Raw genomic sequence first — 72089 nt, forward strand, 5'->3', positions numbered from 1 at the left:
TCCTCATGTATGTGTTTCATCGTTAAACACATCGCTATTCAGAGGTCATACAGATTATCGCCTTAGCCTTCCCATTTCAACTAATCCCATTTCGTTTTTAAATATTGCAACCATTGTGTTACCCTTCTCCCACAAGTCTGTATTATAGTTTGAACACCGAATCGAAAGTTTTGTTTATTCGACAAAAGGTAAAAGAAACTACACTTTCAATATTTTCAACAAGCTTTCCGCTACTTTTACGGAACTTTGACCAACTAACCAATGCAATCCGTTTTAGCCCAATTCTATATTTTAGATATTTCTACACTAAATTAGACATTTCTACGAAAGTGTGATATTCCGATCATATTTATACACCTTCCGTCGTTCTTCAAATGTTATGTGGGTGGTGGTGTGAATAATGGTAAAACCCTGGGTTCACCACGCCGAATTCCTGGGTTCGAGTCTCCATATCTGGTAGAATGAGTGAAACCATTTCTTGTCCAACACTGTACTGTTGTTGAATTGTTGTTGAAGGGTCCTACTCTTTAATGTTGATTTTGCGGTTAGCAAAGAGCTCTTATGGCTGATCATTATCTGTTTGACCCCACAATCAAGTAGGCATCGACAATCAGGTGCAAAGGAAGTGATATGAATCGGGTGTGCACTTAGATTCGATCATGAACTGTGACACCATCAACGTGTAAACACCCACTTTGAATCATGGCAAGAGCTACCGTGTGTCAAAGTTCAGTGTTAGATTTTGGAAGTGATTAAATTCAGCATGTCACAAATGATATGATATTATTTTTCTAAATTTATCTCAACAACATAAATGATTTCATTTTTTCCTAAATTTATCTCGACAACATATCAGTGTTGTCGATTCTGATGTATATCGACCGTACATTTGTCACAGGATCCGCTGTTGTCGTTTAGTTCTTGGTGTCACTGGATCCGCTGCTGTCGTTTAGTTCTTGGTGTCACTAGATCCGCTGTTGTCGTTTAGTTCTTGGTGTCACTGGATCTCCTGCTGTCGTTTAGTTCTTGGTGTCACTGGATCTCCTGCTGTCGTTTAGTTCTTGGTGTCACTGGATCTGCTGTCGTTTAGTTCTTGGTGTCACTAGATCCGCTGCTGTCGTTTAGTTCTTGGTGTCACTAGATCTGCTGCTGTCGTTTAGTTCTTGGTGTCACTGGATCCGCTGTTGTCGTTTAGTTCTTGGTGTCACTGGATCTGCTGCTGTCGTTTATTTCTTGGTGTCACTAGATCCGCTGTTGCCGTTTTGTTCTTAGGGTCACCGGATCCGTTCCTGTCTTTCAGTTTTACTGGATCCACTCCCGTCGTTTAGGTCTTGGTGTCACTGGGTCCGCTGTTATCGTTTAGTTCTTAGGGTCACTGGATCCTTTACTGTTGTTTAGTTCTTGGTGTCACTGGATCCGTTCCTGTCGTTCAGTGTCACTGGATCCGCTCCCGTCGTTTAGGTCTTGGTGTCCTTGGATCCGCTTCCGTCGTTTAAGTCTTGGTGACACAGGATCCGTTCCGGTCGTTTAGTTCTTAGGGTCACTGGATCCTTTACTGTCGTTCAGTGTCACTGGATCCGCTGCCGTCGCTTAGGTCGTGGTGTCACTGAATCCGCTGTTGTCGTGTAATCATAGGTGTCACTGGACCAAGTATTTCCTCTTGTAAGTGTGCCTAACAGAGCGGGTTTACCTAAACCGAGGTTGTAACACACCTCACCACTTTCCAATCTGCATGTGTTATTGTTGTGCATGCATGCTCCCTCAAAGTGGAAAAGCGCGTCCTTCGGACAAAGGAAGCCATTTTCTAACTATTGTTTTATTCGAGCCGCAAAGATTCGGGCCTCGGCCCACAAAGCTATCTTAGCACTAAGACAGTCGAAAGTCCGTGTTTGAGTTGGACTTACGAGCATCTTAGCACTCATGCAGGGCCCACTTGCACAAAGCGACCTTAGCGCCACAGTGATCGTAACCTCCATATCCTAATAAAGACTTAAGACGGGTTTACGACGGTCGCTAAGATCGCTTTGTGCAAGTGGGCACAGATTGCCTTGTAGAACAAGATCCTGGACTATACCCCCTGGGGCCTGCTTGGACACAACGCTCTCAGCCTTTACACTATCGTAAGCCCACGTTAATGTATGGGAATTACGATCGTATTAGCCCTAAGATCGATTTGTGCAAGAGGACCATGGATCGTCTGTAACGAATTGAGGCTTTTACGACTGAACGATTCATCGGTACCCGTGAAGATCCGGGTTAGAATTGATCTTCAGTAACCCATGCTTGTCGTAAGAGGCGGCTAACGGGATCGGGTGGTCAGGCTCGCTGAGTTGGTTGACACATGTCATCGTATCCCAATTGGGTAGATCGATGCTCGTGCTGTTGATCACTGGCTTGTCTGGTCCAGACTCGATTATTTACAGACCGCCGCCATATAGCTGGTATATTACTTAGTGCGGTATAAACTCACTCAATCACTCATTGGAACCATCCACTGGCAATAACTTACACTGGTGACCATATGAACACATGAATGGAATATGACTCACGTAAAATAACAATTTCAATGCTGTTATCACATTGTGTCCGACACGTTTGAAGATCAGCAATGCATCCCAAGAATTTTTTTTCTCTTGTCCCTTCCTAGCAAGAGTCGTATCTAGGACAGAGTCGTATCTAGGACTGCCTCGCCGTACAAACAGCACTGCTGTTAAAATGCGTGTATTATGCAGGAGACACCTGTTTATTTAATGTCATCTGTAACAGATTGTCTAATTTCAAGGTGACACATTTTATTACGGCTGCACCAAAGTAAGTGCAGATTATCTTGACCTGGAGTTTGTTTACAAGAAAATAACGACAGTTCAGCACCTTTTAAATCAGCTGTTTGTGGTGCTTGAGGTCGAATGTCATAAAGTGAATGAGTTTAAAGGCGCCTTGAACATTATTCTTGTTTATGTAAACTATGTTTATACCGAATATGGTTATAACGAACTGTCGAATATTACGAACCGTTTCGGCGGTCCGGATACTCCCTGTAACCTTTAGTTTAAATGCCTATAACGAACAACGGTTATAACGAACTGTCCAATATTACCAACCGTTTCGTCGGTCCCGGATGCTTCCTTTAACTTTTAGTTTCAATGCCTATAACGAACAACAGTTATAACGAACTGTCGAATATTACGAACCGTTTCGTCGGTCCCGGATACTTCCTGTAACTTTTAGTTTAAATGCCTATAACGAACAACGGTTATAACGAACTGTCGAATATTACGAACCGTTTCGTCGGTCCCGGATACTTCCTGTAACTTTTAGTTTAAATGCCTATAACGAACAACTGTTATAACGAACTGTCGAATATTACGAACCGTTTCGTCGGTCCCGGATACTTCCTGTAACTTTTAGTTTAAATGCCTATAACGAATAACGGTTATAACGAACTGTCGAATATTACGAACCGTTTCGTCGGTCCCGGATAATTCCTGTAACTTTTAGTTTAAATGCCTATAACGAACAACGGTTATAACGAACTGTCGAATATTACGAACCGTTTCGTCGGTCCCGGATACTTCCCGTAACTTTTAGTTTAAATGCCTATAACGAACAACAGTTATAACGAACTGTCGAATATTACGAACCGTTTCGTCGGTCCCGGATACTTCCTGTAACTTTTAGTTTCAATGCCTATAACGAACAACAGTTAAAACGAACTGTCGAATATTACGAACCGTTTCGTCGGTCCCGGATGCTTCCTTTAACTTTTAGTTTAAATGCCTATAACGAACAACTGTTATAACGAACTGTCGAATATTACGAACCGTTTCGTCGGTCCCAATTACTTCCTGTAACTTTTAGTTTCAATGCCTATAACGAACAACAGTTAAAACGAACTGTCGAATATTACGAACCGTTTCGTCGGTCCCGGATGCTTCCTTTAACTTTTAGTTTAAATGCCTATAACGAACAACTGTTATAACGAACTGTCGAATATTACGAACCGTTTCGTCGGTCCCAATTACTTCCTGTAACTTTTAGTTTCAATGCCTATAACGAACAACAGTTATAACGAACTGTCGAATATTACGAACCGTTTCGTCGGTCCCGGATACTTCCTGTAACTTTTATTTAAATGCCTATAACGAACAACGGTTATAACGAACGGAAGTTAGTGGTTCCTGTAAGTTCGTTATAACAGCTGTGTACTAGCTGTATAGCATTGTGTGTAAACTTAATGTGGGAAGAAATCCCGATATGAGTGAGTGAGTGAGTTTAGATTTACGCCGCTTTTAGCAATATTCCAGCAACATCATGGTGGGGACACCAGAAATGGGCTTCACACATTGTACCCATGTGGGAATCTCGAAATGATACAGATTGTGGACGGAGTATGGAGTTCGAGTTCACTTAAGCGGTATACCTCGCTTATAACGAACACACTTAATACAATTGACAATATATAAGAAACTGATTTGTCCCGGACACTTATCGTATATACAGTATAAAGAACTACAGTTTTAAATAGCTAAATTAGTGCTCCCTTTGGGCTCGTTATAACCGAACTGCGTTGCCTAGCTGTCTGTGTCAGAGGTCTTCGTCATATGTACACTTAGCAGTTTATTTTCCCATAACGAACTACGGTTATAACTGACTAGAATTAGTGCTCTCTTTGAGTTCGTTATAACCGAACTGCGTTGCCTAGCTGTCTGTGTCAGAGGTCTCTTTGACTATACACACTTAGTCTGTCATACAGACCCCGAAGTAAATATATCCAAGAAATCCCACGCAAGTCTAGAAAATGTGGTAAGTCTAGATTTCCACAGCTTCTGAAATGAAGAAAGTCTCAGGGCTCCTTTTCATTATATTTTATTTTTTCACTTAGAGCTTTTTTTTCCTGTAAAATATGTTCATTTCAGAGACTAGTTGTTAGTCTAGTATATACTATAAGCAGTTTATCTTCTCATAACGAACCACGGTGAAAACTAATTAAAATCATTGGTCCCTTTGAGTTCGTTATAGCCGAACTGCGTTGCCTAGCTGTCTGTGTCAGAGGCCTTTGACTTGCTATACACTGAGGCACCTATCCTCCATGATATAAGATCAGATTTCTCACTCTGCCGCTCCCACTACCCATCTCAGACCAAGGAATGTCTGAAGGACTTGCTGTGTTGACGGAAGCCAAACGGGATTTCCTGCCAATACGAATCTGATATTTATAGCTGCACAGCACCATTTCTTCCAGTCAGAATGTACCCATTCTCTGTCTCCTGTTTATAATTAACCCGTCTGTCTCACAACTCGGTGACAATAATACCGGGCCCGCCAACAATATATTACCTGACATTATTTTCGTCAGGAGAGGAACAACGTGAGCACTACACAGGCTATATTGGGGCTCCTCTGGTTAGGTAACGCTGCTTTTGTCGGTGGGTCCCGGGATGAACGAATGCTCGACCCAGTTTCTCAAGGTTGAAGGAAGCAGCACAGCTGACGCATTTCGTTGTTGTGACTTGAAGCGGCCCATTTTCTCGGACCGAGGTCGGAAACAGAACTATCTGGAGCCTGAGTAGTGGGACCTTGGCCGGAACGCCGGAGGGGGTCAGGGGGTCAGCAGGGTGGACGTAATGTCAGTCAGGGAGGAACACCTCAGGACATCTGTTATATATATCTTTGTTTTCCGTGAATCACATGTTGGTTAGTGAGTAGTTTGTGGGATAAGATGAGGACCGATCAAAGGATGAGAATGCCTATATTAGGCGCAACAATGCATAAAGCAGTACAGTGATATCCAGTGCATCTAGTGGTACAGTGATATTAGTATCTAGCGGTACATTGATATTTAGTATATCTAGCGGTAGAGTGATATTCAGTGCATCTAGCGGTACATTGATATTCAGTGCATCTAGCGGTACATTGATATTTAGTATATCTAGCGGTAGAGTGATATTCAGTGCATCTAGCGGTACAGTGATATTCAGTACATCTTTAGTTTGTTGTTTAAAGCCACACTCAGCAACATACCAGCTGTAAGACGTCGGTCTCTGAGTACTCGCGTCTGGGAGTGCAACTGTACGTAAACAACTTATCGTTACGACGCACGTCTATGTTAAGGTATAAGCGTAAGTGCTAAGATCACTGGCACCGTGGCAATGCAGTGACTGGCATCATGAACATCGTTCTATCGCTATTAGGGCACGATGACACTCGAACCTGACATTCATTCCGTCAGTCGTCACTTGCGATCAAGATAGGATTTCCACGTGGCTCAGCGGCATATATTGTCAGCATATTTATATGGAGCAGTTAAATCTGATTTTGATTTATATTATGTGAGGTTATGTCACCCGGGAGCATATGCGATAAGAAGGAAGTTGAAATGGTGGCCGGACCATAAATTAACACCTACACTGAACTGTGACGTCGCAGCTGTTGGAATGTCAAAGGTCAACTCACGATAAGACTTCATTCAAGAGGCACTTGGACTGAGTGAGTGAGTGAGTGAGTTTAGTATTACGCCTCTTTTAGCAATATTCCACAAATATCACGGCGGGGGACGCCCGAAATGAGCTTCACATATCGTACCCATGTGGGGGGAATCGAACCCGGGTCTTTAACGAACGCTTTAAAGGCTAGGCTACCTGGAATCAGTGTTGTGTGTTGGACCCGATACTGGTGGTAAGCGTTCAGCCTGTCAGTATTGTATGTTTAAATCCTAGTTGAGGTCGTTTCAAATATTCCGATTTAACAAAATGCATTTCCCCTCAAACTTGAATATCGAAAAGTATTTTATCTCTGTGCTGAAAATGTCTCACCAAACGCGATTATACTTATCTACAAAAGAAACTGTGCATATAGGAAATCAAGAATATATTGGACCTACACGTTTACGGAATTGCTGAACTCGTATGACTTCTTTGAGTGGCATTTTAGAAGTTGGAAATCCGATAGAACAAGTATATATGGATGACAACTTCTTTGGTTCTTGAGCACGACGTTTCGATACAGGTTCTTGTATCGTTTTGACATTTCGATACAGGTTCTCGTTTTCAAGTATTCATACAGGTTCTTGTATCGTTTTCAAGTATTCATACTTGAAAACGATACAATAATCTGTATCGAAATGTCAAAACGATACAAGAACCTGTATCGAAACGTCGTGCTCAAGAACCAAAGAAGTTGTCATCCATATATACCTGTTCTAAATGAACTCATATGCATGTGCTTAATTCCGTGATGTGTCGTGGGTGTATTCTGCCGTATTGATCTCAGTTTCCATTATCAGTTTCCATGGAGACATTTCTTTGCTGTTTTATTTTCAAATCTAGAAGGAATCTTAACGATGCACATTTCTTGTTGTGGCTAGTGTACAATGTGTCACTCAACCAACCTATAAATATAGAACACACATTCGGACTCTGTAGGTCCGTGTCCATCCCGTTCGTTTTCGCCACAAACAGATAATACTTTCTTTTGTCCAGTTAATGGTCACTGAGGTGACCTCCCATTTGTGAGAACTCCCAGTTGTGAGACACATTAATTAATGGTTCAGTGCACACAGGTGGTGCTTCCCCATCCCTACGATGAAAGTGGGAACAGCCCTGTTGCTGAAGAATACCCGCAGGAGGCATAGTTCATTAATGAGTTAATTAACACAGAAGACATTGTTCGCTGAAGAGCATTTATTGTTTTCAATAGATACTGAATTACTGAAAAAGATTATCCTGAACTGGTGATATATTCTACTTGTTGAAGGCCTGCCATAATGGTGATAGGAAAGAGCAGTCAAAGGTTAATAAATACATTTGGATTAATTATAGTGACAACAATTATTGCTAGATTTTTCAAACACGTATATCTGAGTAGGTAAATTAATTTCTCTTTCAAATGATCACGAAGTTACCTACACAAAGTGTTTATTTTTTAAAGCCATTTATCTGAGTAGGTTAAGTACTTTATCTTTTAGAGTTTCATTAAGTTACCTCCACAAGATTCAGTTAAATAGCTGATCCATAATTAGTTGGGGTTAATCCATTCTATCAGATAGGGGAGTAAGGTGTATTTTCTTTGCTAAGTACCTACTCCACTGTCTCACAGCTGGGAGTCTCACAACTGGGAGTTCTCACAAATGGGAGTAGACCGTCACTGAGATTAGTGATTATTGGAAGATATCGGTATGTAATATTACAAAATCTACTATGTTGTATTGTACTTGTCGGAAGTACAGCAGCCACCAAGTGTGGATGTATATATTGTTTTACCCGGCAGGTTATCGAGCAGTCATTATTTCTCAAATCACACACGTTATTACCAGACAGCTAGATGGACTGTACCAAGACTCGCACAAGTCTCTAAGGTAATAAATAATTAATAGTATAAGTGATCATTTCTAACAAAAATATATATAACAGACTGGGGTTATCTTATCCCCTTATCTAGACTTGCCCCATTAAAGGATAGAATTACTATACATCCATGGGCTTAGCACTCAGTACAGCCTTGGAGCAAGGCTAGACCAAGCCCGTTCTCCCGTAAGTCTGAGAGTTCAACAACTGCGGCCTTGAGAGTGGTCCGCGTGAACTTTAAGGTCACGGCATGGTGTAACAGGGGTCACAGAGAGGTCATATTGAGACAAACCAATATGTCTGTGAGACTGTTAATTAAGCATTCTGCAAGGAGGTTACCTTTGTATGAACACTTTCGTTGAAACCTAATGCTACCTTGTTAAACGCCGACGCTGGAGAAGAACCCGTCTCGACTGTATGGGGATTCCATTGTAAGTCGAAAGCAAGACCGAAAGAATATAGTCTTACGACATCGTCTGGAAGCAGTCAAGGTTTCCAGTAACGACAGTCTTAGAACAATTATTCAGACTGCCTTTTGATTGTATGTATGTATGAATGTATGTATGTATGTATGTATGTATGTATGTATGTATGTATGTATGTATGTATGTATGTATGTATGTATGTATGTATGTATGTATGTATGTATGTATGTTTGTGTGTATGTGCGTGCGTACGTGCATGCGTGCGTCCGTGAGAGAGAGAGAGAGAGAGAGAGAGAGAGAGAGAGAGAGAGAGCGTGCGTGCGTGCATATATATATGACGTCCTTGATGATAATCAAGATCTAATTGTAATTAAACGGGTCGTACCTTACGAAGTGCATCAAGTTAAACACCCTGACAGAAGTTAAACAAAACTGAAAAGGTTATCTGTCGGCGTTGAGTTAACGTTACCCAAACAGTGCAGATCCTACAATTGACCAAAATCTGCAGAGTAGTTTTGGATGTCGACCCGTTATTGTATTACGCACAGATTTGCTAGGCCAGCCGAATCAACTCCGTAATTTGAGCCTAGCTCGGTAAAGGTTGAAACTGGACCTTTGTAGTCAGTAGGCTATGTTTGTCGTAAGGGGGGACCTCCATGTTTTTTCTCAAGGGAGGAACTCCATGTTTTTTCTCAAGAGAGGACCTACATGTTTTTCTCAAGAGAGGACCTACATGTTTTTCTCAAGGGAGGACCTACGTGTGTTTTTTCAAGAGAGGACCTACATGCTTGCCTCAAGAACAAAACCGCCACGTTTGTCTCCTTGGAGGATCTTCTTCCTTTTCTCAAGAAATGACTTTGCTTTCTCAAGAAAGAACCTCCACTTTCGTTTCAAGAACACACCTCCACTTTTGTCTCAACATAATGACCTGTATGTTTGTGGTCCAGGTGCACTGTGACAGGCGGATATCGGGCTAACAGAACTGTCTGTCTAGATAACCACATGTCTCCGTATCCATCCGTCCTTGATAAAAGTCGACGTGATGACCGCTTTCTGTTGACGTCACATCATAATTAACTTGCTTCATAGACAATTCATTCTTCGGCTCCAGGTAAAAGAATAATCCCAAGTCTAGTCAGCGCTCTCATCCCATCATGCAGCATCTGGACTGTGTTCCTCACATCCTCACTCACACTCCCCCGAGTGTGGGGTCACGAGTGTCATGTTGACCCGAGTTGCGGCCCACGTTACGTGATCTGCGGTCGTTCAAGACACGCATCACTTTAGACCAGTGTTTGTCCTTAACCCATAAAAGGTTGTGGGTCCCGATCCGAATGTGTAGGCCCTATATTTTAATATGGAAATAATGTTCTTAGTTATTGGGGATGAAAAAGCTGTCGGCCACAAGGACCTACAGAAAACAAAAGCTGTGGGTCCGAGTGGTTTTCAGTCGGTTTTCAGTCGGTTTTCAGTCGGCCTAAGGACCGACGTTAATTTCGAACGCTGCTTCAGACCCTTAAGCCTAGTCTGTCTCACAGTCCCTGAACCACATTAATTTCCCTACTGCCAAGCCCTCTCTGCGGTGCTAAAGCCCTAAATAAAGCAAGTCTAGATTTCCTCAGGTTCAGGTTCTGAATCTCTGGTCTCCCTAGGGCTCCTTTTCAATATAAATGGGCTTGTTTGTTACTATCAAAATTATATATATTCAGAGACTAAGCCTTAGTCTACCTTAAGCCCTATAATTGGACGGTGGGGTAACCTAGTGGATAAAGCGATTGTTCGTTACGCTGAAGACCCGGGTTCGATTCCCAACATGGGTACAATGTGTGAAGCCCATTTCTGGTGACCTCTCCTGGACATTCTAGGAATACTGCATGAAGTGATGTAAAAATCACTCACTCACCCACATCAAGCTGATAATAATGTTCAAAACAACGTTAAACCAAATTCTCAAACTAAAATAAATACCCAGGCATGTCTTAATTTGATAGGGACGGTGGGATAGCCTACTGGTTACGGCGTTCGCTCGTCAAGTTGAAGACCCGGGTTCGATTCCCCACATGTGTACAATGTGTGAAGCCCATTTCTGGTATCCCCCGCCGTGATATTGCTGGAATATTGCTAAAAGCGGCGTAAAACCCAACTCACTCACTCACATCATTTCATACTTTGTAATGGCCTATGGCCCGACACGTCCACTTATATATTGGTTACTTGTTTGTTGTTTACGCAACATAAGTCCATGACACTTGTGCTTACTCGTCACTTTTCAAGGCCGTCGTGTTTTGTAATAAGTCAGTGTCTATATGTGTTATCTAATCTGTGAGTAATCTTTGACAGGGGGCGTCTCAAAACATGGGCGTGAGAGATTCACTATCGCGATTTTTTGGTGTTAGACTTTGATACTAACATGGTGTTATGTCTCGACATGATGCACTCTGTACCTACTGAAGATAATAGTGATGGCTTGGGTACAGTCGGTCAGTAGCACACTGACATATTGAGGTGGTATATTTCGGGTACATAGGTGCCACAGTCGTGTCAGTTGTTGGTGTTTTCTGTGAAGAACGGCATTCTGTATGCCAGAAACCTTTGATCTTGGGTTCAAATATGAGAATGTCGACCACTGGCACAAAATTCTCCCAAACCATTACGCCGCCCCTTCAAATCAGTCAACCTCACCAACTCAACACTGTGGGTACGTTACCCCTGCTGCACCACACTGAGCAGAACACGGCCGCATGGAACTCTGGGTAGGAAAGCGTCGTACCCATAGGCGCCCGACTCTGATATATGTATAAGTATGATCTATATATATAAGATATAAGAAAGGTGTGTCAGTAAATCGAAACAAAATGGCGGCCCGGCTCGGCCCGGCTCTGTTTTGTTCTGACAAACGCTTCCATCGCTTTGACCGTTGAATAAACTGCACAATTTATACTCAGTTGACCTCTGTAAAGTACCTTGCGTATCACAAACCTGGTGATTTTATTCCCATTTAAAGCTTTCAATAATTTTGCCGTACATACTCGCACGAAGTTAGGACATATGCCCGGAAGTAAACAAATCTCCGAGTGTCATGTTGACCCGAGTTTGCGGCCACGCTACGTGATCTGCGGTCGTTCAAGACGCACGCATCACTTTAGGACCAGTGTTTGTCCTTAACCCTGAAAAGCTGCAGGCCCTAAGGACCAAGAACCATAAAAGGTTGTGGGTCCTGATCAGAATGTGTAGACCCTATAAATTTAATATGGAAATAATGTTCTTAGTTATTGGGGATGAAAAAGCTGTCGGCCACAAGGATCTTGCGAAAACAAAAGCTGTGGATCCGAGTGGTTTTCAAATCTGCTTCGGACCTTAGGACTGACGTTAATTTCGAACGTTAATTTGGACCTTTAACCCTATAATTGAACGGTGGGGTAGCCCTGTAGTGGATAAAGCGATTGTTCGTCACGCCGAAGACCCGGGTTCGATTCCCAACATGGGTACAATGTGTGCAGCCCCATTCTGGTGACCTCTTCTGGACATTGCAGGAATACTGCTTGAAGTGATGTAAAAATCACTCTCACCCACATCAAGCCTACAATAATGTTCAAAAACAACGTTAAACCAAATTCTCAAACTAAAATAAATACCCAGGCATGTCTTAATTTGATAGGGGCGGTGGGGTAGCCTACTGGTTACAGCGTTCGCTCGTCAAGTTGAAGACCAGGTTCGATTCCCCACATGTGTACAATGTGTGAAGCCTCCATTTCTGGTATCCCTCGCCGTGATATTGCTGGAATATTGCTAAAAGCGGCGTAAAACCCAACTCACTCACTCACTTAATTTCATAATTTGTAATGACCTATGGCCCGACACGTCCACTTATATATTGGTTACTTGTTTGTTGTTTACGCAACATAGGTTCATGACACTTGTGCTTACTCGTCACTTTTCAAGGCCGTCGTGTTTTGTAATAAGTCAGTGTCTATATGTGTTATCTAATCTGTGAGTAATCTTTGACAGGGGTCGTCGATCTCAAAACTTGGGCGTGAGAGATTCACTATCGCGATTTTTGGTGTTAGACTTTGATACTAACATGGTTTTGTGTCTCGACATGATGCACTCTGTACCTACTGAAGATAATAGTGATGGCTTGGGTACAGTCGGTCAGTAGCACACTGATATATTGAGGTGGTATATTTCGGCACACATAATAAGGCCCCAGTCGTGTCAGTTGTTGGCGGTCTCTGTGAAGAACGGCATTCTGTATGCCAGAAACCTTTGATCTTGGGTTCAAATATGAGAATGCTCGACCACTGGCACAAAATTCTCCCAAACCATTACGCCGCCCCTTCAAATCAGTCAACCTCACCAACTCAACACTGTGGGTACGTTACCCTGCTGCGCCACACTGAGCAGACGACGGCCGCATGGAACTCTGGGTAGGAGAGCGTCGTACCCTGCCATCGGCAAAGCGCAATGTGAAGCACTAACGATAGTCCTGGGCCCCGTTCCTCAAAGCCGTAGCGCTTAGATGATCGTAACTCCCATACTTTAACATACGCTTACGACTATCGTGTGAAGCTTTGACTCGTCACTAACGATAGTCCAGTTCCACAACCTCTTGTTATCCGTCTGCGCACATCGTAAACGTTGAGGGACGAAAAAGACTAACAACTCTCTGAAATGAACATTTTTTCTTGAAAAAACCGTTCATAGGCACTATAAAGAACAAAGAGATGGTAAGATGGTTAAATTGTTATTATTTCATTGCTGAGATCTGTGTGATGTACTCGATACACTGACAGTGCCATAATCAGTTCCATTAGGCTACACCGCCGTTCCAAAACATGGGTATACAGAATGTCAAGTCACAAGAATAGAAATGCGAAATTTCTCAGTTCAATATCGTGTATGGCCGCCCCGCGCATTCACCACTGCCAAACACCGTCTCCTCATCGACTGCCTGATGCTTGTGAACACGTGGTTGGGGATTCTGCGCCATTGCTCTTGCAAAGCAGCGCCAAGTTCCTGCAAATTCTTAGGTTGGTTCCTAAGACCACGAAGCCTTCTCCCCAAGTGCATCCCAAACGTGCTCTATTTGATTAAAGTCAGGGGACCTCGATTGCCAAGTCCATGACGTTGATTTCAGCGTTTTTGAAGGAAATTTCGTGTCAACATCGCGGTATGCGGCCGAGCATTATCATGCTGGAACTGTAGACCTGGGCCATGAGCCGCCATGAAAGGAACGAGTTCAGGGGTGAGCACCTGGTCGCGGTAAGCAGCAGCTGTGAGGTTTCCACGGATGACCAGAAGTCAGGGAACGGTTGTTCCCACAGAAAGCACCCACACCATGCAACTTCCGCCCCCGAATCTGTCGACTTCCTGTACACAACATTGGGCATACCGTTCACGACGTCGTCTCCAGACTCTATGCCTGCCGTCCGCGAATCTGAGGGTAAACCTGGATTCATCGCTAAAGACGACTCGATTCCAGTCTCTCTGGGTCCATCGGAGGTGACGTTGGGCCCACAGCAGACGTTGAAGTTGATGAAATGGCGTCAATATTGGCCCACGATATGGACGTCGAGAATGGAGATTGGCAGCCCGCAACCGATTTCGAATGGTCTGTGAGGACAGTCGACCTCTAAACATCTCAGCCCTGGTTCGTGTAGCCGGCAGAAATCTGTCACGTAGGTGACGTAGGACGATTTGACGGTCTTCTGCTCGTGACGTCACACGTGGACGACCCGACCTTGGGCGATCAGAAGTGATGCGAGTTTGTTGTAGACGACCTCGAAAGTCATACACAGTACGACGGCTGCATCCCATTGCTCTTGCGACGTCAATAACTGATCTTCCCGCTTGCAACATGCCAGCGGCATGTTCACGTTACACATTTGACAATCGTGGCATTTCAAGTACCGTTAGAACTGTGGTTTAAAATGTGTTTTCAATTCTTGAGGCCAATGCAAAACACGTGCATAGCAAGAAAACTTCGATGCGAAGATCACGTGATCGACTGCACGTGCAAAACCTGATTTGGCACTAACGTCATTTGCACGACGAATGGATGGGTTTGAGTGGGTTTTGCTAACGTTTTTCTAGAGTCGAAAGATAGGGATCCCATTTCGGATACATAGATGTATCATCAGAAAAATTATTCATTATTTTTCAAATTACATTTTGTGAAGTTTCATTTTGACTCAGTATATATATATATAATGAAAAGGAGCCCTGAGACTCTTCATTCATTTTCAGAAGCTGAGGAAATCTAGACTTGCCACATTTTCTAGACTTGCGTGGGCTTTCTTGGATATATTTGCTTCAGGGTCTGTACGAGAGACTAGATGAAAGTCCGCCAGGGATAAGTCCTGGGTAGGCCTATTGTCGTTTAGCTCGGATAAAGTTTCTGATGGTTGACACCGCATATCTGAACAACTCTCTGCAAATGGAGGTTCCAGGCATACACATGTTGCGGAGATGACGTAACCTGATTTGATGTCATATTGGCGCGTCAAAGCCCGGTGGCGCCTGGGACGATCTGCAACTATGCTATGGTGGCGCGCGCAAAGGGAGCCGGGAACCAGCTTACTATATGCCCGCCTGTTGCAGACTTGTGTAAACTGGGCCGCGTCTCCCATATCGCCATACGCAAGATGGCGCGCGCAAAGGAGTCGGGAACCAGCTTACAGACTGCACACAGTCTCGGCCGATAAGCCCTGCTTTCTCGTCCTTTGTTTTTCACGTTTGGGTGGTGGTGGTGGTGGAATTGGGTTTAACGTCGTGCTTGAGAATAATTCGCTCATATGACGACGTGCATGCGTGTGTATGTGTATGTGCGGCTGCCTGTACTAGCCCAGACTGAAGCTGGTTTTATAGTGCTAGCCCACTGGAGATACCATGCCGCAGTGAAGCATGAATACCCCACTCAGACACATTATACTGACTCCCAGTAATGCCCAGTAATGTACCCAGTAATGTCGAGCGCCACGCAGGGACCAACAAGTACCATATTTTAACGTCTTTTGGTATGACGCGGTCGGGGATCGAACCCGCGACCTTCCGCACTCCGGGCGGACGCTCTAAACTCACTACACCACGAAGGCGGTCTTCACGTTTGGGAGGACAACCACTGGCTAATCTATGTTGTTTTGACTGACAGACTGGATCGGTCTATGGTATAACAACTCATTTCTAACTCGTGAACCAATGTTTGAATCCGGCAGATACTTACCGTGTTTTTAAATAGCCGCCTTCTACTGACATATTTGACCCGGGTTGTTACGGGCTGACTGTTGTTGTTCTTCCCGTCTCTTACCGTGATTGACACATCTTATGAACTTTGTTTTGATGCCTTTAATATATACTATTCCAAAAAAGAAACGCATGCCCAGAAATCTGTTGCGAAAATGTTGTATTTTCAAACATGTATAACTCGTCCACAAATAGACTTACAGAAATGAATTTTTACATCAGTTTAGAAGAAGGTAATGTCCATACAACCAAATGGATAATTTTAGATAACGGAGACGCTGATCGCGATGGTGACCACGTAGCATGGTCCCGACGTCGGGTCTCCTGGCTCTCAGTTCAATCTCTCTCAGCCTGTTCCTTACAGTTTGACCGGATAACCTTCGAAGTCCAGGCACTCTGGTTGCTGTGCTCTCACACGTGGCCGTACGATCGAGCAAATGTAGCAACCAGTTGTACCGATCTTGGGCTGCAGTGGTGACTCGAGGTCTGCCTGTACGGGGACGGTCATTTGTTATACCTGTTTGGTTGTAACTAGCTGCAAGCAGTGATATCGTACTCAGACTAACATTCAGACGCCTGGCAACAGAAAATTGGTAATCTCCAGCGTGCAGTCTTTCATTGGCTATGTTCCGTGTCGCAGCGTCAAGATTTGGCTTAGTGATCTGACCTGGATACTCCTTCAAAACGGGGGCGGTGGGGTAGCCTAATGGTTAAAGCGTTGGCTCGTCACGCCGAAGACCCGGGTTCGAATCCCCACATGGGCACATTGTGTGAAGCACATTTCTGGTGTCCCCCGCTGTGATGTTGCTGGAATATTGCTAAAAGCGGCGTAAAACCAAACTCAGTCAGTCCTTCAAAACGGATGCCGATTTCCAAAAGTAATCTGGATTTTTATAGCCAGACAGTGCAGGCTCTTTGCTGCACAATTTCAACTGGAAGTTGATTTCTGTTGCGTTCTGGCGATGCCTTTTTAATTCTTGTAAGAAATCTCATCAAAATCAACATTTTCAGGTAAAGTGGACTTTTCACTTGTGCAGTTGTGTAAAATCATGTTATCAACACTTTTGTTACATATTTTGACGATTGTTTGAACACAATAGGTAATTAATAGATTTTGAAAATACAAAACGCCTATGCGTTTCTTTTTTGGGATAGTATATATGAATCCGGGAATCTTACAGAAATTTGCAATTCGGTTTTCGCTTCATACCCCAATAAACAGAAATAAAATACACGGTCAATCTTTAATTAACAAAACTTCGACACATTTAAATGAAAAGTTGTTTTTTTTAATGTTATGATAGTGCCCCCATAAACACACATAAAGTTTGGAAGTCAAACAATTCGGGCATCATTAATTAAACCAGAGGTTACATGAAACACACCAGGGCCTATTGTCAATCACGTGATATGATATGGTTACCATGTCGATAATTCGATAGTAGATGATACTTTCTCCTAATTAGATTACGATAATTTAGATTACTAAATTTAAATATCATCTACGTTCATTAAAGTATTATCTACGAACACGTTTTATATAATTTAATTTAGACTGTGTTACCCGGTGAAGCCCATTTCTGGTGTCCCCGGCCGCGATATTGCTTGAACATTGCTAAAAGCGGTGTGAAACCCAACTCACTCACTCACTCACTGTGGCATTAATACGCTTCCTTAAGATATACCTGGTTCAAAGTACACTTACCTCACTCACTCCACATCACGTATCACACAAGTGCAGACATGTATTACAATTGTCACTACGAGGATGACGTAAGCTTGTTGACAGGTTGTCATGTGGATCTCAGACTCGATTTCAAAACTCATGACGACCTTAGTGAACCCATGTGAACTCATTTACGTCATGCTTCGATTGACCTAAGTGAGCCATACCTACTGAACCCACGTGGCGCGTTACTCTGATTATTTTGATATTCGTCAGGGAAATGTAACTTTCGATATTGTATTTAAATCCTTAGAGTGAGTGAGTGAGTTGAGTTTTACGCCGCTTTTAGCATTATTCCAGCAATATCACGGCGGGGAACACCAGAAATTGGCTTCACACATTGTACCCATGTGGAGAATCGAACCCGGACTTCGGCGTGACGAGCGAACGCTTTAACCACTAGGCTACCCCACCGCCCCTTTAAATGTTTAGAACTATTAATGTGTCTGTAACGATAGTTTTGCATATCTGTTGATGTCCTTGGCGTTGATGTCCTTGGCGTTATTTTAAGGTCTCTTACCGTTTTACATGCAATTAAAAGAAAACGTACGTTGGCGGCTTTTCCAAGCAATTAAACAATTGAAACATAGCTGAGGGGTATTGCACACTGATGGTGTAAGAGGCGATTACCGGGGTCTGGTGGTCATGTTCGCTGATCGAGGCTCACTTGTTTATCTGGTCCAGCCTTGATTATTTAGACTGTCGTCATATAGCTGGAACAATTGCTGAGTGCAACTTATACAAACAAACAAACAAACAAACGTTTTGACATTGCTGTTGTTTCACCTTCTCCCGGGGCGGTGGGGTAGCCTAGTGGTTAAAGCGTTCGCTTGTCACGCCGAAGACGCGGATTCGATTCCCCACATGGGCACAATGTGTGAAGCCCATTTCTGGTGTCCCCCGCCGTAATATTACTGGAATGTTGCTAAAAGCGGCGTAAAACCCAACTCACTCACTCACTCGACTTCTATAGTAAGAATTTTTTATTGTTAAAACAATGAACTAAGCCATCAACAGCTATTACATGTACGAGTGTGTATAGTGTGGCCTTATAAAAAGCAATAAAAATATATAAAAACCCCACCTCAGCTCCTTTTCCGAGTACCGGAAGCTAAACAGACAAACACCAGTTCCGCACAAAATGTCAACTGGTTTAAAATACCTGGGGTCACATCCAGCATAAGTCATCATGTGAAAAAGACAGCACTAAATATTAAACAATTATGGTGTTTTAATGACTGGATGGATGTACATTACACAAAACCACCCAATCACTGCTGTCAGATTATTCAGTCTGTACTCAAGCTACGGATTCTGATTTGGAGCAGTATAACCCTTATAGTGTCAAGGCCAGCGATGCTTGAAGATATGACGTGGTCCTGTCTGAAGTCTATATCACGATCTCAGTAGGCTAAACCACAATAATGATAACAGAATCAAAATACGAGTCTAGGTCAGCGATATCATCATATAGAAGATTTCGGTTAACCACAAATATACAGACAGATATATTATGAATTCGTAGATACTGCAAAGTTATGAGGGTCGTTAACCAACAGCAGAACAGCAGTATACATCACTGCCTCAGTATGTGGCACCACCGCCATTGCTAGGGGTGTGAGGTGAAATGGAGTTTAACGTCGTACTTAAAGGAGAATCCGAACGAAAACAAAACTTTTGATATATTGTAAATGATATTCTAAAAGTCACCTTTCGTGATTAAAATTGAACAAAAAGTTTGTAAAATAGCTATAAAAACACACAAAACGTACACGTATTTCCGCCTTTAACGGAAGCACCCGACAGTTAATGAGCAGAGGGGGTATCACGTGACATGACGTCATATGTGCCTGTTGCTGATGGCTGCCTCTTTGATTTTACCTCACAACTTAACAGTGTCCATGGATTCTGAAGCAGTAAAAGGTGTTTCTGATGTCATTTCTGAAATGGATGTTAGACCGTATCAATACGATCCGATTTTACATCTTGCAAGACAATTTTCCAGGGAAGATGAAGAAGAATCAAGCGAAACGGAGGCACCGCTTGAGTTCAAAATAAATTTAAAAATATACCATATCCTTTAACAAGAATATTTCGGTCATATGACGACGTACATGTGTGTGTATGTGTGGCTGCTTGTACTTGCCCAGGCTTCAGCTGGTTTTATAGTGCCAGGCAGGGACCAACAAGTACCATATTTTAACGTCTTTTGCATGGTATGACGCGGCCGGGGATCGAACCCGCGACCTTCCGCTCTAACCACTGCATCACGGAGGCGGTTACAAGGGGTGTAGTGAATGGGCTTGGTTCGGCACTCTTTTTCCAGTTACGCCGTTCGGTTATTTTGGAGGAAATTGCAAAGTCACGTGAACCACTTTGATGCGACGGATAGGTATTACATTTTGTGTTTCAATAAAGTTAGGTCGTAATTGGGGCGAACTTTGACTTGATCCCATGATCATCGAACCCTGTCACACCAAAGGTGCGCAACTCTACAAAGCATCTCGCGATACCCTAGATAACTGGGTCACGTGCGCCCCCTACCGGGCGAATGTGATTCCATTTGTTACGCAAAGAATACCGTCTAACTTGGTGAGACTATAACTCAAGTGGAACGACGTCATAGAACGAAGTAGGTGGGTTAGAACTGGCCGTATACAGGAAATTCATAGTGACCCAGTTCACCATCTCTAGACTTTCGTATAAGTGTCAGCACAGACTTGCACAAGTCTCTAGGGTAGTAATTAATAGTTTCAATGAGAATTTCTAAAAAATAGTAAAAACAGACTGGCGTCCTTGTACTGGTCGCTTATCTAGAATTGCCTCTTTAAAGGATAGAATTACTTTACATCAGTCGGCTAAGCATTCAGTACAGCCTTAGAGCAAGGTAAGTGCCAGCAGTATGGTAAGTCACGTGACCCAGGTCAGACCAGTCACGTGTTCGGCGGCTTACTCGTACGCCTTCAGCAGCAATTCGAGCTGACATTACCGAAAATATCAGACAGAGCGGAACTGCCAATGCTGCGAAAAATGTCAGACCCCCGAACTTAGGAACAAGTTTTATTTCATTCTGTTTTAAAAAGTGCCTCGGAGGTACATCAGGTGTAATGCACCGCAGTGTAGTATTTGAAACTTCACGATCACGCTCTCGAACATGCGTTTTTACAAGTAAATACATGTCTTTAAAGTGAGACTGTTATATGTTGTGCTAGGATTCTTTAGAGTTTATCAGAATAGATATACACGTGCTTTAAGGGGTTGACGCCAACTGGAGTGGTGCGTTTAGATTGTCTTGGATCGGTGTGTTCACAGGTAGATATGGAGGACTTCATTCCTGCTTGACAGCGGTACAAGAATCTGTATCGAAACTCTCGTAATAAAGAAGTTGGTGTCCATGAAATTTGTGTATATCGATAAGGAGGGTATTAAGGGTATATTGGTAAAGTAGAAATTAAAAGAATTGGTTCTTTCGTGTTGCTATATCTTGATTAATCATTGAGTGTGTGTGGCTGGTAAGCCCAGTACTTAAAGCGTTTGCTCGTCACGTAGAAGACCCGGGTTCGATTCCCCACATGGGTACATTGTGCGAAGCCTATTTCTGGTGTCCGCCGCCGTGATATTGCTGGAACATTGTTGAAAGCGTCGTAAAACCACACTCACTCACTCACTCACTTGCTAGCTCTTGCTACCTCTTTTTATATCTGGACACATGACGATACAACTTGATACGTTTTGTTGCTCTTATGTCATAGCGCCCCTGCCCGTAAAGGTCCGGGTTAGAATATTGATCTTCAGTAACCCTTGCTTGTAAGAGGCGACTAACGGGGTCGGTTTGTCAGGCTCGCTGACTTGGTTGACACATGTAATCGTATCCCAACTGCTTAGATCGATGCTCATGCTGCTGATCACTGGATTGTCTGGTCCAGACTCGATTAATTACAGACCGCCGACATACTGCTCGAATATTGCTGATTGCGGCGTAAAACAACAAACCGACCAACCATCCTAATGCATCTTGCTACTTCATCCTCCTGTAACATGTTGCTCCCCTGGCTAAATATTACCATATCCTGCTATATCTCGATAATATATCCACATTCTGGTACATATTGATAAATATTCCCACCTTTTGTTTCGTCGAGCTACAACGTACCATAGTTTGCTTGTGTATCAAATCTAGGCCAAAATGAAAAAATATAACTCGAGTATCAAATAACCAGAGCAGAGAACAGTTGGTGAAAGGATAGTGAAAATGCAGTGTCATTATCTAATTGCAGGTGTATTAGGAGTGTCTCATGTCACAATGTCTCATTTAAAGATGGCAGATCAACGATGTGGCACTGTCTTGCGAATCCTTATCTGCCAAAACATTCATGAGCATGATTGCCGAGAAAATCGGTTAGACAGCATATGTAACATCTACTTGTGCATGACGAAACGCTTTTCGCCATTGTTTGTTCTGGTAGTAAAACAATGAGAATTGGACAAGTACTCAAAGGATAGAGTGAGTGAGTGAATATGGTTTTACACCGCTTTTAGAAATATTCCAGTAATATGACGGTGTGTGTGTTTGTGAGGGGGGGGGGGGGGACATCAAAATAGACTTCACACTTAGTACCCATGTGGGGAATCAAACCCGGTTCTTCGGCGTGACGAGCGAACGCTTTAACCACTAAGCTACCCTACCCCCCCCCTAAAGGCTAGAGGTATCCGATGGTGTCACGCTAATACGCATGGAACACCCCTATATCTACCCGTTAATGCTGAGCTGCGCACACAAAGTGAAAAGCCCTTTATACACTAAAGCTTCTCCTATACAAAACTGATGCACACAGTTCTAAGAATCATTGCTAAAAGATAATTTATCTTGCTATAAAGTTAACTTTTTTTATTTCGTCTTAATAGGCCGAGGCCGTGGCATGGATGTCTAAGACAAACAATGTCAGATGTTCACATAACACATCCCTACTTTCACCACTTAATATTTTGTATCTGCATCCAAATGCAGGCAAAAGCTGACACAACTTGTAATTTGAAAGCATTTAAATCTCGTTCAGATTTATGGTATTTCTTCAAGAGACTTTGTGACATGTACTTATTTTCTGAATCCATTCAACAATTGCAGGTCTAACTTAATTGTTCGGGTCCGTCGACGGCCACAATTTTACAGTTTCTCAGAAGACATTCCAAGAGCTTTAGAAGCTTGTTTCAAGTATTTACGAAAGGCATAAAATGATTTTCTTCTTTCTGCCTCACATTGAAAGAAATTACACTTGTTTAAAATCAGCTGTTTCAAATGAACTGAGTAGCGACATATACTCATGCCAATAATGGTTGTCACCCCCTTCAAATTTTTTAATTGGAGAGGGGGCTTGGGGTGGGTGTGTGAGGTGTGTGTGGGGTTGGGGTGGGGAGGGAGGGGGGTGACAACCATTATTGGCATGAGTATATGTCGCTACCTTTTTTTAAGAGTATACAATGGAGCACGTGCAGTATGTGTGTGCTCTGTTCTTCCTACAGTTGTGACTCCCACCGTTAAAGAGTCAACTTGAACACTTAGTGTCATGATATTTTCTTAAACAAGTTTTTCCAGTGATGGACATAACGTAGTATACAGAAGACATCATTGAATACAGGGTATCCATTGGTCTGTACCGTAATTACATACATGTAATTAACTATTCCCGATTTGGAGTTACTTTGCGACACACCGTTCTCATTTTGTGACGAAGTGCTCCTGTTATATATATTGGAACCTACTACCACATCTTGCTACCTGTTTCTGCATCTTGGTACATCTTGTTATCTCTTCCCAATTCTACCTGTGAAGATCCGGGTTAGAATTGATCTTCAGCAATAAATGCTTGTCGTAAGAGGCGACCAACGGGACCGGGTGGTCAGGCTCGCTGACTTGGTTGACCCATGTCATCGTATCCCAAATGCATAGATCGATGCTCAAGATGTTGATCACTGGATTGTCTGGTCCAGGGCCCCGTTCCTCAAAACGATCGTAGCGCTAAGGTGATCGTAACCCATACTTTAACATAGACTTACGACTGTCGTAGCGCTACGATCGCTGAGGAACGGGGCCCAGACTCGATTATTACAGACCGCCAAATATTTTCCATGAATTCTTTTTTGCTACATCAGGACATGCATTGTTATATCTCAGTGCCTCTTGAATTGCTACATCAGGATACGTATTGCCACATCTCGATACTTCTTGCTACATCTCAGTACTTCCTGCTACATCAGGATACGTATTGCCACACTTCGATACATTTTGCATCGGGATACGTATTGCTACATCTCAGTGCCTCTTGCTACATCGGGGGGCGGTGGGGTAGCCTAGTGGTTAAAGCGTTGGATCGTCACGCCGAAGACCCGGGTTCGAATCCCCACATGGGTACATTGTGTGAAGCCCATTTCTGGTGTCCCCCACCGTGATGTTGCTGGAATATTGCTAAAAGCGGCGTAAAACCAAACTCACTCACTCTTGCTACATCGGGATACGTATTGCTACATCTTAGTGCCTCTTGCTACATCGGGATAAGTATTGGTACACCTCAGTGCCTCTTGCTCCATCAGGATACGTGTTCCTACATCTCAGTACCTCATGATACGTATTGCCACTTCTCGATATCTCTTGTTATATCAGCATACGTATTGCCACATCTCGATATCTCTTGTTATATCAGAATACGTATTACCACATCTCGATATCTCTTGCTACATCAGTATACGTATTACCACATCTCGATATCTCTTGCTACATCAGCATACGTATTACCACATCTCGATATCTCTTGCTACATCAGCATACGTATTACCACATCTCGATATCTCTTGCTACATCAGCATACGTATTACCACATCTCGATATCTCTTGCTACATCAGCATACGTATTACCATATCTCGATATCTCTTGCTACATCAGCATACGTATTACCACATGTAGATATCTCTTGCTACATCAGCATACGTATTACCACATCTCGATATCTCTTGCTACATCGGGATACGTATTGCCACATCTCGATATATTTTGCTACATCAGTATACGTATTACCACATCTCGATATCTCTTGCTACATCGGGATACGTATTACCACATCTCGATATCTCTCGTTATATCAGAATACGTATTGGCACATCTCGATATCTCTTGTTATATCAGAATACGTATTGGTACATCTCGATATCTCTTGCTACATCGGGGTACGTATTACCACATCTCGATATCTCTTGTTACATCAGGATACGTATTGCTACATCTCGATACATCTTGCTACACTATGATATCTCTTGCTACATGTGAGAGACGGTGACGGGGTATCAAGATGTAGCAAGCGACGGTAGGGGATATCACGATGTAGCAAGATGTTGTCATGTTAGTTTTGTGAACTGTGATGTGTTATGGAACGTGACATGGGTTGACAACAGTGACGAATAAGTCACCTCATGGACACCACGTGATCCGACCTGACTAGAATGTTTGCAATATGACATCAGAGAGGAAATGTAGGAATATACCACGCGAATTCTACTTTAAGTGGCTGACAACTTTGAATATATTTTGACACTGACAAAATCAATAATGGCGATGTGAGATTTACATCGGTGTTCTACAATTAGATTATGCAGTTTCAAACGTAAGTTATGCTAACAGGCCCTTATAATGTTCCATCTGTTCACACCTGTACTTTAACGCTCAGGTGTTGAGGATTGCAATTGCATACCTGTGACTCACTCCAAAGCAAAACTAACGCTTTCTTCCATAACTGTTCACGTGATAGACACCCAAACAGAAATATTCTCGCTTTACACGTTGATAACTATATAAACCCTCATATACGAGGGTCACCCAGAACCTCCGTGATACTGTTGTTGTCCTTGTGCAAGGTTATGATACGCCTAGCAGGACAAGTGCATGTGCAATGTGTGCACCCTTTAGAACTCATTAAACCAAGTTCAAAGTTCATCCCCGGCTTCAATATAGGAACTCTACGGACCATTAGAATATCTTGCTGCACGCTAGCCAATCTTCACCTAGCTCGTGTGAACTCGGTCATCGCCAGAAGCGTTTGGCAGCCAACCTGGTCGATGACGTCAACGTACGTGCTAGGCTCGTGGTCAGCAGAAATGACCAATGCTGATCGAATTTAGCTTTAGCACTAAATTCGACCAATCGTTGCCTCTGTGAAGGCCGAGCAAGGCTATATATAGGTATATTCCCCGCTGCTGTTGATAAGATACTCTGGTTAGCTTTAACATCGCCTTGTTACTTTGTCAAACATGGCTGAATTGTTTTGTTTCGAGACGTCGGCCGCTCACCGTCAGGAAAAGAAATATGAAGGACATGTCAATTATAACTCAGGTAGGCTTCATACGTTATATGTATTTTACGCATTCTCGAAATATGTTTGTCCTACTTAACCAAAGTAAAACAAAAGCATTACCAAGATATATGAATTATTTTCCTGTTAGCCGAGGTGTGTAAACCGTTATCGAACTGTGTTGATATATATGATATCGAATGGCACTCGGGTTGGATTCTACTTTTCACTCTGTAAATTGTAATAACTCGTGTCTGAATGCAAAAAGACACAGCTCACCAGCTTTCAGTACCCGAGATAATCATGATGGCGTTTGATTGTTACGTCATTATAACAGATGACGTCACAATTTTCTGCAAGAAATTGTGATGCAAATTCTCATAGCTCTTATATAAGGCTGGATCCTTACTCTAACCGGGGCGATATTTGATGTGGAGGCTGTTTGGTAGAGAAACTCAAGATGACATGTAAAATATTGCTGTAGCAGGCAAAATGAAGATCACTAGGCTAGGCCGAGTGTATATTGTTACTAAGATATATACATGTATATGACTTACAAACCTGTGGTATCGTCCCCGTGTTAGCCTTACATCGCCTAGCGTTCTATTGCCTAAGCGGCACCGCGACTCGCTATCATTGTAGGAAGTGTACAGCAAGAATATACATCTGTACATGATGTCAGACTGTACTTAGTACAAGTGCATTACTGTACAATGAGGATGAACCGAACGCCCCCCGACATGCTGTTAGTGCAGTCGCCTTATGACTGGGGTGCGAGCAATCAGAATCAAATTTGATGTCATTTTAAGCAAAATAATGAAAAATGATAACCAAATTATTTTTTTAAGTCTTTACCATTTAGGAAAATAATCATATAATGGGTTCTTATGTAGGACCGGATTGATATAGTAATGAATTCGTTAAAGTCTATAAGAATTTTCTATTGTTTGGAAATAATTAAGCGTAAATGTATTGAAATCCAAATATTGAATAAATGCATAAATAAACCTTCTGGCGTTTTGAAACAAACTGTAAACATCAAGATATAAAACTGAAGAGCCAGAAATATGGACAGCTTAGGTCATGAAAAGGAAACGGTGACTCAAGTTTGCGGGAAGATGAGTTGTGGTTAGACCATGCAGCACAAGCATGCTTATATATACATGAAACTACAGCGTGATGATCGGAGTGAGTGTACTTGGTTGCAGAAAAGCTATGAAATTATGACATTAAAATTTCACTACGGTTTTAAACGTTGTTGCATGACACATTAAATCTATATTTGTTTATTTCTCATCACAAGCAAGCTGACACATGCGATATTTATAAACTATTGTCAACGCTGTGCATGAAAACACCATGGTAACTGCATCCTGAGTGGTTGGCGGGCACGGGGAACATGCATGTACAGCACGTGCACGCCGACGGGAGCAGTCAGCTGGTGGATCAATAATGACCTTTGCACCCAGTGAGCACGTGGTCGGCGTGTGAACTGGCTGGCAAGTCGGAAGACTGATTGGTTCAGAAGGGAGGGATTCACACCGTATAATATCGTATTTCAAAGGAACTGTTTTTCGATAAAGCCTTGCAGCTGATCGCAAGGTGACTTGGATAGATGGCGTGTTTTACACAGGGGAACTTAACTGTGACGGATAATTGTTACATGTACTTGAATCTAGATAGCTAGTGGACATTTTCCTCCCTACCCAACCCGCATGTGTTTCATCGATGCATTTATTGACACAGATACATTACTTATTTAACTCTATAAGTCTTTTCAAAACGTTTTCCCACAGATAACATATTATTTCTCTCGAAATATACAAGCAACATTTGTTATGCGAGTGAGTGAGTATGGTTTAACGCCGCTTTTAGCAATATTCCAACAATATCACGGCGGGGGGCACCAGAAATGGTCTTCACTCATTGTGCCCATGTGGGGAATCGAACTCGGGTCTTCGGCATGACGAGTGAACGCTTTAACCACTCGGCTACCTCACTGCTCCCATTTTGTTATGTAGCAAACCTCGTTGTCATGGCTGATTGCGGGTAATCGTACCCCGATGACCGTTGCTCATGACATCAATCACTGGATCATCTCGCCCAGACTCACTTACTCACTAGCTAGTAGCTACAGCTATAGAGGCGGATATTCGCTTCGTTTGTTACCAGCCGTTATCTATATAAATGCTATAGGTGCAGAAGGGGCGGTGGGGTACCTGAGTGGTTCAATGGTCATTTTACAGACCTTTCAGCACAATGGGTGCCCCTTCTGGATCCGCCTATGGTGTACCGTACCATAATATCTGCTGGTCTTCGTTTGTTACCAGCCGTTCTCTATATATTGCTATGCGGCTCAACAGAAGGGGCGGTAAAGGGTCGCCCTAGTGGTTAAAGCTTTACCTCCTATTTCACTCGTCACGACGGAAGACTAAAACATAAAGATTTTTATATTCCCCACATCTCTAAAATATAAATTGATGCAGAACCCATTTCTGGTGTCCCCCGCACTTAACAATATTCACGCTATTTGACATCGGTCTGTAAATAGCCTGAAGCAAACAATCCAGTGATTGACATCATGAGCATCGATATACGCTGTCGGGCAAAGAAAATATACTCTTATGTTTGTTTATGGCTGAAAAGCGGAGAAACTAGGACTATATATTGAATGGCGAAGTGTCCGATACGGATATTATGGTCATATCAGTATGTATGTTTTTCAGCCGTAATTTATTTTTGTTGTCGGATCCTGTTTCAAGCGTGTATTTTCTTTTGATCGGCAGTTTACTATATTAGTGTTCGGAGAATTCAACAGGATTAACTCTGCATTCGTTTCGTTACTACCGATATTGTTGAAATCGTATTACTCCATATGCGCATCAAGGTCATCAAAGCTTTAAGACCCGTAAAGATCTGGGTTAGATTGCTCTGTAATAACCATGCTTGTAAAAGGCCACGGGGTCGGGTAGCGAAGCTTGTTGACTTGGTTGATGCATGTCATCGTATCCCATTTGCAAAGATCGATACCTTTGATGTCAATCACTTGATTGTCTGGTCCAGACTCGATTATGTGCAGGTCATATACCTGGAACAATGCCGATATTGCGGTGTTAACAAAGTAGCGAGAAAATATGGGGTTTTGATCTTTATGACATACTTACAGATCGATAGCTAGTGCATCACATCTCGTGACAGACGGTACAACGCGATTCTTCACGCGCTGGTTTGTCATTTGGAGATCGAAGCCATCCAGCGCCTGCCTGATGCGCAAAACTTACTGTAGCGTTCACTTCGCCCTTCAGTTTAAAGGAATATGTGTCGGTTTGGACCGAATACTGGTTCCAGACTGGGTTCAGCTGCTCAAACGGATGGCCACCGCGATGGTCATATGTCCATGTTTAGTATGTATAGAGAATATATTAAAAAACAAACCCGTCTTAGGTCTAGGGGGCGGTGGGGTAGCCTAGTGGTTAAAGCGTTTGATTGTCACGCCGAAGGTCCGGGTTCGATTCCCCACATAGGCATAATGCATGAAGCTCATTTCTGGTGTCGCCCGCGTGATATTGCTGGTATATTGCTGGAATATTGCTGAAAGCGACGTAAACATTTAACTCATGCAACCACTCGTAAGTCCAGAATGCCTTGTAGTTCTGTCTGGCCACAGCACCTGAAATAATGCAGTACTGGGCTCCATTTGCATTATATTTTATATAGAGGCCACAGCACCTGAAATAATGCAGTACTGGGCTCCATTTGCATCATATTTTATATAGAGGCCACAGCACCTGAAATAATGCAGTACTGGGCTCCATTTGCATTATATTTTATTAGAGGCCACAGCACCTGAAATAATGCAGTATCCATTTGCATTTATTTTATAGAGGCCACAGCACCTGAAATAATGCAGTACTGGGCTCCATTTGCATTATATTGTATATAGAGGCCACAGCGCCTGAAATAATGCAGTACTGGACTCCATTTGCATTATATTTTATATAGAGGCCACAGCGCCTGAAATAATGCAGTACTGGGCTCCATTTGCATTATATTTTATACAGAGGCCACAGCACCTGAAATAATGCAGTACTGAGCTCCATTTGCATTATATTTATATAGAGATATTTATTTTAAATAAGACAACTGTATTGTAAGACTTAAGTGTTGGTTTAGTCCACATCGTAAGTTACGAAAGTCGCAGTCGTAGTTCTAAGACAGTCATAGTGTTATGGTATCTCTGAGAAATAGGGTCATGTTGAATGTCACTGCGGCCTCTTAGTGGATAGGGATTCAGGACCCATGTAATCCCGTTACGTCAGTAGAGTAGGCAGTTATAGCGTTCGCTCATCACGCCGCCGAAAATCTGGGTTCGAGTCAAGACGTTGATACAGTGTGTGAAGTCCATTTCTGGTGAGCAGGTACATTGCAGAAAACCACATTCACTCTCATTCATAATCATGTTCATAATCGGTATACGGAAACGTTGAAATCTTGTTTCATCTAACAGAAAAAAACAATATGTTTTGAACATGATGCACTCGTATATTCTGTATGTGTGAGTGAGTGAGTTTAGTTTTACACCGCTTTTAGCAATATTCCAGCAATTTCAGGCGGGGGACACCACAAATGCGCTTCACACATTGTACCCGGAATCAAACCCGGATCTTCGGCATGACTAGCGAACTCTTTTCCCATTTGGCTACCCCACCGCCCCTATCCTGCATGGACACTCCAGGTAGTAGATTTCACTCACGGTACAGACATCGAGAAATTCCAAATGTTTCAGAAAATCAATACTGCAGTAGTACAACAATCACGACAAACAACCGTGCACTAATCGTCCTTGTAGTCAACAAGTCGGTTAATATCTTTATTACTCACCGATCAAATTCCACATTTGAGAAATGAGTTAAATTATTCACACAGCGCCCGCTTGTGTTGGGATATAAATAGATTTCTTGCTGCCTCTCGCAGGACGATTATGTCAGCTGAGCGCTGATTGGCTAGTTCGAAGTGTCATGGCCGACCCGACGCGGCACACGCCGTTGCGACGTGATTCCCGTGTGGGGCACATTGTCGTGAGCGATTGTTCTGGCAAATAATACGGTTACTGGATTTGTTATGTGACTGCTTAAAATATGTTTCACAACACAGCGAACAAAAACCCAGTTAAATACTTTCGATGGCGGCGGTATCTGACGAGCCAGTCAAGGTCGTTGTCTGGATCCGTTACCCAAACGAGTTTCTGAAAATGTGTTAAGAATTTTGCTTTTGAAGCAATCAAGACCAAGCTGATTTCTGTGTGTATGAATGTCCTGATATATTTGCAGGTGTGTCCTCAAACTTCTCCACTTAAAAAGAATTGCATTGTGCATGAGTATTTTGAAAAATGAAAAAAAAGAAGACCAACCCGAATTGTCAGTATCTTAATTGATATTACAAAAAGCATTTGTGTTTAAATATTACTCAAGGAGATATTATCAAATGAACTCTTATCAACGAATGTTACGTGTGTTCAAATCTATGGGGGTTGGTGGCGTAGCCTAGTGGTTAAAGCGTCCGCTCGTCACGCTAAAGACCCGGGTTCGATTCCCCACATGGACACAATGTGTTAAGCCCATTTCTGGTGACCCCGTCGTGATACTGCTGGAATATTGCTAAAAGCGGCGCAAAATCGTAGTCACTCACTCATAACTATGGATACATATTCTATGATAAAAAGGGCTTGTACAATGTTCTGTCCCCGTGAAGATCCGGGTTAGTTTGAGGCGACTAACGGGATCTGGTGGTCAGGCTTGCTGATGTCATTGATGCATGTCGCCGTATACCCATAATGTCAACCACTGCATTGTTTGGTCCAGACTCGATTATTTAGAGATAGCTGGAAAAATGCAATGCGGCGTTTAACAAACAAAAGGTGCAATGGATATATTTTACAATACATTTACTGTTTAGTTTGATAACGGTGTAAGCATCTACATCGAAACGTCGCTTTATGCAGTGAACAAGAAGTTGTCATCCATAAAGTTGTAAGCTTTATTTTTGACTCACCAACTTCTAGAATGCCGATCAAACAATTACACTGAATGTTTCTTTAATATGTGAGTGAGTGAGTGACTGAGTGAGTATGGTTTTACGCCGCTTTTAGCAATAGTCCAGCAATATCGCGGCGGGGGACACAAGAAATGGGCTTCACACATTGTGCCCATGTGGGGATTCGAACCCGGGTCTTCGGCGTGACGAGCGAACGCTTAAACCACCAGGCTATCCCACCGCCCCTTCTTTATATGTACTATCTGTAACAAAGACACCGTTTTGCTCTAAAACCTGTTGAATAACAGAAGATTTTTTATGGTACTTTGAATGGCGTTTTGTTGGGTCATCTTCACTGCACAACACAAGCCACATGTTTATTTGTTAACGCCGCATTCAACAATATTCTAGCGATATAGGATTTTGTGGATTACACATTAAGCCAGAGCATTGTCTTTGTTCATTTGGGACTGACGTACTTACAACAAAACTTTGAAGCTATTTGAGGAAATAGGTCAGGTAGTTTCAAGTATAAGCATCAGAAACGATTAATGACGATGTTAATCAGAGCTTGTGTCCGGTTGAAGGACGTGTGTACAATGATTGCTATGTGAAGGCATTGTGGTGTAGTCAAGTGGTATGAGATGCCTCACTACACTGTGCTAGGATTCGCCCCGAATATGACCTTTCTCTGTGTCAGCACAGGGAATGATTGAGTTTAGTTTTACGCAGCTTTTAGCAATATCCCAGCAATATCACGGTGGGTGACACCAGAAATGGGCTTCACTCATTGTACCCATGTGGGGAATCGAACCCGGGTCTTCGGCGTAACGGGCGAACGCCTTAACCATTAGGCTACCCCACCGCTCCTGTGAACCCTTACTGGCTCTGTAATTGAGCGAGCGAATGGGTGAGTGATTGAGTGAGTTTGGTTTGACACCCAATTGGACTGCAAGATTAAACCACGACGCCTCAGCTTATTGTTTGAGCTAAGCCCGAAGTGGTGCAGGTCTCGGGCAAAGTGCGGTGTAGACAAACCTGCAAACGTTCGAACCCGCGGTCGTGTCTTTCTAAGAGTGCTTGCTACCGGGACCACCAACCTTCAAGTGAGGCATCAGCCGGGCGTTATAATCAGTGTGTTGTTTCGCCAAATGAAAACCAAAACACACTTCGAGAGATGCCAAGGTTAACAATTTTTTAATTTAAGTTATTTTGCAAGCTTTGTACTGTTTGAGTCACAGGGATCTGTTGCTAACCTTGAACTAGCGCCGAAACAAAGGCAGCCAAACACTCTTCTCTCCTATTATTGATGCAAAATGTCTAACGTTCACGCAAAAGTTGAAAAAAATAAATTCCGCTCCCGAGCAAGCACCCCGACCCACAATCCCTATTCGGAGCCTCCAAACGAGAGACTAACTGTAAAGTGTAGCATGAATTTTCACACTACAATACCTGTATTGGAATATTACTGACTGACTGAGTATGTTTTACGCCGTTTTTAGCAATATTCCAGCAATATCACGTCGGGGGACACCGGAAATGAGCTTCTAAAATTGTACCCATGTGTGGAATCGAACCCGAGCCTTCGGCGTGACGAGCGAACGCTTTAACCACTAGGCTACCCCACCGCCCCGTATTTGAATATTTACTTCGTGAGTATTGCGACATCAGCAGCCCTTGTCGGGGTGAGGGTGAGGGTGAGGTATTATGCAGTGTTTAACTATATTTCACCAATATGACGCTGCACCGATGTGGGACAATGATAGCGATGTAAGGCGCGAGTAGCGAACACTGTCTCCACATGGCCACCTCGCAGCCCCATGACCCTGCATAGGCAGGTCCAGGATGAATATTGCTGACTGAGCAGAAACTGTCAATGATGAAATTGCTCGCATCATCGTGGACACGTTTATCGGTTACATTTGTCGACGTTGCAATACGGGAGTGGTGATTACCTGCTATCTACCGGTCAGATAGATAAAGAACGGGTCAATCTCCAAGGAGTGTGACACTTTCACTGTTTCAGTGGTCAGTTGTGACGTGAAAACAAAGCCGGTCTAAATATTACTTTATGCATTTAACATATCAGCCAGTAGAATCACAACCTATTTGACCTTGAGGTGAGTGAGGTGAGGTGGAAAGGTGTTTCACGTCGCGATTATTGCATTTAGCGACGTGCTTGTCCGTCTCACAGTCTCTGTTCCACTTCAAGTCTAGATTACCCCTGCACCGGTGTTCCTTTTCAATTAAAGTAAAATCATTTGTTTCTATCGAAATTATATATGTAAGAGGGACAGGATTGTCATGACATTGTGGGCTTATGCTACCGAAAGAGGCATAAAACTACACTCACGTTTTCACTATAAACATGGGCCAGGGGGCTAAGGCGACGTAGTTTGCAGTGCACGGTTGCGTCCCTTATGCGAACCAGGATCTCATGATCGTTGATCCGTGACCCGGTTTCTCCTGGTTGTGTTTCCACGTGTGTCAGCCCCACATATCTGTGTTCGTGTTTCACTAAAGCAGTTAAATATCCAAGACCAGCGTTACTTGAGGCTCTCCTTCCACCTCCAGTACCACCGTGATATAACTGAGCCCTATGGTTAAAGCGTTCGCCCGTCACGCCGAAGGCCCGGGTTCGATTTCCCACATGGGTACAATGTGTTAAGCCCATTTCTTGTGTCCCCTGCCGTGGTATTGCTGGAATATTGCTAAAAGCGGCGTAAAACTAAACTCACTCACTGCAGCATCCACCCAAACCATTACATAACAGCCATTATAATCTCGTATCAAACGTTGGTTTGTTGTTTTACGCCGCAATCGGCAATATTCCAGCTATATGGTGGCGGTTTGTTAATAATTGAGTCTGGACCAGACAATCCAGTGATCAACATCATGAGCATCGATCTTCGCAGTTGGGATACGATGACATGCGTCTACCAAATCGGCGAGCCTGACCACCCGATCCCGATAGTCGCCACTTACGACAAGCATGGGTTGCTGAGGGCTAATTCTAAACCGATCTTCACGGGCCTCGAGCCGTCGAGTCAAATGAACACGGTCATTTGAAGCGTTGTTTTGAAGCTCATATCAGTTTCAAGACCTGAAATTATAATGCCGTCACGATTTGACATTTCTGATAAACCCAAGAAAGTGCAAAATGGTCACATTTGTACTGATCTCATGGGCGAGAACAGCTCTGTCATTCAGTGAAACGGGTCTTTTTCATATCGTTTAGTGCTAGATTCACCCGTAATACAACGCCATGTGGTCATATTTCGCCATGTGTTCTTACATGTGCCCATACCGGCTGTACAGATAACTCGTGTACTTTGCCGGGGTTGACTAACTCTAGCAATATCAGTGTAACTTGTTATCGGCGCAGCCCTTCACCGACTTTTACCCCGTCACCGAATTACAAATAGCGACGTAAACAATTCACTCACAGGTACCCTCTGACCTCCGTTCCTCACCCCGATACCAGCCAATCAGAACGCAGTATGCAAATCAACTGATAGTAAACAAGCCCGCATGGTCTCCTATAAATGTGGGCATTGCAGCGTCGCTGTTCAGACAACTCAAAACGTGCTTTTGAAACATTGACTTGCAACTACTGCAACTATTTGCAATTGATACTTTTATATTTCTGACATCATGAGAGTCACCGACAGCCCCATTCGTGATGACGGATATTCGACTGGTGAGTTACTTTGTTGTTAAATATTCCTGGCACCCCAACTGACAGGTTCCGTAGAATTGATAATATCACAGTTTTTCATTATCCCGTTTTTCATTATCTTGACCAACTATTTCTTTCTCTTACAGATAATTCGGATTCGTCTTCTGCCGATTCTGATCTCTCAATCGCCGAGGTGAGGAAGCCTTTTACTTACTAGTATTTCATAATCCACTACTATGGCTAACGTTTTATGTTTGATTAACAAAATCTCCGATAGTGTTTCAATGAATGAAAACCTTTCTAGCTGTATGCCAAAGTGTTATTTTAACTGGAATTCAAATGAGGGAACAAAAGAAAGGAAGAGCTGGCTTATTATTTGGCAGCGCCAGCAACTGGTTCGCCCCGCGTGTCTAAACAGCTGATCACGTAAACAAGTTATCATGTGACATGCAAATAAGCTAGGTCACATTCGGGGTTTCCCCATCTTGTGCAACGGCTTGGCAGGAGAGAGGTTTTGTCGAATCTGCACTTTCTGGATGTTGACGTTGCTTCCGTATTGTTGTCTTTAAACAAATATCTGTGAGATGATCCTGGCGTGACTTCGATGGACAGCTACTGCGTCCAGACACATTGCATATTATCGTCTCTCGTCCAGGATCGCTAACCTTGAGGCAAGATGAATATAGTCTGTTCTATAAATAGTGTCGTACAAGTTATAGTCCGTTCTGTATAACGATGTCAAATATTTCCGGGTATCATGTCTTCTTTCTTTTGCGACATTTTGTTTCTTTGTTAACGATTTAGTTTTTTGAAATGAGGCAAATGTTTAAGCTATGAACGATTAATGTAGTAGACGTTTTGGTGCATATCTATTTCTCCATCAACAAAAGCGAATAGAATCCGCATTAAACATCCACGGTGTGTATGTAATGTTCTTATGTAAGATGTTATGATTCATTTGATTCGTTATATCCAATCATCGGAAGTGTTAATCAAGATGATCTTAGACATTTACCTGCGTCACTAACACGTGAAACATTCCTTTCAGCCTGACTTCGGCATATTGTTTGACGTTGATGGCGTGCTGGCCCGAGGCAGCACCGCTCTGGCCCCTGCGGTCAAGGCCATTGAGAAGTTGAAGGACTCCGATGGACAATTGCGCGTGCCATGTGCGTTCGTCACAAACGCTTGCAACAGAACCCACGATAAGGCGAAGCAGATAGCAGGATGGTTCAACCTTCAAGTAAGTTACACTTTGTTTTCACGTGTTAATCTATCAGAGAGTAGAGCTTGCTCCGGCTGAAGATGCTAACCATTTCTTCTTAAAATGTCCAAAATTTGTCAGTTGCCGTTTTGATCTGAAGAAAGACTTTGAACTATCAAAAGTTCAGTTAGACATTGATACCATTCTTTACGGAAACCCTGCTCTGCAAATACTATCAATGAAAATATCTTTAGACATGTGCATAAATACAGTGTACGAAGTAAGCGCTTCAATTAATCAATAATATGTCTCAATATTATTATGTCCATCCATTACGTCCAATCATTATTGTTTATTATTGTTCATGTTTCTGATGGGAGCGGGCGGTAATAAGTTACATAACTTGTGCCCAATCCATTTCAACACTGAATAAAATATGTTCAAACAAACGTGAATTAACTTTAGGTTTTTAAGTTACTCTCACGATAGTCTTAGATAGCATTTGCATCTTTATCTTAAATCCTGATAAAATATTTGTTTCAACTTTTTACACCGATTTGGATCAAAACTACAGTTGTATCCATCACTTGAACTACAACACAATTGGTCTTCTGTTGCAGGTGTCATGTGACCAGGTGATTCACGCTCCGACTCCAGTGAAACTATTGCGTCAATTCCACGACCAACACGTGTTGGTGATTGGCCAGGAACACAGAATAGAGATCGCCAAAGAGTATCCTTTCGTAATGACATATCACTTGCTGACTTAACATTGATAGATGGGTTGTGGCAATAAGTAATTCCTGTTTATTTTAGACTAACGCTTAGTCTCTGAATATATATAATTTTGATTGCAACAAATCAACCCATTTAAACTAAAGGAGCCTGGGTGAGTTGAGGAATTCCTGAACCTGGGGAAATCTAGACTTGCTTCATTTAGGGCTTTAGCATTGCAGGGAGGGCTGTGTAGAAGGGACTGTGAGACAGACTATGTTTAAGTAAATGTCCAACAAAATCCACTAATTACGTTATCGCTCACTAATGCCACTATCAGTTGTTAAATCTGTCTATTATCCTTAACCTGAAAAAGTCTTGGCTTCTCAAACCTGTGCACGCTTGACGATGTGAAGGAGGCCTATCCTTTGCTGGACATGGTCGACCACGAGAACAGACAGATCGTTGCCAAAGGCTACAAGGAAAACAACGACTTTCCTAGAATCGAAGGTGAGGAGGGCGTCTCAGCGTCTGAAATATATTTCTATGTACATACAGGACGAATGTTATACTGCTTTAATGATAGGGGTATACAAACATTCATCTGAAATTTATTTCTGATTTGAAACGATGCTCACTCACTCACTCTAGTCGTGTCATCTCGCGTATGCTGCTGAAAGAGGCATCAAACCATCCTACCAAACTTAACCATTCCATGTTTCTTGCAGCCATTCTGTTGTTGGCCGAGCCTACGCATTGGGAGGCCAACCTCCAGCTGTTGATGGACCTGCTGTTGACCGAAGGCAAGCCCACCAAGGCGCCCGCTGACCCAAAATGTGTGCCACAACTTCCGGTGATTGCATGCAACATGGACCTTCAGTTCATGGCCGAAGCCTGCATTCCCAGGTAAGCATTCTAGGTCCTTGAGGCTTCCTGTTCCAGATCCCTCCTCCCAGTTGCCATTTCTGGTGCCCCCCGGCGTGATGTTGCTGCAATATTGCTAAATGCGGGGAAAACCATACTCACTCACTCCTTCCTGTTCCACCATTGCCCTCCCTCGAGATAGCAGTCTAATATGTTTGAACAACACAAACGCAATTTCTTTGGACACTCGCTTTCTCCATCTTTTCCCATCCTTTCCCCATCCTAGTCCCAGTGTTGAAATAACAGTTAAAACAAAACTAGAGTTAAATCCGATACCTCTTGCTCAATATTCGAATATTGGTCCAATGCATAGTATTTACATTTAATGTTTTAATTTTCCAGGTTCGGACACGGAGCTTTCCTCGTTTGTCTTGAAGCTTTATATAAAGTAAGTTCCACTATATGCTTTGTGTTCAGTACTATGTTAACGGGAGTTGTAAAACAGTATAATATATATAAAATTGAACGTGTCAGCAATATGGTGATTTAAATAAAGTAGTTTGTAGTGTAGGTAGTCATCGGAGTCGCTTCAATCATATCCATTTGAGCTTAAGGGGCGGTTGGGGTAGCCTAGTGGTTAAAGCGTTCGCTCGTCACGCCGAAGACCAGGGTTCGATTCCCCACATGGGTATAAAATTAATATGCGAAGCCCATTTCTGGCGTCCTCCGTCGTTTTATTGCTGGAATATTGGTAAAAGCGGCGTAAAACTAAACTCACCGTTTTGAGCTTAATCCCTGCCAACCACCTCTAAATATTTCTTCCTCCGTTTTCAGAAGATCACTGGGAAGGATCTGCAGTATTCAACGCTGGTCGGCAAGCCCTGCGAGATCACATACAGGTTCGCCGAACACACAATATGCAAGGTGGCTCAAACCATGGGCATCAGGAAACCCATCAAACGCCTCTATTTCATTGGGTAAGAATTATACTGACAAACATACATTCCAAAATAAAAAAAGTACCTATTATGCCCTCAAATAGATTAAATTTTAAAGATTTGGTTTGTTTGTTTGACGCAGCACCCAGCAATATTCCAGCTATATGCCGCGATCTGTAAATAATCCTGTCTGGACCAGACAATCCAGTGATCAACAGCATGAACATAGATCAACACAATAGGGATACCAATACATGTTGTAACTATGTCAGCGAGCTTGACTGCCCGATCCCGTTAGTCGGCTCTTACGACAGACAATCCAGTTAAATTTTAAAGAACTCACACTCTCACTGATAAATGCAAACTCTACAAATTAATATCACGTCAATTAATGACCGACAAATGAAATACATGTTTGTGACCTTTATCTTTCAGCGACAACCCGAACGTAGACATTTACGGTGCCAACCTGTACGACCGCTACCTGCAGAAGGTGTGGAACAACAGACAGAACGGTAACGACGACACCGTTGCCCACGGCCTTCCTTCCTCTCGGCACATTCCGTCAAACGCCGACTTGCACGAACAGACGGTCGAGAGGTGCCACAGTTTACTCGTTGGTACCGGTGTGTACAGGCACAAACCGGAAGTGACTGAGAAAGAGGACGACAACGACAAGGACAAGACGTATCACGGCCATCGCGACATCGACAACGAACCTCACTTGTCCCAGCCCTCTAAGTTTGTTCAAGACGTCGATGTCGGAATCCAGCACATACTGGAAGTGGAAAATTGTATTACGGCATGATGTGAACATTTTTACGACATTAAACCGGAAGGAAGATTCTGATTATGAACGTAAAAACATCGGAAATCTCGCCGACCTCACGCCAGCCTTTCCGTATCATGGAAGCACAGTTTGTGAGGGACCCGTTCGGCGTCCCGTATTTACACGGAAAGAAATCATATGCAAATCGCCTCCAGGCTACACTGTGATAAGAGACTGGTGCTGCTTCGAAAAAGGCTGACCGATGTTTAAAGACATTGTACATACTATTGTTGCCTAGTCTTCGCCATGACGTGCTCGTCACCAGGTCATGTCCTCGTGTATCCACGGATTGAAAACGAGATTTTGACGTGACCTGTCCCAGTACGATGTACACTGATATTAATAGTCGCTGTGCGACATGTGACTGTCGTTACGACAATCTATATTGGATACCGGTTATCACGTGATTTATTTGAATGTGTATGAAAGCGTGTTAAATGCAATTTGTGGAAGTGGATGGTTTTCAGAGTAAATGTGAGAATGTTGCAGGACTAATTCCCAGGTACGGTTAATTCCGAATGGTTTGTGTTGTAGATGTAGGAGTAAGTGTTGTTCTCCAATATGAACGCAAATACATTTGTCATAGGGCAGTGTACACAATATCGATGTGATTATTTTTTGTACTACTTTTTCTTACATGAATAAATACATGTCATTTAATGATTTATTGAGTCCGTCTGTCGTGATTACAGCTTCCTGGGGCAAGGGAGATAACTGACTTTAAGACAGTTTTTCTTTCTCTGAAATAAGTAATACCGGGTTTAGAATTAATCATTTTACCGTCACCTCTGTGATGAGTGGAAACCGGAAGGTTCGATAACACTGTGATTGACTGAATGTTGTATTATACCGCTTACACCAATACTTCTACGACGGGCTTTAAAAATGACATCCATAGGCAGCAATCAGAGCCACCAGGATGTACAGTGGTATTCAGTCACTTGCAGTGTGAGTGTTTGTGCGTGCGCGTGTGCGTGCGTGTTGATTAACGCCGCTTGGCAATGTTCATGCTGTATGACAACTGCCTGTAAGTAATCATGTCTTCACCAGACAATGCAGTGACTGATATTATGAACGACAATCCCCGTCAGCGGGTCACACCGACATCAGTCATGGCACCACGCATGTATATCCAATTCATTAAGTCGCCCATAAGGAGACATATTGTAGACACGTATCCCAAAGACGCCATACTTTGAAGTGGAAGATGTAGGGTTGCCGTATTAACCGCGGAAACAAAAGGCGTAAGGAAGCTCATTGGCAATAAATAAAATATGTCCCATCAGATTGCTGACTCTTTTCAGTGCGGGGCAGGTAAAAGCCAAGGTCGTCAATGGTGAACGGGCACGACACAGTTCTATTTGCGATGAATAAATGTACGTAAACTCATTGTGACAGCGAGGTGTAAGTGTCTCCGAAAGAATGGCGACTAGCGCGCTGACTGGTGCCATCAATTCAACATGTTTTAGTGCATGTCCTTTGTGTATACTGTGAAATAAACAAGAAAATGGGTGAGTTACTGCTACGAATTCTGAGCAGGGATTTTGGCTCGGAATCGAGAAATCACGATTTCCGAAGCCCCTAGTTCCCAAAGTACTGCTTTGATTCTTGTGCTGTATGTCTTATTGTGTAGGTAAATCTATTGGCTTGAAATGTGTGCATACTTTGAAAGGGATAAATGCAGTGAGCATTGTTGAATTCGCCCTGAAACGAACTTTGTGTGTTGACCTCGTTACATCCCTTTGCTTTTATATAGTGATAAAACCCCGTTGGTGACAGTACAAACCTTGATGGCAGTTTTTAGCGTTACAAGCCCCTGTGATTTTGCCTTTGGAGATTCTCATTTGAAATTATTTCATTTCAATGTACGTCTGTCTGTGTTTCATGTTAGGATTCTGATTTTTGTGGCTATATTCAATTTTCCTGACATTTTTAGCCTTCGCTTTTAGTTTTTTGGTGTAAATGATGTATTACAGTTCGAATGAAATGGGGGGGTATCTGAAAACTTGAAACACTGAAAACGGTTTTATGCCCCTTACGAGCTCCATAGAAAAGATGGCGCAATATTAATTTAGAGTTACTTCCCCTGGGTATTTTCTGGAATGACGCTAACCGAGTTTTCCAGCGAAATACGTAGATTCTAAATGTTGGAAAACTCGGGAGGCTGAAAGCTGTACTCTAGAGTAGAGGTAAATACAATTCCCTTTGTTTACATCTCTAGAAGACCTGTTGTCCCCATATCTTCATGGTGTTCTTGGTTATAGCTGCGCTACAGCGATAACTGGACCAAGGCCCTATTCTCGATAAGAATCCTAGCGCAAGGATATCGTAAATTAGGACAAATTCTAGGATAGGTTCTGACTATGAGGAATGAAACTCGGCGGTCGATTTTTTAAAGGTATTACCAATAACACCGTTGTCGATCAATCTGACTGATGTATATCATAGGAAATCAAAAGAAGTACTAGAATCTGTACTTTACTGAGAAAGTGTAATCCCAATATGATGCTGTAATCTGTTCAAAATGGACCCGTCTTTCGCCATATCCATAGCCTGAAAACTATCTGCATTGGATATGTTCCATTTTGATATCTCACTTTGATAAATGATGAGTGAAGTAAAACACGCCCGTTTGAAAATCAGGAATATTCGATTCTAGTGATCGTGAATAACGATATGAATTTATTGAATGGCTACGGTTCGATTGACGGAATACGTGAGCGGACGGTGTCATCCCTGGAAACAAAATGGTATTACAGTGAAAATCCATTCTTGTTTCGCCGAGGTAGACATATGTTTTTTAATGGATTAGTGGGTTATACTAAACACTGAACTGCATAACTCGCTCACTTTACTCACACTCTCTCAGCCCGGCCGCTCCCACACTACGGTCACTGGGTACACTCTGTACCGATTCTCAAACCTCATCCTTCTCAACTAAGCCGCCTGAGACAATTATGTTCTCAACACCCTAGGGCGGTGAGGTAGCCTAGAGGTTAAAGCGTTCGCTCGTCACGCCGAAGACCTGAGTTCGATTGCCCACATAGGTATAATGTGGAGAGCCCATTTCTGGTGATATTGCTGGAATATTGCTAAAAGCGTAAAACCTTACTCACTCACTTTTTACACCCACTCACCCAGCTCCATAAACAAGCTTCACACACTCCACGGACCAGTCAGTCATATTCTCATCCTCCTCTCATGACTATGCACATATCTTCAGTACAATACTATCACAAATAATTGGCAAACACCCATCTTCGATGCTCATTTAATAATATTTCAGGACAAAAGGGGTGGGTGGGGTGCGCACCCCTGCATCCCCCACCCCTGCATCCCCCACCCCACATCCTATGTTTAGCAACTGTATATACAAGACACATGATTACAGTACATGATGACACAGGCTGGGACACGCTACATCTCATCCCAACAAACAACTCACACTTGTCACAGCTACAAGTGATATACAACATGTTATAACAAAACAATTATACATAATTAGAAGTAAGGTTATGTTTACAATTTCATAGGATACAATAAAACAGTATACTTATGCATTTTATGATTAGGGACCGATCATAATTAATGGTTAGGGGGCGAGGGGAGGTGTGTGTGTGAGAGAGAGAGAGAGAGAGAGAGAGAGAGAGAGAGAGAGAGAGAGAGAGAGAGAGAGAGAGAGAGAGAGAGAGAGAGAGAGAGAGAGAGAGAGAGAGAGAGAGAGAGAGAGAGAGAGAGAGAGAGAGAGGAGGACATGTACAATGTGAATGCCCCCGCCCCCTATAATTTATGTACAAAGTAGTAAATGCCCCTCCCCTGCATGTCATATACAAAATCAATGCCCCCCACCTCCCCTTCCCAAAATTCTTACGCATCATTTAACATTATTTTAATGTATACACAAATATGCTGACACCACCTAGGACATGTGTACAGATGACCCCCTTAGCTGCCCAGAACATAATGGGTGACACCCCGTTTAAATCTCTCCCACCAAAACATAAAATAAAAAAAAATAAAAAAAAAATAATAATGATATGAAGGAATAGAAATAGAAATAATTGTATAAAAGAAAATAAATTGAAGCCATATATTATGAACGGTCCCCAATCCTCACGAATTAGCCTCGCTGACTCGGCAGGGGCATGTTCTCATTTCGCCTACAGTCTTAAAACAACATGTCATGGTCTGTTGACTACGCAATGGTAAACTAGTGGCACCCCTATGATCTAAAAGTGGACTCTTCTAGTTGAAGTAGTTGAAGGACAAAAAGACATTTTTTAAAGAATTTATTTCTATTATTTGTCTGTTATTTATTTACTCTGTTAATTGTCATTTTCCTATCACAATGATATTCACATCATATCACATCACATTGGTGTTAAGGACGTTTACTTGTGAGGATGTCCATTCTCATTTCATCACGAGCACCTTGTCTCAGTCTGGTGAGGAGTCTCTTCTTCATTCATCAGAGGAGGGTGCTCTGTGACGGAAGATATGTGGTCGCCAATGGCACTGCATTTACACTTACATTGATCTATGACGCACTTACAGTGTGTGGCTACTTGTCTCACAACATTCAGTCGATACTTGTGGTCATCGCGTTGTACCTGTCTTCCTCCTCTCTGAGACAAGATGAACTCTGGCCTCTGCAGGTTAGCCATTGTGACTGTCAGTGCTTGGCGAGCGCTCCAGTTTATATGGTTAATTTGGTTTAAAGCCTATTAGTAGCAGAGAACTGGGTATTTTATTATAACCTTGTTTGGACTTCTTAGTGGATGCACCAATCCTCTTTACTCAACTACATATCATCATTGCTTTTACAATTTAGCTTGTGCATTAATCCCTTTCATTTTATTTTAACTGAACTGAACTTTATTTCAACTCAGGCCGCAGACAGCGGCATATGAGGTTAATTATATGTTGCAATTAAATATATTCATATAGTTATATACACTGTATTTGCAGTCGAGTATTTCATATATACAGATGAATAAGTAATGCATTATATATATTTTTTTTTTTTTCAAAATTTGAATAATTCCAGATATAACTAAGTCCAATTTCGTCAAAAATATATTCAATATTCATTATCCATTTATGCTTACTTTTTCCAAAATGTGTGTCGTTAAAAAGTAATTTTGAGATGAGTAAGGATAATTTGGAAGATTCACATAATTAGTATGGCACTGACCAGTGAGTCAGGTTCATTATAAGAGTAGGGGTGCATTTTCTAATCCCAATTAGCCTACATTGTTTTTGTATGAGAAATGGGATATAGGCGAATTGAGATGTAGGCGAATAGAGACTAAACCGTGGCAGGGGTATTCCCCGAGCGGGTTACCCTGTTTACACTGTTTACACTGTTTACATGGATAAACTAGGGAGTAGCTGCTTCAACTGTCAATACTTAATTAATACATATTTGTACCACCTAAGACCAATTCTCTCTTTCATCCTACCAATACTTTATATATATCAACTCAATACCGATTAGAAAATAGTCCAACAGGCACCTTTTCTAACTGTAGCGGCAAAGCTGAACATAACGACACAGAGCTCGAGTGAATCTAGGTCAGACGAGTTGACAGCGCTTTAAACTCCTCTTTTGAGAATGAAATTATTTAAATATAGGTTTTACCAAGGTAGTTTATTCACATAATATTCATTTAATAGTCATCATGGAAGTATTAACAAGAATTACTATATGATTTATAATGACATAAAAGATAAAAGGTCTATTTTATGGTGACACGATCAAACAAGCAAGGGAACTTGATGTAGGCTGAAGCTTGAACTGTATTTATCCTAATTCCTTCATATTTGAATCATTTAACAACATTATTATAATATCCCACTCATTTTACGAGTATTGTTTGTATATCCACTCAGATTTTACCATTAACCATTAGAAAAATAGTTAAATAGGCCCATTTTCAAAGCAGGCGATCGCGCCAGGTTGTGACGTCACGATGCAGGTCAAACACCAGCACCCGCCATTTTTAAATCTCTCTGCTGGAATGAATATGTACAGATTGAAGCTTACATGGATAGTATATCCGCATAATATTCGTATAATTAACACCTTTGTTTTATTAGGAATTGATTATTATCATATTTATACTGAGATAAAAGAACAGAAGAGCTTGATGACTTATTATGTAGAGCTCAGACAATACACGTCTTATCGCTTCCAAGAATGAACGAAAAATAGCTCGATTATTGGACTAGTCCATTTTGTTTCTAAATAGGGGTGAAAGCTACAAGTGTCTTCCGATGTTTATTACCATACGAGGTAAACAAAGTTATATTTAATACTATAACTTGTATTATAGCTAATTAATGACGTGTAACAGTTATTATAGTTTAATTAACCGATGAGAATATAATGAAAAACACTATATCTAATACTTGATTACCATACAGATATAATGGAATCACCTACCACTATATATAAGCAATTTTTTTCCATTTCAACTTTCATTGCAGAGCGAGCCGTCGAAGTGGACAAACGTGTAAACGTAGGGTGATATCACCTCTTTGTGACGAGTTGTTGGATTCATTCAATCTCTATCACATGTAAGAGTGTTATTTTACCCATGGCTAAGCTTAGTCAATACCTAGAGAAGATCGTGTTTGTCATCTTTGTAACTCACCCGCTGTTGGTGATACCTTTTACTACCTACTGAGGTGCGAGACTCTCCACCACCAGCGTGTGTAGCTAATTAAAGGTTATTACTTTCTTTGGGCTAAGTTTAGTTACTTTAAAAAACCTTTATCTACTAAGAATATCAGTGAATTAAACAATTTAGCAAAATTTATAAGTATTATTTTCGAAAACTCCCGATTCGCATTTAATTACTTGCACGATAATTGATTGTAATTGTATGTATACTGTACATCATTAAGACAATGTCTTAATTATGTTGTGTTTCTGTATATTTTTACTATATCACAATATGTTTTCGTTTTGTTTTTGTTGTAATTACCATTTACTTTTTTCCCTTTGTCCATCTTGTTACTTTTGTTTTTATGATTTAATATTATAGCTCATGTACCACGACTGGTGGCGTTTTTTGAGTTCATTAAAGAACTAGAAGCACAGTACACTGTCCAAACGTACCACACGTTGTTTCCTTGGCAGCTACAGTGTATGGGTGTGTATCCGACATCTCTCCGAATATATATTTGTATCTGTATAGTAAATAATAGCAGTGATTCAATTTTATTAGACAATAATTTCTATAAATAGATATTCAAGTCTATCTTAGACACTCACAGAGAGAAGACTTAAATGAGAAATAGAGAATGCTAAACGATGTCCCGTGTAATACTATATTTAAGAAACGAGTGAATGTACACAGGGAAACCCGTTCGGGGACTTCCCCTGCCTCGTCAGTGAGGCTCCACTGGCTGATCATAAAATGTATGGGATTAACTCAAGCCGAAAGTGGCTCAGAAGGAACAATTTACCTCAACTTTATCGCTTGAATTGTATTTTTGCTGTATTCTATAAAGATATCTTTGAATTGTGTGGAATTGAAAGGCCAACTTACCCGTAAAACACACACTGGAATATGACGTCTTTACGAGCGAAAAGTAGAATGGCGTTGCTCATAGTGCTATGATATATTATATCATATATTACAATCAATCCATATTTAAGACTGAAAGTCATGGGGAAAGGAAACTTAATTCGCCATGAAGGCACAAAAGGTGTATCTGACTGGGTTATATAGCTGACTTTATGTGCTGGCGATCAGGTGCCGGAGTCAGGGCTGTGGGCTCGAATTGCGGTTGGGACGCATTGAACATTGTACTTAAATGAGAGCGTGCAATCCTAAATTATTAGAACATACGGTGTAATCTGTTCAAAATGGACATTCACATTCGTCATTCAAATCTGTCTTTCGCCATTTCCATGAACACTGTATTGAATATATTCCATTTTGATTATCTCTACTTTGATAAATATAACACGAATTCAAGTAAAGAGACGCCTCCTTATAATCAGTTTGGTTGGTTTGTTTGTTGTTTAACGCCGCACTCTTGAAATGATCCACTCTGGATCCCCCGATCCCGTTAGTCGCTTCTTACCACAGGGACGTGTCACGCTTAGAAACAGCGTTAGTAAGACATATAGGAATATAGACCCTTCCCTAGTTCTATATAGCGTGTCTTGCTTAGAAACAGCGTTAGAAAGACATATAGGAATATAGACCCTTCCCTAGTTCTATATAGCGTGTCTTGCTTAGAAACAGCGTTAGAAAGACATATAGGAATATAGACCCTTCCCTAGTTCTATATAGCGTGTCTTGCTTAGAAACAGCGTTAGTAAGACATATAGGAATATAGACCCTTCCCTAGTTCTATATAGCGTGTCTTGCTTAGAAACAGCGTTAGAAAGACATATAGGAATATAGACCCTTCCCTAGTTCTATATAGCGTGTCTTGCTTAGAAACAGCGTTAGAAAGACATATAGGAATATAGACCCTTCCCTAGTTCTATATAGCGTGTCTTGCTTAGAAACAGCGTTAGAAAGACATATAGGAATATAGACCCTTCCCTAGTTCTATATAGCGTGTCTTGCTTAGAAACAGCGTTAGTAAGACATATAGGAATATAGACCCTTCCCTAGTTCTATATAGCGTGTCTTGCTTAGAAACAGCGTTAGAAAGACATATAGGAATATAGACCCTTCCCTAGTTCTATATAGCGTGTCTTGCTTAGAAACAGCGTTAGTAAGACATATAGGAATATAGACCCTTCCCTAGTTCTTTATTGCGTGTCTTGCTTAGAAACAGCGTTAGTAAGACATATAGGAATATAGACCCTTCCCTAGTTCTATATAGCGTGTCTTGCTTAGAAACAGCGTTAGTAAGACATATAGGAATATAGACCCTTCCCTAGTTCTATATAGCGTGTCTTGCTTAGAAACAGCGTTAGAAAGACATATAGGAATATAGACCCTTCCCTAGTTCTATATAGCGTGTCTTGCTTAGAAACAGCGTTAGTAAGACATATAGGAATATAGACCCTTCCCTAGTTCTATATAGCGTGTCTTGCTTAGAAACAGCGTTAGTAAGACATATAGGAATATAGACCCTTCCCTAGTTCTATATAGCGTGTCTTGCTTAGAAACAGCGTTAGAAAGACATATAGGAATATAGACCCTTCCCTAGTTCTATATAAAAGGAAAGGAATGTAACGACGGAACCACACCCTCCTCAATCAAAGTTAGATTTCACCACGTAAACTATTCTTAAGGCCCCATCGAGGCCTACGGATCAAAAGCGAGATGATTTCCCTACAAAATGAGCTACAAATGGTCACAATCGGATCATTATTTCAAAAGTTGTACGTCACGACTCACCGAAAACAGCTACCTCCGCAATTCCAAGCCAAAATCATGGATCACCCAAGACAGCGAAAACTCACCTGTTAAATTCGTTTATTAATTCCAATCACGTTGACAGTACCTATGTAGGGCTAGATTCGATCGTCAGCGACATTCTAAAAACTTATTGCGGGATCTACAAATCATTTCCTCGATAGTAAGCAGGCATTTTCTTCAAAACCATGGGGGTGGTTCAGTCGTTACATCCCTTTCCTTTTATATAGAACTAGGGAAGGGTCTATATGCCTATATGTCTTTCTAACGCTGTTTCCTAAGCGTGACACGCCCCTGTGCTTCTTACGACAAGCATGGGGATACTGAAGTCTAATTCTTACCCGGATATTCACGGGTTAACAATCAGGAATATTCGATCCTAGTGATCGTGAATAACGAGTTGAATGTAGGAATGGATACGGCTCGAATCACGGAATATATACGTGAATCGTAGCAGCCCGAGCGTGGAGGTATTTCTTGGAATTCAACATGACATCACCCATTGTAGGGGCGACAGGGTAATGAAATAGTTAAGAAAACGCGGAAAAACATATTTCTCCGACATCATAAAATTGACTGTTTTTGTATTATTTTGAAGTTGTATTCATTGTGTTTATTTGGTTGGAATTATCTCTAGATTCTCAACGATATTACTTTGACACCGGTAGAACCGAATCCTGCCATTTTGAGATACAAACATTGACACGAAAGACACTGTTCTTTTGGGGGGACCGATGATTTTGTGGCCGTGACACGTTTGCCATTTTACTTCAATCAGTGCTTCCTGGAGTAAATCCCACTTTACCATGGGCAATATGGAAACTGCATGACGGTGGTCGAGTCTTTGAGTAGTCGAGTTTGGATCAGACAAAGCAAAGCAATAAACAATCCATCCCCAACTTGTTCAGGTGTTTCAGGGGCGGTGGGGTAGCCTAGTGGTTAAAGCGTCCGGTCGTCACGCCGAAGACCCGGGTTCGATTCCCTCATGGGTACAATGCGTGAAGCCCATTTCTGGAGTCCCCCGCCGTGATATTGCTAGAATATTGCTAAAAGCGGCGTAAAACCAAACTCACTCACGTGCTTCACGTATTACATTTTGTTTCAGGGAGGACGATATAGGCAGGGACATGAGTCAACGGTCCATTCTCAGTTTCTTTGCTCGATCGTCTGGTATGTATTGTACGTCCATCTTCACACAGATATACTCAGTAAAATTATAAACTTCACACTGATAAATTTCGACATTTTTCTTTTTCTGTTTAATTGTAAGTTCAGAAGCAAACCTTGACTACCTAGCCCATGAAGATGAAAACACGAAATGCGCGTGTGGAAAGCAAATTCATGAGGTCATTCAGTGCATGTTTGCTTAAACTGAAGAGGCACGTTGAATGTGAGGTGAAAAAATAAAGGCACACGTAAATTATCTGCCTGGTGCCCAGTGACACATTTCGGAATATATTCCATTCCTGTGTCTGGTTGCGGTGACAGATAAAGGCTGATTTAAGAGTTATGCATTAGAGAGAATTTTAACTGCTTATTAAATCAGTTAGATATTGCTCACATAATATTGCAGGAACACCGGCTACCCGCTCTCCATGAATACAAAGTGAAGTTATGTTGGTCTTGTTCGTGTTTCAGGCGAGGGGGGCTCAGCCAAGACACCTGCAGAACCACAGGTAATTAATAATTTGGTTACGACAAATTTCATATTCAAATTACATCCACTTTAAGTAGAAAAGTAACGATATGACTGGGAATATTGCCGATGTGACGTAAAATCAACTCACTCACTTTACATAGCAAAAAAAACCCGCAAACCTCTTGTTGACGTTTATTTAAACTTACATGTAGTATTTAATTCAAGTTTACATACATAAATTTCCATTGTTATGATTGTAATTCCTGCATTCTGATTAACTGATCTGTTCACATTAAATGTGAATTTCTAAATCATTTTGGTCTGCATTTAATTAATTGTTTTTGTTTAAATTGTGGATCACACGTTTTTCGTTGTCGAATTCAAATTTAAGGATTTCTGTGAATATTTATTGAGTCCTTGTGGCATAAAGAAATGAATTTAGATTGAAGAAACAGCGTGCAATCGATGCATCTGGTACAGTTTGCACCTGATCTTACGATTCAGACCCCAGGGAGACTTATGTCATGGCTGCCCATTGTTTAACATCTCCCTAGAAATCCCCCCACCAGTGAATTCAGACTACGGGTGTGTTGCAAAGAACCAATCACTTGCTTGCGATTTTACGGCGACAACTGTCTTGCTCGTGCTTCTCACAATCACACCTGTCTGACGTCTGCCGTCGCTTAAAATTGGCGGCTGACGGAAATTTAATTTGACAGAACAAGAAATTCGTCTCAGGGTTGCTCCACATTTTCAAAGTAGTCATAAATTCTTCGAGTTACTATTTCGTTCTATGCCAAGGCAGGGCGAGAGAGCGATTGTTGCGCTTCCGTTTTGGAAAAGTGAGCAAGCCCTTCGATCTGTTGTTGACCGATGAATTTGCGATTCGTGTCTTGGAACGCACCTAATGCTTCTGCCCAGAAACGACTGAGGTTGGAATACGACTTCCAGTATGCCCGCCACTGCACCCATATTTATGACCATTGTAATTGGTCATTCCAGTTCTATCATGTGGTTCAGTACATGTGTTGAAGAAAGGTAGGGTTCAACTTTCTGTCCCGTTTGTTTCATCAAAATTTCAGCTGTTTCACCATGATTTGATTTTCGGACTTTTACGGTGAAAGTTCAACCATACTACAATAACAACCTATGAGCATAACTTTGTCATTATGTTTTCAAAAGAAGCGGAGTGTGCTTAATCCGGTTTAATTTTGTTAAATTAGGTGTACGTATTGTTTTTCCTCAGCATGAATGTCGAAAATATTTGAATGTTAATGCTGACAACTACATGGCTTTCTCTTTTTCTTTGGATTTTAAACTGTTAAGACATATTCAGTTGCACTATTCTGCAGACAACATTTTGAACACTTTGTTGTTTAATGCCGCATTCAGCAATATGCCAGCTATATGGCGGCGTCCAGAAACTCCAGTGATCAACAGCAAGAGCATCAGTCTATGCAAGTGGCCTGGGATATGATGACGTGTCAACCAAGTGAGCTAGTCTGACCACCCGATCCCTTTAGTTGCCTCTTTGGACAAAGGGATAGCCTAGTGGTTAAAGCGTTCGCTCGTCATGCAGAACACCCGGGTTCGATTCCCCACATAAGTAAAATATGTGAAGCCCATTTCTGGTGTCTCCCGCCGTGATATTGCTGGAATACTGCTAAAAGCGGCGTAAAACTAAACTCACTCATTCCCACTAAGGATTAGCAGGGTTGCTGAAAAACGATCCTAACCCGGATTTTATGGGTCCATTTTGAAAAGCATTCCACTCTGTAAGACAACAACCAGCCATACTGAAGCAATGGTTATTAATTCACTTAATTCACATCTTAACGTACCCTTTATCTGATACATGACATGATGAGATGGACATAAGGTTACAACATTCATGACTTTATATATATATGACCATCGTAAACATTTTTTTCCAGCACAGCCAACATGACAGTGATCTCGGGGCTTCCGAAACACAACGTAACTACATGCAAACATCAAGTTTGGAACTGGATGAAATTGAATTCTCCTCAGACACAGATTGTAGCTCCAGTGGAGATGAAAACGAAGAAGGACCTGTGCCGGGCAACAAACAAAGAGTTTCATTCCCCACACTCAGCATTTCAAAAATAAAAATCAACAAGAAAGACGAAAGCAAGACAGCAGAAGAGATTATTTCAAACATTACAAGGCAAGCAAGAAAAAGGAAAAGGAAACATGGAGGAGAAACGCCTAGAAAGAAGACAAGGGGCACAGATGGACTAATAGATCCCCAAGTGCAGCAGACATCTGACGTCCGGAGAGAGAGTGCCATCTCTGAAGGTGTCCCTAATACTTCTGAATCACAGTCAGCAGACGGGGACAACAATGGACCTGGTACTTCGCAGCACTCAGTTTTGGATCCAGCTAAAGCTGATCGAAAGGCAACATTGAAGGAGCTGCTTTTGAAAGAAAATGTGACTGGCAGATTACAAGAACATGAATCTGGCTTTCAGGTTAAGCTGTTTGAGTGCACAACACCCATACAGTGTCAAATGTCACCTGCCATCGAGTCTATCATAGAACCAAGGCAATTACAACATGTTAATCAAAGAATAAGTTACATGATTTTCTTTTACAGAGACATGGATGGTCCAGAAATATTTGCTGCTGTATCAGGAATGGCTTACTTACATGTTGATCAGAGAAGCTGTCCAGAATTTCCAAAGAAGATAGCAAGACGACTTCTGGAGCCAACAACAATTGAGCTGGATACAAGGAATGTGACAGGAGACACGTCACAAGTCAGGAAACAATACATTCCAGAGAGAGGAGGAACCATCAACATTTGGGATGTCATAGACGTGGTCGTCCACAAGTACATTGCTAAACCAAAAAAGATGGCATCAATCCTCAAGTTCTGCAAAACTTGGCAAATCAAACGCCCATCAATTGCAATTAAAAAACTTTCTATTGGGGTTATGACAAAATTTCCAAACATATTTGACATGCAGGAAATAATTTCTCATTTTGCAACTATTGACAGAAATGAGCCTACATACCAGTTTGGTTCCAGTCAAAGAAAAGATGAAGAAAAAGATGACGAAACATTTGCAATGTTTGACTTGATGCAGGAAGAACACAACAAGGAGACAATCAAGAGGCTTCAAGAAAACTTGTACATAAGAATCAACAGATATCTCAAGAACAAATCTGAAGAGTACATCCAGCTTTCTTGTGATGATCTTGATCTCTGGCTAAAAGCAAGTGAGTATAGGCTTTTCCTAGACACAAAATCAAAGAGGTCTCCCATAAAAACATGGAAAGAGAGTCCACCAAATTTCAGAGATGTCTTACAGGCCTTAAGTGAACATATCTTGCAAAACAAGATTTTTGGAAAAATGCTGCATACTGATGTAAAGATGTCTCTGCGCAATGCTGGTGGAACACCATGCCCAAAGAAACCCATCACCAGCTTCATCCAATCAAACTTCGCATCTTCTTCCTCCTCACCTTACTACTTTTGGTGTGGGAAATGGCTGAAAATAAAACTTGAGTATTTCCAAATGCTGGATGAAAGTTTCATGTCTGTCATAAAACAGCAAACAATCACCTCAGCAGGTTTGATGCCTTTGCCTTGGGTTCATTCACACGCAGGGGAAGCGTCTGTCAAACTGACAACAAAGAGATTTTCACTGGATTCTCTTCATGAGTTTCTGACTGATTTCCTCCCTAGCAAGGAAGTGGTCTTGGACCTACAGGAAACCGAGAAGCTCTTGAGGTCTCATGGTGAAGTTAGAGAGGTTAAAGGTGGCATAGTGTGCTCTTATCAACCAAGCGATAATGAACATGATGAAGACCCATTGAAATCATGTGTACAATTATTTCTCAGAATGAACACACCTCTTACGGAAGGTATGTACAATGACACTTACATCCTTTTGGACAAACTAATCAGAATGAGAATAGAGCCATTACAGACTGGCTTCCTAGTTGGAGACCGAATGTTCATTAACAACATAGAAATGTTTGATATAATCATGTACAATCAGACACACACGTACATCATCCATGTCAAGGAAGGTTTTGACAACAACACAAGAGTCGTGGCATCTCAGATTCGAAACTCTGCAGATATCCTCTTCAGGGCACTGACTAGTCACATGACCAAAACTGTTCTTGATGAAATGTGGGACCACTTCACGAGAGAGAAAACAAAGAAATCAGGTATAAAATCTCAATACACCCTTGGAGAACTAGCAAAGAAAGAGGGAATGGAAAAGAATCAGCGTGCAATGAAATCAAAGCTAGAAGAGATGAAAAAAGAGGGGTTCATGAGGCTCTTTAAAGAAAGAGAGATTGTTTATGTTTTGGCGGCAAGGGACAAGTCAGAAGATAGGACAATGGAAACTGCTGATGCATTGATGACACAGGTTCGGAGTGAATTTCCTATGAAATGTGAGAAGATCTTGCAAAGTCTTGAGGCAAAACTGTACGTGCAGAAGAAACAAACTCATCATGTGGTCACAGATAGGTTTAGATATGTGAATCAAGAAAACTTTCTCAAAGATATGAAGAGCGATACCCCTGGCAAATACAACCAGTCAGACAAAGAAGGGGAAATTCATGGAAGCAGCAGAATTGATTCCAAGGCTGTTTCAAGCACAGAATTGCAAAGTTCAACAGATGAATTGACCAGAGGTTTTGATAAAAAGATACCTCATGCTTCATCATCTGCTGGAAGTCCACAAGAGAGTCTTACAGTGACAGAGGATGCTAGTCCAAGACACTCAGCAGTACCTATCACTCAAGGTCTCTGGAAGAAGGTATATTCAATTCTAAAAGATCAGCTCCCAGATACCAGGTCATCCATTGTCAAGTTGGATCTTTTAAGTCTCTTTAGTCATTTCCGAAAATATCAGATTGGGGAAAGAAAGTTCCAGCTAAAGGTTTGCTTTATTCCAAAGTCCAACAATGACTTTAGAGAAGACCTTGGATCATTTCTAAAAGGTTTGAAATGTTGACAATCTTCTGGCCGAGGATAAATTGCATGAAATATGGAAACAGATGTGATTATTGTCGATAGAGACTTCAGATAACAGCAGTGAAGTTGTGACCGTTTTTTCCTAGGCAAGATAATTAGGCTAACTGTGACAGAATCTTCACTTTGCCATAGACTTGTCACATCAAGTTGAATAGGCTTATTGTGACAGTATCTTCGCTATGCCACAGACTTGTTCACGTACACCTGGTATCATCACTATTTGATAGTGATTCGCAAACACGCAATGGACTCTTTTGGTAGAGATGAATGACCTGTTGCCTTTAATAGTACTACTTAGCAGCATGATCTACTTGCTATTGTACAATGGGCACTTCTTTGGTTCATATGAATGACCATGGAAATGTTTTCTGTTGCCTTTAAGATACTATTTAGCAGCATGATCTACTTGCTATTGTACAATGGACACTTCTTTTGGTAGAGATGAATGACCATGGAAATGTTCTCTGTTGCCTTTAAGATACTATTTAGCAGCAATATCTACTTGCTATTGTACAATGGACACTTCTTTTGGTTGATATGAATGACCATGAAAATGTTTTCTGTTGCCTGTAATATACTAGTTACTATTTAGCAGCATGCTGTACTTGCTTTTGTACAATGAACACTTCTTTTGGTAGAGATGAATGACCTTGGAAATGTTTTCTGTTGCCTTTCAGATACTACTTAGCAGCATGATCTACTTGCTTTTGTACAATGGACACTTCTTTTGGTAGAGATGAATGACCTTGAAAATGTTTTCTGTTGCCTTTAAGATACTATTTAGCAGCACCTTCCAACAGATTTTTCCTGTGTGGCAATTAAAAAATGCAGTGAAGTATTATATTTCTGAAATGACAACTAATGTTATGGTGTCTTTCTCATGTTTAATTACCTGGGACCAGACCCATTGGCTAAGATATTTGTAACCTATCTCAGGTTGTGAGCGGTCATAACACCGTGAATGCCCTGTGAATTACTAAGTAAATTGTAAATAAAATACAAGGTCTTATCAGGATTATTTCAGCCATATAGTGATGAGAAAATGTTCAAAGCTTACTTGTCATTAATGTTGTTACTGCACTGCAATCACTGGATTGTTTGGTCCAGAATATTGCAGAGTTCGGTGTTGAACGAAATCTTTAACCGATATTCATGTAAGAGAGTAATCTCCCCTCATTTCTTGTTAGTGGCAAACTACTCTAATGACAACATGGACTAATTTCCTGAGACACTGTCTAGCAGTATTCAATTCAAAGTCATTTTGAACAAAAATTTTACAGCATAGATGTCCCAGTTCTTTTCTTTTGTCTGACTGCAGGGAATTAAAATTCATCTGAATACAACAGTCTTTCATAAAATGTGAAATAAGAAATATATAACTGCCTTTTGGCTTCCAAAAACCAAACACAAAAAGGGTATGGAATAATTTTATATACACCAAGAATGATTCATTGCATGCATCTTTTAGAATGTTCTTGGGTCGATAAATACTTAGAAGAAAATTTTACTGAGATAACCAGAAACACCTGTAACCAGTGTCTAACTGCACCAAATGTGAAGGTATCAGCATAAAACAGGAAATTATCTTTCATAGAACACAATCTGTGAGGTAAATGGTCCTTCTTTTCAGACATTCATTGTCAACATAATTTATGTTATTATGAGGCTCACGTGTAATCATTCATTTATGTTTTCTCTGCCTTTAGTTAGTCCCAAGTTGACTGTGCCATAAGAGCTCACATAATAATCCAACGAGGGTTCTGTGTGATCAAGTGACTAGCATGTGATTGTTGAGTTGTTTCTAAATTGCGGACTGAGAAATACGGATTAGGAGTCAAAATTGAAAGCTATTGTGTTGTAGGGTATAAAATGATATGAAATGGTTTGCTTTGCAGTATGGTTATCATCATGACTGAGCAATCTAGCAAAGGACCCGACATATCTTGGGGGATAACTAGATCAGATGTTGGTAAACTTAAAAGAGACAGTAAAAAAAATTGAGTTGAAGTATGAAGTTAGCATCGCAGTTGAGAATGGCGGAAAATCGGAGCAGATTGCTAAAGAGTTTGGCGTTCCACAAAACACACTTTCCACATGGATAACGAATTCTGATAAAATCAAAGAAGCGTTTGAGAGCTCATCCTTCTCCCTAACTATAAAACGTATGGTCACAGCTAAGTTTGAAGTAGACGAGGTAGTACTGAAATGGTTTAAGACAGTTAGGGGTAACAATATTAATGTATCGGGGCATATGAGCGTTAGTGTCTTTAATTTGTTATTATGAGGCTCCTGTGTAATCATACTTTTATATTTGTCTGCTTTTTAGTTATTCCCATTTTAACTCGGTGCCATAGGAGCTCACATACTAAGACCTGTGAATATAAATCTTATTTTATTTTATTTGATTATACTCATTTATTGGATTTATGTATAAGATTCAGATGAAGGTATTCGTTTGTATGTAGAATATAAGATGTTAAATTGTCTACTGAATATGTTGTGATATAAGAGATCTGAGACTGGTCTGTATTATAAGGATTGCTCTTAGGCTAATGCTTAGTCTTTGAAAATATATCATTCTGTTGGAAACAGAGAAGTCCATTTAAAATGCAGGAGCCCAAGGTGGGAGATTCAGAGGCTGAGAACAATCTAGACTTGCCTCATTTAAGGCATTATAGAGAGGGATGGGTGAAAGGGAAAATAATTTGGTTCAGAGTTAGTGAGTGAGTGACTGAGTATCTGCGTTTTCCATTTTACCAGCAAACAGCACGGTAGGGGAACGCATCAATCCTAGAACGAGCAGTTTTGGTCAGTGACTAAAAAACCCTTTTAGCTAAATGGAACATTTCTGTTGAAGAATTATGCACCATTAGATAAAATAATTTGTGTCCTCAATCAGGAATATATTCAATAAGATAATAATTGGTCTCCAATTCAATTTTCAAATACATAAGCCAAAAAAACCCATGGTTATCTGTGTAAGAATAGCATATAGAGCAATCCTTGGAATTCAAGGTATCAACTGATTTGTTGTGTACAGGGCAGTGCGTCCTCAAAAATGTATGGAGATTTTGAAAACATGTAATTTTACATAGTGTGACATTACTTTTTTATTATGATATTTATCTATCTTTCATTGTAACATATGCTTTTGAGCCATGCTTCAAATAGATTCTGTAACTTTGCTTCTTGCAATAAACTCTGGTGCCATTACAATTTTTCTGTCTTAATATAAATGGACTTGAGAACAGGTCCAAAATGAGTGAGTGAATGAATATGGCTTAACACCGGTTTTAGCCATATTCTAGCAATATCACGACGGGGGAACACCAGAAATGGGCTTCACGCATTGTACCCATGTGGGGAATCGAACCCGGGTCTTCGGCATGATGAGCCAACGCTTTAACCACTAGGCTACCTTACCGCTCCAGGTCCACAATGAAGATTTGCTGCATATGCATGCTGAACCTCAAACATTATCTCATGTGTTAAACAACAAAATCATCAGACCACCCAGTTGATCAAGCTTAGCTTCACAGGCTTAGGGCTGGCTAAAAAGATCAATAATCGGAAATATTGTCGATAGGTATAATCATTAATGATTATCAATATAAAACTTGTGTAATCGATGATATCCTAAATAAACAATTGTGATGAATTTTTAAAACATTTACTCAGAAAATATAGAAAGTCAGGTCTTTATTCATGAACTACTATTAACGTATGTTCAGGACGGCAGTTAGCTGGTAATCCAAGCCTTAATGTCACCACTCACCACTGATGTGAAACGTATTTGTTTCTTTCAGACTTATTGGGGGCATTTCTGCTCAAAGTTATTTCTCTAATTTTTATTGATAATCAATCGGTAATTAGTTAACGATTATCGATGTCTATGATCTATATTGATAGCAGCCCTACTGATAGTTATTGGAAAACACATATATACAGCTTTGGTTTGGCATGAAATGCATGTGGACCCGTTTTTTTGTAAATATCTCTTCATCCAATGACCCAATCGATCTCAAACTGTGCAAGTGGATGTTTTGTCAGACAACCTAATCACATTGTAAATCGCCGATTTTATGCATTTGTATTAAAGAATCTGTCTATGTAACTGTCAACAAAATAAACAGCAGAACGCAGAAGGCTTGCAGAGGGAGGGAGCCAATGACCTGTAACAGCGGCTCCCTGATCCATCTGATCAGTGGCTTGGACTCGTTGCTGCAGGCGGTTTATTGTTCGAACATGAACAGAAAAATGATTTGCAACATGTCTTGCAGTCTGGCCAGCATTCAGTCTTCCTAAAGCCTGGTCCCTCTGTTCCCTTGATAATCGTGGCATGTCGCTACTGTCGAACAGTGAATGATTCGGTGCAAGTTCGATGGCTCTTCTTATAGGGATGACACCTCGGGATGCACGTGCATTGTCATTTTCTTGAGATACGCACAAAAACCTCGTCCCATCATTACTTTAGTAACTGCGTTTTGTATCAAATACAACATCTGAAACCAAATTTTCTTGAACATTGGCTACGAACCAGGTCTATCTAAAATATAAAGAGTAAAAAATTAATTAACATTCAGAAGAAACATATCTGGCAAAAATTTCGGTAGGGTGACGTTTCTTTTGCGGCTCAGTATATATATTCAAGTCTATCTTAGACACTCACAGAGAAAAGACTTAAATGAGAAATAGAGAATGCTAAACGATGTCCCGTGTAATACTATATTTAAGAAACCAGTGAATGTAAACAGGGAAACCCGTTCGGGGACTTCCCCTGCCTCGTCAGTGAGGCTCCACTGGCTGATCATAAAATGTATGGGATTAACACAAGCCGAAAGTGGCTCAGAAGGAACAATTTACCTCAACTTTATCTCCTAAATTGTATTTTTGCTATATTCTATAAAGATATCTTTGAATTGTGTGGAATTGAAAGGCCAACTTACCCGTAAAACACACACTGGAATTTGACGTCTTTACGAGCGCAAATTAGAATGGCGTTGCTCATACTGCTATGATATATTATATCATATATTAAAACCAATCCTTATTTAAGACTGAAAGTCATGGGGAAAGGAAACTTAATTCGTTCACTGGTACTAGCCATGAAGGCACAAAAGGTGTATCTGACTGGGTTATATAGCTGACTTTGTGTGCTGGCGATTAGGTGCCGGAGTCAGGGCTGTGGGCTCAAATTGCGGTTTGGACGCATTTAACATGATTGTACTTAAATGAGAGCGTCCAATCCGAAATTATTAGAACATATGGCGTAATCTGTTCAAAATGGACATTCACATTCGTCATCTGTCTTTCGCCATTTCCATGAACACTAATGAATATATTCCATTTTGATTATCTCTACTTTGATAAATATAACACGAATTCAAGTAAAGAGACGCCTCTTTGAAAATCAGTTTGTGTGGTTGGTTTGTTGTTTAACGCCGCACTCTGGGTCCCCCGATCCCGTTAGTCGCTTCTTACCACAGGGGCGTGTCACGCTTAGAAACAGCGTTAGAAAGACATATAGGTATATAGACCCTTCCCTAGTTCTATATATATAGAATGACATATAGGTATATAGACCCTTCCCTAGTTCTATATAGCGTGTCACGCTTAGAAACAGTGTTAGAAAGGCATATAGGTATATAGACCTTACCCTAGTTCTATATAGCGTGTCACGCTTAGAAACAGTGTTAGAAAGACATATAGGTATATATGACCCAACCCTAGTACTATATAGTACTATATAGAAGGAAAGGGATGTAACGACGGAACCACAGGGGCGTGTCACGCTTAGAAACAACATTAGAAAGACATATAGGTATATAGACCCTACCCGAGTACTAAAAGGAAAGGGATGTAACGACGGAACCACCCCCTCCTCAATCTAAGTTAGATTTCACCACGTAAACTATTTTTAAGGCCCCGTCGAGGCCTACGGATCATAAGCGAGATGATTTCCCTACAAAATGAGCTATAAATGGTCACAATCGGATCAATATTTCAAAAGTTATACTCCACGACTCACCGAAAACAGCTACCTCCGCAATTCCAAGCCAAAATCATGCATCACCCATGACAGCGAAAACTCACTTTTTAAATTCGTTTATTAATTCCAGCCACGTTGACAGCACCTATGTAGGGCTAGATTCGATCGGCAGCGCCATTCCACGGGTCTAAAACTTATTGCAACATCTACAAATCATTTCCTCGACAGTAAGCAGACATTTTCTTCAAAACCATGGGGTGTTTCCGTCGTTACATCCCTTTCCTTTTCTATAGAACTAGGGAAGGGTCTATATACCTATATGTCTTTCTAACGCTGTTTCCTAAGCGTGACACGCCCCTGTGCTTCTTACGACAAGCATGGGGATACTGAAGTCTAATTCTTACCCAGATATTCACGGGTTAAGAATCAGGAATATTCGATCCTAGTGATCGTGAATAACGAGTTGAATGTAGGAATGGATACGGCTCGAATCACGGAATATATGCGTGAATCGTAGCAGCCCGAGCGTGGAGGTATTTCTTGGAATTCAACATGACATCACCCATTGTAGGGGCGACAGGGTAATGAAATAGTTAAAGGTCATATGCAACCAAAAAATCAAACATAATTAAAACACAATTATCACTTCTTCATGACATATAATATGTATTGCTGATTATGAAAAAAACAAATAAACAAAATTATAATCACAAATCAAAAGTGCAATATTTTGTGCTTGAAACGAAGCAGCCGGGATACCGAACCCAGTCAGAGCGGGTGGGTGTGCACTCAAGTGTAACGGCTGGTTCATTTGTAGATGCCGCCCTCACAGCTCATTGTGTGTGTATATACACTGTAAAAAATAGTGTTAGGCATTAACGCGTTAATATGTTAAATATTTAACACCTCCGTTTATACGGAAACCTCAGGTGTCGATTTGCCAACGCCTTGATGTTAATCATATAACACAGGCGTTAATGTGTGGTAGCCTATGTATGCCTTCAAACAATGTCAATGCACAGCGATGAGTACGATAGTTCTAGTTGTTAATGAAAATGTGTATCATATTAGATATCGTAATGTGTTCGAAATATTTAAAAATAACTAATCTTACCTCAGACATTTTGGTTAAATGTGCTGTACAGCTGGAAAGTTGGTCTAAAGTTATTGCCCCTCTTATGGTGTCCTATAATTGCCATCGCGTGGCGCGTAAAAAAAGAACTACGTCGTGGGCGACGTCGCCCACGACGTCGCATAAAAAAGACGACGTCGACCAGGACGTCGTGTAAGACGTCGTGCAGAAATACACAAGAATGATCTACGACAAAAATACAAAATCGACGTCGTCCACGACGTCGAAGGCGACGTCGCCCACGACGTCGCGTTTAGAAATTGTTATATTGGAAAATCGGGGAATAACCTTTTGTGGTGCAGTTGTACTGCTATTGATCTCTCATCACTGATTTCATGTTCAACATTACTATTTATTTAACACCTTAAGTAAAAAAGTCTGTCAAATTTAGTTGATGCTTGATGTTGTGAAAACGGTGTTGTTTTAAAAGGATCAAAACACTGGTTTTCTACAAAATGTAAAATGTCTCCTCTCAGGAAACGAAATATGACTTTTGTACCAGCGGGTTGACATGTGAACCAGCGGGTTTAGTGAGTGAGTTTAGTTCACTCAGTTCATTAGTAGTGAGTTATTCAATTTCTTACATAAACGTGCAAGCTATAAGAATGTTGGAATTTACAGTTTCATCATCATTTCCACAAATTCAGTTATGGAAAATGCACAATAGGTTTCTTTATACTTCTCGTGGTGGAACATACATATATGTAAATGGTTAAATGTTTATTGTGAACAAGAAGAAAAGGGGAAAATGGGTCTCGTGGAGATGCATTCAGAACGACTGCATATCAGTCTTAACAGTGAACGACATAATTTCCCAAGTACCTGGAGACCACAACCACGGACCTGTACACAGCGAAGTCAAAGTGAATCTTTTCGACTGTACCAAAAATACTGACGGCCCCCGCACAAACAACAACCTCCGGGGTTGCAATTGGCATGGCCGTCTCACGAAGGTTGTGGTAAAACAACATCCCACCCTATTCGAGATGGCCAAGTTCCTGGAAGATGAACAAGGACTGAACGAGGCAAAGATGCTTCAGTACAATGCCGGCCAAAGACTGTCCCCAAATAGAAGTACAGAGATTGGGAGGAACGACTAGATACCTTGAAGTTCAGGCTTGCAAATAACCACCCGACATTGATGGAGTACCTGGACAATGACAGATAGACAGACAGACAGTCACACAGTCTTTATTCAGTAGTTAAGGCCCAGTGGCCCAGAGTACAATTGAAGTTACTCAATTACAACTATTGGTCACGTGACATTAAATTATGATTTTACATGTGATTTACGGATGGACATCAAATGTTTCATGAAAATGGCAACAGATTTAATAATATCAGCATTATTAGAATTAAGTACATTGAATATCGTTTGTGGGGCATCATTAGTGCATTTTAAATACTTCTTTCGGCAGGCAGAGAAAGTCGTACAGACTAATAATAAGTGTCGTTCGTCTTCAGTTTTACCAGAAGAACAATAAGAAAATTCTTAAAAGGGACTTATCATTAAGAACACTGACATATTTTGCAGGTCCGAACATCGATTTACATTGCGAATAATGACTAAGAAAACTGGATGAATTGACTGATGCGTACCAACTGTGAATATATATCTTTTATTCGTTGTTTAAATGTTGACAAAACATTTTTATATCACCAACATTTTGCTTAAATCAAACATGAGAAAACTCGCTTGAAAATAACATATTTCTCACATCTGAAGCCCATGAATACTTTCCACATTTATCCAGTGATAACAATATTTGACAGCTTTGATAGGGGTAGCGATAATCAGGCATTCTTATAAGTTTAATCCAGTATCTAATAACTCTCATTTGACTCTCAATATGCATGTTATAGCATCCTGTTTCGCCAAGTATGGCTTTATTGGAAGCAAATATACCTTCTGTAAGAAATCTTTTAAAATAAGATGCATGGACATTTTCAATGCCTTCGAAATAATTTGCTCCCCATGTTATATGGGAAATTATGACATGATTATATATGTTAAAAGAAATATAGTAAATCACAACCTTTTGTCATATGTTATAAAGGATCAAAGAAAGTATACATTTACACAAACACACATTCTTATGTGTTTTCATTGTATTCTAAACCGTAAACAACACCAGCCCAAATCCGATAGCCAGCACGTATGCATATGCTTAAATTTGCTAGTACACATGAAAGGCAAAATGGTATTATATCTACTAGTACCTAAATACTTCTTTATAGAGTCTCAAAGCGTAGTATTTTAAGCAAACACGTTGCTCGAAGTGAAGCCTTCATTTCTATATATTCTCAACAAACACACTGTGTCACAAGCGTTCGGTCCGGCTTGGCGAGTCGTCAAAAGCACCTAACACCTCAAAGGTGTATCTTTAATTGTGCTTAAATCTATAGATTAGTATTATATCTACCTACATATCACATTGAAATGTTACAAAATGCCACATGTAAAGGTAACTGCTCCGTTAAAGTGAAGCCCTTGTCTGCCCACCCTCAAAATAGCCTCAATCAAAAGTGTTCAGTCTGTTTGGCTCGACTTGGCCCGGGCTGTCAAAAGCAACTTAAACCTCACACATGTATCTTGAAATGTGTTTAAATCCATAGATCAGTATTATATCTACCTAAATGCCACATTGTGATGTTACAAAGAAAACTGGGTCTATAAAGTGGTATTTAGTACTATTTAGATAGATATAACTATATTCATTGGATGTAAACAGAATCTAGGATTCATCTGTGAGACTTCAAGATACATGTGCGAGGTTTAAGTTGCTTTTGACAGCTCCGGCCAAGTGGGGCCAACAGAAACTTAACAGTTTTGATTGAGGCTATGTTGAGAATAGAGAGTGAGTGAGTTTAGTTTTACGCCGCACTCAGCAATATTGCAGCTATATGGCGGCGGTCTGTAAATAATCGAGTATGAACCAGACAATCCAGTGATCAGCACCATGAACATCGATCTGCGCATTTCGGAACCGATGACATATGTCAACCAAGTCAGCGAGTCCGACCACCCGCTCCCGTTACGACAAGCATGGGTTACTGAAGGCACTTTCTAATCCGGACCTTCACGGGTGAAAATGGAGAGAGAAAGGGGCTGGAAAAGTGATATATAGGTAGATGTAATACTAATCTGTGAATTAAAACGCAATTCAAGATACATGTGTGAGGTTTAAGCTGCTTTTGACGGCCCGAGGTATGCCGGACCGAACAATAGTGGCGGTGATTATGTTTAGAGTGTGGGGAAGAGATCGTTTCATTTGCAGATGGGTATGCCTTACATACAATGAACAGTGGCCTTCTAGGGTGGTATTTGATTGGATATAGGTGTAAAAACATTTCGGGTAGACAGAAATGTTTATCGGGAGTGACTGAAGCATTTTTGCGTTTTAAATCCTGTTTCGTTTAACGATTCTTCTTTTAGACGTAACCTTGGTCAGCCACGTTCAGAGGCCGATAACCACTCGATATAGTCCGACGTCGCCTGCGACGTCGACCACGACGTCGTCGCCCGTTATTTTTGTAGCCAAAATATATTTTACAAAGCGCGACGTCGTCTTTTTTTATGCGACGTCGTGGGCGACGTCGCCCACGACGTAGTTCTTTTTTTACGCGCCACGCGATGGCAATTATAGGACACCATAACCTCTAACTAATCTAATTGAAATAACATTGGGCTAAATGGAATAAGATGTCGTACTCCTTGTTTTACACATACACGTAATATTACTTGCATACAAGTACGACTTACGTAATATTATTAACATCAGTGTTCATTTATTTACACCAGTGTTAATATATCTCTCTTCTTTATTAACATTATAGTGTTAATCTGTCAACGCAAGCGTGCCTCGATACATTTTGGGGCCAATGAATGGTGATCGAGGCAATCGCTGCATCTCTACCGGCCTCATATTACATGATAACTAGACATTCTTTAGATATCTTCCTATGGATGTCAGCATGTTCAAAACGCAGTGATTTCAATGCGAATATCGTCTGTCAACTCGCGCGATCGTAGCCTAAAGACGTAAACGCTTTGATGAGGCAATAAGTTATTTTTTAGAATGTGGCGTGCCAGTTCGCTAAAAAAAGTAGGGAAAAGTGGTAACCCACACACGGGATATATTAGCATCATTTTCATTATTTCCATGAAAAATAGGTATCACTTATTGAGACAGGACATTGAGTTTGTATGTAACATGACATTGTGACAAATGAACCAAGGGAGGTAACTCTACGGCAACAGTGCCGTCATCTTCCAAAAGTGCCGTCATACGTCATCTACGGGGTTTACACATTCCACTGCACGATCCTCGCCATGTTTAGAAGACTGAGCAAGCTGACGTTGTCATTATTCTCCCCAGGTAAGCGCTATGCGAAAATATAGTACATACATTGATGATATTGCAAAGATAATGTTCACATATTAATGTTTACATGTTGTATTGATGCTGGAAGTCTAAGATCATGTGTAAACAGTGAGTCATAACCTAGACTGGGCAACCACATAGTCAAGTGGGTGGTGTACGTTTATCTAAAACATCTGAATCAGTGCAACTCCCAGTCAGGTAAACAAAACAATGTTATGAACTTATCCTACTTGGAACTTCAGGTGAGTATTTCAACTCTAATATTTTATGTATCATTGTAGATTTTGGAAAAATGTAATTCAATATTCTTGACAGGAACCGAGAAATTGACCTTTCTGACTTTCTGGAATTATGATCTACAAACAATAAGATGAGAGAAATAAATACATTCGAACATCATTACGTTTCCATTATGGTTCTGACCTAACCTAAATGTGGTCTTCAGGTTCCCACTTACTTCCACATTAACTGACATGATACTTTCATTTTGTTTCAGCAGATCTCTCAAGCCGCAGTCTACGGTCTGCGCTGCCAACACCAGACAGGATCCCCCTTCCTGATCTTGCACCCACTACGATTACAGCCCTTCAAGCAGGTGAAAGGAGCAGCCAGATTTTTATGCCCCCGTCATAAATATGGCAGGGGCATATAGGGTTACCCTCGGTGTCCGTCCGTCCGTCCGTCCGTACGAAACAGGGAATGTATTCTATCCACATCTCCACCATAACCGCTCTGTGGAATTCAATGAACTTATACATGGGCTTTCTTGGGACTCTAATGGTGTGCATCTCATATTTTGTTTTTTTATTTTATTGGTTTTTTTTTAAGTTTAGAGACATTTGAACTTAGGTACATTTTGCTGAATTCTCTATGATGATAGTGTAATACGGGATGAAGTCTATCCACTTCTCCACAAAACTGCTCAACAGAATTGAATGAACTTCTACATGTCTTTGTAGGGACTCTAAAGGTGTGCATTTCATATTTTTTTATGCAATTTCTTACTTTTGTCACTTTTACAGATGTTTGAACTTAGTTGAATTTTGTTCTATTCAGCCAGTGTTCGTTCCATCCAACAGGGGGTGTACGTTATCCACTTCTCCTCAAAAACTACTTTATGGAATTCTTTTAGATTACACATGTGCTTTATAGGGACACTAAAGGCGTGCATCTCATATTTTGATTTTGTATTTTATTTATTTTTCCAATTTTAATGCCGTTTGAACTTAGATCAATTTTGTTGAATTTCTCTCTGAATAATAGTGTTGTAGGGGGTGAAGTCTATCCACTTCTCCACAAAAGCTGCTCAACAGAATTGATTGAGCTTCTACGTGTGTATCACTGGAACTCTTAAGGTGTGCATCTCATACCTTGTTCATCCAATTTCTTAATTTTGTCACTTCTACAGATGTTTGAACTTAGTTGAATTTGGTTCTATTCATCCAGTTTGTCCCATACAACAGGGGGTGTACGTTATCCACTTCTCCTCAAAAACTACTTTATGGAATTCATTTAGATTACACATGTGCTTTATAGGGACTCTAAAGGTGTGCATCTCATATTTTGATTTTGTATTTTATTTATTTTTCCAATTTGAATGCAGTTTAAACTTGCATAAATGTTGTTGAATTTCTCTCTGAATATAGTGTTATAGGGGATGAAGTCTATCAACTTCTCCACAAAAACTGCTCAACAGAATTGATTAAGCTTATACATGTGTTTCATTGAGACTCGAAAGGTGTGCATGTCATAGTTGCATAGATGTTTATTGAACTTGTTCGTGAATTTTGTTCAATTATTGATCTTTAGATGTCTTATGAATGTCAGCGGGGGCATCCTGTCCCTGGACACAATTTTTTCTTGTTAACTCTGTATTGAAGCAGTGTGAAACATTTTACACAACTGTTTATCCATCAATGTCATCTTCACCATACTATCAATCAATCGGCAGGAGGATGGTGGAAAAATATCCTTCATTGGCCTATGCACATGGCAAGACACCTTGGGTAAGTTTGAGTTGGCTTCAGTTTATATCTCTTATTCAGTGATGTAGTGTCAAAGTGTATACATACTGATAGTTCACATATCCAAAGTACTCGACTTTTACTAATTTCAACATTTATGGCTCTTGTATTACAGAACTTGATATTCTGTGATTCTTTTTGTTTTATCACAGAGTAATTATTTTCAGATAATGTTTTTGGTTGAACTGCATAGGATTTAGAATTAGGTACTCTTCTGTTAGATTTCAGTAAGAGCTTGTGATTTAAATACACTCTTGTCTGAATGTTCTTTTCCTAAATAAATGCATGAGACTCAATACCCCCCAATTTGTGAATTCGTATAAAGGTAAAGTCAATATTATCTGTTTGCTATAACCAAGAAACACACTCCTTCCTTCTAATCGGAGGTTAAAAACAAACTCTCCTATTGTGTCTTTTCAGAGCTTGTGTCTTTTTCAGCGATGCCGCACCAATAGATTTCAAAACAATGCAAAATCAACAAGACCTGCTCCTAAGGATTCTGAAGATGCACAACCTCAGAAGTTGTTCAAGATGGCTAATAAATTATCAGGTGTGACATCAGAGAAAGATTTTGCATCCCATCTTGATGAAATAAAGAAGGAATGGGAAGGAAAGCAATCAATTACTCATCTGCAAACTCTACTAAAACAGACAAGACAATTCCGCAAAGAGTGGCAAACCACCTTGAAGACTGGAAAGATTGAGCCCATTTTAGAAAAGTTCCCTTGTTTTGAGGAAGGATGCTTTGTAAGTATAAATCATTTGAGCTTATTAAACAGCAAATTTTTGTTTCAAATTTAGTTTCCCTAAAGTACTACCATGGAAATCTTCATGTGTCCTTAAACCCTATTTATTATATACGGACATTACAGGTGTACAAAAGTACTTGTACAGTGTTATCACATTAGTTGATTTATGGTCATTGTTGTTCTAGTGTTAATCTTATATTGAACAAGGAGGCAAGCCCTGTTGCATGTCTTTGTGCCTCTCAATCATTAAATACATTTTAACATACTGTTTCAGTTGGTGTATGAATTCTTTTGCCAACGCAGTGATGATCCAGAGAAAGCGAGGGAAGAAATTGTTGCAAGAAATATGGAATGGATAATGCACACTGTCGTATCTAAAAAAACTGCACCTGAGGCATGTATTAATGGCTCCAGAAAACTTAATGGCTCCAGAAAACTCAAGATGTATATTTTTCAATTTCTTGTTACAAGTTGCTTGTCATATGGCTTATATTATTTAATATCATAATTTAATATGTTTCTAATTAGATATGGTGAACTATCAAAATACTAACTAATTTCACTAACCCTCTGTGATACCTTAATATGTTAATTAATATTGATTTGATATGGTTATTGTTTCAAACTGGGTTAACATGTAATTGAAAATTTTATTTCAATATTTATTGTTTCAAATTTTCAGGGTACTGATGCTGAAAAAGCATCCAACTGTTCCGATTTGCAGAAGCTTGTTTCCAAGCAAAAGGGCAAGGGTTTGAAGTCAAAGACCTGCATTACCATAGTCAATGTAAGATTTTTGAAAATGATGTTCTACTGTAAGTATTGTTACACTTGAAAACTGGTTTACTTCATTCCTGAAGTAAGTGCTTATGATTAGCTTTTGACAAATGGAAATGCATTAGACTGCAAGGACAGGTGATATACCTTTATGATAAAGATACATTTAAGATATTTTATATTTGCAAATAGCAGTATAGTTAAGAATAGATGTTTCATTTACTTAATGCTGTTGTGAGATCAACTTGTAAACTGACAATATTCAGCCCTAACAAAAATGTTATTTTATGTTAACAGGATGTGAAGAGTGTGGAAACAGTTCCTCAAAAACATCTGCACAGCCAAGTGGAAGAGGCTCCTCATCTTGTGGTCTTCCTTGACAGCTCAAAACACATCCTATGCCAGTAAATTGTGGAAGAGGCTCCTCATCTTGTGGTCTTCCTTGACAGCTCAAAACACATCCTATGCCAGTACATTGTGGAAGAGGCTCCTCATCTTGTGGTCTTCCTTGACAGCTCAAAACACATCCTATGCCAGTACATTGTGGAAGAGGCTCCTCGTCTTGTGGTCTTCCTTGACAGCTCAAAACACATCCTATGCCAGTACATTGTGGAAGAGGCTCCTCATCTTGTGGTCTTCCTTGACAGCT

At 41.0% G+C, this 72089-nt stretch overlaps 4 protein-coding genes and 2 long non-coding RNA genes across 9 annotated transcripts in view; 4 read left to right on the plus strand and 2 right to left on the minus strand.

Annotated features, from left to right (window-relative positions):
• Positions 1-11714: 11714 nt before the first annotated feature.
• LOC124276580 lies at positions 11715-31654 on the minus strand. Its single transcript, XR_006898574.1, has 3 exons — positions 31643-31654; positions 18820-18824; positions 11715-11835 (listed from the first exon to the last, which is right to left on the minus strand). It is a non-coding gene; the product is annotated as an uncharacterized LOC124276580 (long non-coding RNA).
• On the plus strand, positions 26017-40998 carry LOC124276578 (haloacid dehalogenase-like hydrolase domain-containing 5). Of its 2 annotated transcripts, none has more exons than XM_046712225.1 (9): positions 26017-26113; positions 35931-35977; positions 36833-37027; positions 37609-37721; positions 38079-38212; positions 38431-38608; positions 38969-39014; positions 39401-39543; positions 39940-40998. In XM_046712225.1, exons 1-9 carry the CDS (start codon positions 26032-26034, stop codon positions 40310-40312), a joined length of 1311 nt encoding a protein of 436 aa, XP_046568181.1. In that variant the 5' UTR covers positions 26017-26031; the 3' UTR covers positions 40313-40998. The 2 variants fall into 2 exon arrangements, with proteins under 2 accessions (XP_046568181.1, XP_046568182.1); XM_046712226.1 differs by lacking the exon at positions 26017-26113 and adding an exon at positions 35663-35805.
• A 1410-nt stretch (positions 40999-42408) lies between these two features.
• Positions 42409-59597, plus strand: LOC124276581. 3 transcript variants are annotated; one of them, XM_046712228.1, is made up of 5 exons: positions 42421-42522; positions 47383-47490; positions 50831-50895; positions 51364-51401; positions 53299-59597. In XM_046712228.1, exons 3-5 carry the CDS (start codon positions 50853-50855, stop codon positions 56362-56364), a joined length of 3147 nt encoding a protein of 1048 aa, XP_046568184.1. In that variant the 5' UTR covers positions 42421-42522; positions 47383-47490; positions 50831-50852; the 3' UTR covers positions 56365-59597. The 3 variants fall into 3 exon arrangements, with proteins under 3 accessions (XP_046568183.1, XP_046568184.1, XP_046568185.1); XM_046712227.1 differs by lacking the exon at positions 47383-47490 and having other exon boundaries at positions 42409-42522; XM_046712229.1 differs by lacking the exons at positions 47383-47490; positions 50831-50895 and having other exon boundaries at positions 42423-42522.
• Positions 43455-56226, minus strand: LOC124276582. The gene is made up of 4 exons (XR_006898575.1): positions 56148-56226; positions 46931-46936; positions 43738-43740; positions 43455-43465 (listed from the first exon to the last, which is right to left on the minus strand). It is a non-coding gene; the product is annotated as an uncharacterized LOC124276582 (long non-coding RNA).
• Positions 59598-67706: 8109 nt separating the features above from the next.
• Positions 67707-72089, plus strand: part of LOC124276509 — a 5467-nt gene continuing 1084 nt past the window's right edge. Inside the window, 7 exon segments of the mRNA XM_046712140.1 lie at positions 67707-67884; positions 68387-68506; positions 69754-69934; positions 70337-70661; positions 70938-71057; positions 71346-71450; positions 71738-71839. Of these exon segments, the coding sequence (XP_046568096.1) occupies positions 67839-67884; positions 68387-68506; positions 69754-69934; positions 70337-70661; positions 70938-71057; positions 71346-71450; positions 71738-71839 (999 nt within the window). The 5' untranslated portion in view covers positions 67707-67838.
• LOC124276510 overlaps positions 68400-72089 on the plus strand; it is a 14108-nt gene continuing 10418 nt past the window's right edge. Inside the window, exon 1 of the mRNA XM_046712141.1 lies at positions 68400-68485. The gene's annotated coding sequence lies outside the window, so the exon portion shown is untranslated. The remainder of the gene's footprint in view (positions 68486-72089) is intronic.

Source organism: Haliotis rubra, unplaced genomic scaffold (genome assembly GCF_003918875.1).
Source record: "Haliotis rubra isolate DU_JTF1 unplaced genomic scaffold, ASM391887v1 Scf21, whole genome shotgun sequence".
NCBI lineage: Eukaryota > Metazoa > Mollusca > Gastropoda > Lepetellida > Haliotidae > Haliotis > Haliotis rubra.

What these genes read in the sequence shown, in the direction of transcription:
- LOC124276578 (XM_046712225.1), top strand. Translation starts at nt 26,032, where the DNA reads ATGGCTGAATTGTTTTGTTTCGAGACGTCGGCCGCTCACCGTCAGGAA. An exon ending in ACATGTCAATTATAACTCAG is followed by an intron (nt 26,114 to 35,930) that starts GTAGGCTTCATA and finishes TTTCTCTTACAG; the next exon opens with ATAATTCGGATTCGTCTTCT. An exon ending in AGAATAGAGATCGCCAAAGA is followed by an intron (nt 37,722 to 38,078) that starts GTATCCTTTCGT and finishes AACCTGAAAAAG; the next exon opens with TCTTGGCTTCTCAAACCTGT.
- LOC124276581 (XM_046712227.1), top strand. Translation starts at nt 50,853, where the DNA reads ATGAGTCAACGGTCCATTCTCAGTTTCTTTGCTCGATCGTCTG. An exon ending in TTTCTTTGCTCGATCGTCTG is followed by an intron (nt 50,896 to 51,363) that starts GTATGTATTGTA and finishes TTCGTGTTTCAG; the next exon opens with GCGAGGGGGGCTCAGCCAAG. An exon ending in AGACACCTGCAGAACCACAG is followed by an intron (nt 51,402 to 53,298) that starts GTAATTAATAAT and finishes ATTTTTTTCCAG; the next exon opens with CACAGCCAACATGACAGTGA.